Raw genomic sequence first — 60948 nt, 5'->3', positions numbered from 1 at the left:
GACGCGTCTGGTCAGTACTGACCGGACCCTAGGGGTTCAGCGTCCGGTCAAGTACAGTAAGGTTCCAGTAAGGGTTTAATGCGACCGGACATGTCCGGTCAGTAGTGACCGGAACCTGCCAGCGTTCGGTCAACTCATTTTCACTGGTTCGCGGGTTGAACTGATCGGAGCGTCCGTTCAGTACGACTGGAGCATCCAGTCACCCCGCAGAAGCTCATAACGGTTTGTTTTTCAGGCTGCCTTATAAATAGAAGCTCCACTCGTGTGTGGAGTCACTTTTGCTCATTTCAACAGCTGAGAAACATGTTTGTGAGTGCCAAGAAGAGCAAGGTCCTAGTGAGGTGATTGAGATTTGAGAATCCAAGAGAGTAGCCTCATTAGTGAATCAAGAGTAGACAAGTGTGCATCCATCTTCTCATTAGGCTTCGCATAGTCAAGTGAGAGTTCATGCTTGTTACTCTTGGTGATCACCATCACCTAGATGGGTTGGTGGTGATTGAGAGCTTGGTGATCACCTAGCAGAGCTTGTGGGTGACCCAACTCAAGTTGTGAGTGGCTTTGGGTGATTCGCCGTGATGGAGTGTCGAAGAATCAACCCATAGAGAGCACTTGATCCTTGCGCGGATCAAGGGGGAGCTACACCCTTGCGTGGATGCTCCAACGAGAACTAGTGGGGAGTGGCGACTCTCCAATACCTCGGCAAAACATCACCGCGTTCCTCTCTCTCTCTATTTACTTTGAGCATTTACTTTGAGCAATTCAATACTTGTCTTTACATTCATAGAATTGCCATGCTAGAGTAAGTTTGGAACATAGGTTGCAAATCTGTTGTGCGTTAGTTTGATAGAAACACTTTTCTAGGCACAAGGGGTTAATTGGGCTATCCATAGGATTTGATTATTGCAAGAAAATTTAGAATTAGCCCAATTCACCCCCCTCTCCTCTTGGGCATCTTGATCCTTTCAATTGGTATCAGAGCCTCGTGCTCATGTTTTTAAGCTTAACCGCTTAGAGCAAGATGTCTCACGGGGATGGACCTGCTCCTATCTTTGAGGGAGATGACTTTCCATATTGGAAAATCCGCATGGAGGCGTACTTAGAAGCTCTAGACGTTGGTATTCTTAGAGCCGCCTCACAAGGCTTCCCAAAACCTCAGAATGCTACTAACCTACAAGGCGATGAGGTTAATTATAAAAAAATGGAATGCAAAGGCTCGCAACACCATCTTTAGAGGCCTTTGCAAAGATGTGTTCAACCGTGTAAGGAACCACAAACACGCCATGCACTATGGTCGAACGTTTGTGCGCTCCATGAGGGAACCAAGAGTGAGCGTGAGGAACGCTATCATCTTGTGATTAAAAAGCTAAATTCATTTGAAATACTTTCTAAAGAAAGTGCTAATGAGATATATTCTTGCTTAAATGTTCTTGTAGAGGAAGTTAATGGGCTTGGACTTACTCAAATGTCACCATCCGACGTTGTGAGAAAGATCTTGAGTGTCCTCCCCATTGACAAATATGGGTACATTATGACTGTGCTACATCAAGGTGATCTTTCCGCTGCTACATCGACACAAATCTTAGGAAATATCAATGCTCATGAGATGTACATGCACATCACGCCACAAGATGGCTCATCCTCTACAAAGAAGAAAGAGAAGGACTTAGCATTCAAAGCTAGCCAAGATAAGGGCAAAGCAAGACTTGAGTATGAGAGCTCAAGTGATGAAGAAGATGATGAAGAAAGTCTTGCTCTCATGGTGAAGAAGACCGCCAAGATGCTAAAGAAGCTAAATAAGAGTGGCATCAAGTTTGATGGCAAGAAGAAGAAGTTCTTCACTAGCTCAAGAAGAAAGCCAATCTCCGAGATGGATTGCTACAATTATGGCAGACTTGGCCATCTAGCTCATCAATGCACAAAGCACAAGAAAGACAAGTTCAAAAACAAGAACAAGGGCAAGAAAGATGACTCAAGCAATGAAGATGAAGATGAGAAGAAAAAGAACAAGCCATACAAGAAGAGAGATGGTAAAAAGAGGGACTTCTACAAGAAGAAGAAGAGTGGAAAGGCCTACATCATCAGTGATTGGCTCATGGACATTGATTCATCAAGTGGATCATCCGATGATGATAGTGACAATGAGAAGGTGGCCGCCATTGCTATTGATCTTGCATCTTCACCACCACCATCGCCATCATCCTCTACACACCTATGCCTTATGGCCAAGGGTGAATGTAAGGTAACTAAGAGTGATGATAGTAGTGATAATGAGCAAGCTAGTGATGATGATAGTGATAGCGATGATGATGATTCACCTACATATGATGATCTTGTCAAAATACTAAGAAAATACACTAAGATCATTAGAAAGAGTAGAGCTACAAATGAAAAGCTTGATGCTAAAAATGATTTACTCTTAGCTAAGTGTGATACATTAGAAAAGGCTAATGATGAGCTTAGAGAAACTAATAATGCTATATCATCCAAACTCAAGGAGCTCAAATCTTCTAAGAAAGAGCTTAAAGATAAACATGATAAACTTGAGTGGGTGCACAATGAGCTCATCACTAGTCACAACAAGCTAAAAGATGAATATACAACTCTAAAGATCAACTATGATACTCTTGTTATTGCTCAAGAATTCTTACCAAATGAGCCACATGATGCTACTAACCATGTTGTTAATATTGATATAGCTACCTCATGTGATGATTTAATTGATGAGAGCATTGAGCATGGATCTAGTAGCAAAGGCAAGCAAGTGGTTGAGTGCAATGACTATGATGAGTATGTCAAGCTCAAGAGTGATAATGAGAAGCTCATGAAAGATCTTGAAGAGATGAAAAGCCACAACACCATTGTACTAGAAACTCTTGATCATGACAAAGAGTTGATCCTTGAGAATGAGAAGCTCAAAGAAGAAAACAAGAAGCTCAAGGAAGAGAAGAACAATGATGTTCTCAAGGAAGAGAACAAGAAGCTCAAGATGGAGAAAGAGCATCTCAAGGTGGGATTGAGCAAGTTTGCTAGAGGCAAGCATCTCCAAAGTGAGCTACTCATGAACACCATCATGAAGATGGATAGAAGTGGCATTGGATATGTGGCAAGTGTAGAGAAGAAGAAGGCTCAAGCTCAACAACAACAATCAAAGCCAAAGCCAAAGCCAAAGAGATGTTTTGAGTGTGGACAAGAAGGTCACTTTGCTCATGAGTGTCAAACTCCACCGCCATAACCCTTGCCCAAGCATGCTAGACCCTTTGCCTTCAATGCTCACTACATGCTTAGAAAGGACTCTAGTGGAAAGATGAAAGTCATGTTCTTAGGTCCCCCTAACAAGAATAGGCCTAAGAAGATTTGGGTGGCTAAGTCACTTGTTGAGAAGGTGAAGGGCCCTCAACAAGTTTGGATTCCTAAATCTTAAATCTCTTGTGTGTAGGTGAACTACAAGACCGGTGGAAGTCATTGGGTTATTAATAGTGGTTGCACTCAACATATGATCGGTGATCCTCGTATGTTCACCTCACTAGATGAAGAGGTAGATGGACAAGAGAAAATAACATTTGAAGATAACTCAAAGGGCAAGGTTAAAGGATTGGGCAAAGTGGCAATATCAAATGATCATTCCATCTCCAATGTGCTCTATGTTGCTTCATTGAGCTTCAACTTGCTATCCATTGGACAATTGTGTGATCTTGGCTTCCAATGCTTGTTCACCGAGAAGGAGGTTGTTGTATCCAAGGTAGATGACAATCAAGTGATATTCAATGGATTTAGATACAACAACTTATATCTAGTGGACTTCACCTCCAAAGATGCAAATTTGAAGACTTGCTTATTCACCAAAACAACACTTGGGTGGCTATGGCATAGAAGACTTGCTCATGTTGGGATGAGCTCACTCAAGAAGCTTATGAAGAATGATTTGGTGAGAGGGTTGAAGGATGTGAAGTTTGAGAAGGACAAGCTTTGTAGTGCATGTCAAGCCGGCAAGCAAGTTGCAAATACTCATCCAACCAAAGCCTTCATGTCAACCACAAGAGTGCTAGAACTCCTACATAAGGATTTATTTGGACCAACAACATACAAGAGTTTGGGAGGGAATCTCTATTGTCTTGTGATTATTGATGACTATTCAAGGTATACATGGGTATTCTTTCTTCATGACAAATCCGAAGTTGCATCTTGTTTCAAGAAGTTTGCTAAGTGAGCTCAAAATGAATTTGAAGTGAAGCTCAAGAAGATAAGAAGTGACAACGGAAAAGAATTTGACAACACAAACATTGAAGCTTATTGTGATGAAGTTGCGATCAAGCATGAAATCTCCGCAACTTATACTCCTCAACAAAATGGTGTAGTTGAGAGGAAGAACTGGACTTTGATCACTCTTGCAAGGACAATGCTAGATGAGTACAACACCCCCAAAGCTCTATGGGCAGAAGCAATCAACACCGCATGTTATGCATCAAACCGCCTATTCCTTCAAAAGTTTCTTGGAAAGACTCCTTATGAGTTGCTCAATAGGAAAGAAGCCGGACATCTCCTTCTTTAGGGTGTTTAGTTGCAAATGCTACATCTACAAGAAGCAGCAACACCTAGAGAACTTCCAAAGATGTAGTGATATTGGTTTTCTTGATGGTTACTCATCAAAGTCCAAAGCATATAGAGTATTTAATCATGCCACCGGCTTGGTTGAAGAAACATATGATGTGGAATTTGATGAATCTAATGGCTCCCAAGGAGCACATGAGAATCTTGATGATGTAGGTGATGAACCATTGAGGGAGGCTATGAAGAATATTCCAGTGGGAGACATCAAGCCAAAAGATGATGAAGATGATGTACAAGTCATTGATCAACCTTCTTCATCAAGTGTGCCACAAGATGGTGAAAAAGATGGGAGAGTAGAAAATGAAGATACTCATATCTCCCATGAGCAAATGGTGGTACAAGCACAAGATGTTAATGCTCCACAACCTCCTCCTCAAGTGGTCAATAGAAGAAATACACCTCTCCTACAAGATCATCCACAAGATCTCATCATAGGGAGTCCATCAAAGGGTGTAATGACTCGATCTCAAAAACTTGCTTCATTTATTGCTTATCACTCTTTTGTATCTTGCTATGAGCCTACCAAGGTAGAAGAAGCTCTCAAAGATCCAGATTGGATCAATGCCATGCATGAAGAGTTGAACAACTTCACTCACAATGAAGTTTGGACTCTTGAAGAGCGACCAAAAGGTGTAAGAGTCATTGGAACAAAGTGGGTGTTCCGTAATAAGCAAGATGATCAAGGTGTTGTTGTGAGGAACAAGGCAAGACTAGTTGCAAAGGGATTCTCCCAAGTTAAAGGTTTGGATTTTGGGGAGACCTTTGCACCAGTTGCAAGATTAGAAGCCATCCGTATCCTACTTGCATATGCATCACATCATGAAATGAAACTATATCAAATGGATATGAAAAGTGCATTTTTAAATGGCTTTATTAATGAACTAGTCTATGTTGATCAACCTCCCGGGTTTGAAGACCCTAGATATCCTAATCATGTTTATAGGTTGTCCAAGGAACTATATGGGCTTAAGCAAGCCCCAAGAGCTTGGTATGAGCACCTTCGGGACTTCCTCATTGAGAAGGGCTTCACCATTGGGAAGGTCAACACCACACTATTCACCAAGAAGCTCGATGGACATATCTTCATTTGTCAAGTATATATTGATGATATCATCTTTGGATCATCAAATGAAGACTCATGCAAAGAGTTTGGTGAATTAATATCAAAGGAGTTTGAGATGTCCATGATTGGTGAGCTTACATTCTTTCTTGGTTTTCAAGTCAAGCAAATGAAAGAAGGCATCTTCATCTCTTAAGAGAAATATACTAAAGATCTTCTCAAGAGATTCAAGATGGATGAATGTAAGCCAATCAAGACACCGATGCCTACCAATGGACATCTCGACCTAGATGAGGGAGGTAACCCGGTTGATCAAACTCTCTACCGTTCTATGATTGGTAGCTTGTTATATTTAACCGCATCTAGGCCCGACATCATATTTAGTGTGTGTATGTGTGCTAGATTTCAAGCTAGTCCTAAGGAAACACATTTAATTGCTGTAAAAAGAATCCTTAGGTATCTTAAGCACACACCAAGCATTGGCCTTTGGTATCCCAAAGGAGCTATATTTGAATTAGTTGACTATTCCGATTCAGATTATGCCAGATGCAAAGTGGATAGAAAGAGCACATCCGGAGGGTGCCATTTGCTTGGTAGATCACTTGTGTCTTGGTCCTCCAAGAAACAAAATAGTGTGGCTTTGTCCACCACCGAAGCGGAATACATTGCCGCGGGTGCTTGTTGTGCACAAATTTTATACATGAAATAAACTTTGCTAGACTATGGTGTAGCTCTAGAAAAGGTACCTCTTTTGTGCGACAATGAAAGTGCGGTAAAACTTGCAAATAATCCAGTTCAACACTCTCGCACCAAGCACATAGATATCCGCCACCACTTTCTAAGAGATCATGTTGCTAAAAATGATATATCACTGGAAGGTGTAAGAACCGAAGATCAATTAGCAGATATCTTCACTAAACCGCTAGATGAGGCTACATTTTGTAGATTGTGGAATGAGCTCAATGTACTGGACTTTAGCAACTTCACTAAAAATTGAGCTTGTGTTGTCCCTTGCATTCATTGTAATATACAACATGTTTAATTTTTGACAATGCATATAGGGCGTGTGAAGAAGCTTAACCTTGGATCAAACTTGACAAGCAACTAGATTTACTTACAAAGTATTGCATATGCATGGATGTTGTTTTGTCGTTTTGTTCCATTTGCCCTCTTATTGCCTATTTTCTTAAAAAGAACTATAGCCTAAAGCAAAATATTTTGAAAAATATGAGGGTTTGAGAGAGGTCACTCACATCAGTCCCAATTGGTGTTTATTTGGATCTTATTCATGTTGGGACTTGATTGGAAACAGGCAGAGCGAAGGAACTTTGAAGATTTGCTAGAAAAGGTGCACCGGACGCTGCTGTCCAGCGTCCGGTCAGTTCACAGAAGGTGAACTGCTGCTGAAGGAGTGACCGGACGCTGCATTTGTGCGTCCGGTCAGGAAGGGATCCAGCATCTAGTCGTTTGAAGGAGAATCAGGCTGAGCTAACCGGACCCTGCCTGCGTCCGGTCATGGACCACCGGAAGCGTCCGGTCATGATTCCAGAGGAATTGGACCTCTCTAGAATCAACCGGACGCTGGGTGGTAGCGTCCGGTCGCTACCACCGGAGCATCCGATCAATGGAGAACGTGCGGTTTCCGAACTCTTTCCCTGTTTCCTTCTCCGTTACACGTGGGATCTCCTTTTAACCGTCCATATTTTTTATCTCAGCCAGCAGCGCCTAACCCTAATCGCCATAGTCGCCTTGCCCTAGCCCAAGCCACCGCCAGCTCGCCGCGTGCCTCCCGTGCCAGTGCCGCCATCCACTACACGCAACCGCGCCTCCCACGACCGCATGCCACCGCTGTTTGCACGCGCTCGCCTCTGCTCCATGTCTCCCACGACCGTGCACCACAGCAGCCGCGCGCCTTCCGTGCCAGCGCCACCGTCGGCTCCCTAAGCACCGAGCTCCATTCAAGCTTGCTATTCCCGTGCCCTAGCCCTTGCCTCCTCAATTGGTTGGTAAGGCCTAACCCTGGCTTCCAATTTGATATGCTTGTGACCTATATCAAATTGCAATGCACTAATTTCATATCACATTCAGGGCTTTTGATCTATCCTAACCCTAGTCGGATTAGGTTTTCCCCGCGTGACATGTCTCTTCTTCTCTCGGATCGCCGGTTCGTCAGGTAGCATGCCCGTCGCTTCAATTTCGTACCTACATTGCTTGCTTCCTAGGGCTTTCGCATCTATTAGATATATTGTATTTATTTGTATATCAATCTATTCCATCGTGCAGCGAGTCGGTGCCGTTGAGGTTCTTATGGCAGTTGGCAGTCAACTCGGAGCCAAGCTCACGAGTATGGATCGAGGCCAAGCCTCGGGAGTGTTAGTTTGACAGTTGATCTTCATCAGCGGCAGTTTATCTTCTTGTCAGATCAGATGGCTCACATGAAGAATGTTGGTGGTGGTCCAGGAGATGATGATCGGAGGCCCCTGCCTCGCCAGCCTGTAGGATCGAAAGGCAAGGCAACAAAGCAGGTGACATCCAAGAAATGCAAGTACCTCGACGCAGAGACAGCGAGAGCAGCAGCAGTCGCTGAGGCCATAGAGCGTGCCGAGAGAGGTGGTGCCCGTAGTGGAGTTGTCATAGCAGATTAGCTGGCACCAGACGCGCAGGGCAGACTAAGGCAGATTGAGCGACTTCATGGTAGTCCACCTGGGACTGTCATGATGGTAGGACGTCATCTGGCTATTGAGGAGCCTCAGCGTCAGGGGGAGTCTCAGTAGGAGCCACAACAGCAGCCCCCACTAGTAGAGCCACAGCCAGCTCAGGAGACTCAGGAGGGCCAGCAGGCTGAGGAGACCGAGCCGGCACCCCAGCTATGCCACTCTGGTCGTACCAGTGCTACAGTTCCACCGAGGCCAGCTACATAGTGTAGGGGTTCACGCCCACCGCCTAGACCATAGGGTCTGCCTCTAGTAGTACATCTTGACTTGAGGGCCGCCACAGCCAGATAGGTTCGCCAGCTGAGGTTTGTTGAGTTTGAGGTGTGGTTCCCTCTGAGGAGGGATGAAAGAGCAGCTAAGGGTTTCTACACGCCATTGTAGGAGGATTTCTACAACGCATATCTTAATAGTGGGGCAGTGTTCAGATCTCAGTGGGTATGCAGTATAGAGTCTATTGTGGCAGCAGCCGGAGAGCATATCCGCCCCTACTTGTCATATTTGCTAGGGTTGTCAGATCTGATTGGCCGGACTGGACTGTATGTGCCATCTTGGGTTCGGTAGTTTTATGCTTCGCTCTACGTTAACCCGCAGCACAACTTCATACACTTTGCATTCAATGGCAGAGACTATAGGGTGATGAGTTTCAGGGCCCAAGAGATACTGAGGCTACAGGATCAGCCTGTCAAGTTGCATGAGGTATGTTATGGATAGTAGGAGCCTCCTAGGCATCCTCATGGAGGTTTAGTGCCCCCTACTGATCTTGTGTGACATTGCTTCAAGGAGCCCTTTGGTGAGGGGTCGAGGAGGAACCCTAGTGACCTAACTCCTATAGCTCATGTGATAGAGTCCATTATCAGGAGGACACTACTTCCCAGGTTGGGATACAGAGAGGGTCTGACTCGCCTATAGCTCTGGCTCCTTAATGCCCTGATGCAGTAGACCGTGTTCGACATTTGGGACCTCCTTCTATCAGAGATGGAGGATACTATTGCTGAGGGCTTCAAGGGTCATAGGTAGCTTCCTTATGCACATTGGATCACATTCTTGATGCTCAAGTCTGTGCAGGTCAGGACCCCTGAGATGGTTGCAGAGTATAAGGGTGCCACCACAGAGTTTCCAGCATATAACATGGCACAGAGGATCAGGCATAGCACTCCATAGGCACCCGTTCAGCCCAACCGTCGTCTAGATGTTCTAGAGTCAGCAGCTCAGTAGGACGAGATCATTAGAGGCATTGCTGCTATAGAGGAGGAGCAGCTTGAGGCACAGCAGGAGGCGACAGAGTCTAGTGACAGCTTGAATGATGACTATTTGCCGATTCCTCAGATGCCTCCATGCAGACATGATGCAGAGGCTGGTAGTTCTAGCTCAGCTCCTCCTGCACCGTAGATGGACCCCACCTTGATTGCTATTCTTGAGCGGATGCAGTAGGATCAGGCATGACAGGCACAGGAGACTGCTGCCAACTTTGCACAGTTTTAGGCTCATCAGGACGAGTTCCAGCAGCAGCAGCAGCAGATGCATCACCAGCAGTTACTCATGCAGCAGCAGCTTATGGGATTTATGTAGCATGTAGTGACAGCACTTGGGGCCCCACTGCCACAGCCTTCGCCCCAGCTTGCTCAGCCTGCCACCACTTCGATGACTCCAGTTGTACAGCCTAGTGGGCTTCAGAGTTAGGGACAGCCTCTAGCTCCATTTGCTTCACCCATAGTTCAGGTGTCCCAGTGGTTGTCCTTACTAGTGGTAGCCCTGCAGTTCACTCCATATCACACGGGCTTCTCACTGGAGCAGTCACCCTCGCTTTTTATGCCTAACATGTCAGTCTCCAGGAGTCTTGGAGCATCCTTCAGCGAGTTGACTGGCATGCCTACACCTCCACATATGCACACCGCCGGTCCTTCTACAATAGCTCCAGTTGTCATGACTACTCAGAGGCTCCCCTCGTCTGTCGCCTCGTCAGATCCTACGATAGACGTCCTAGCAGCATCACAGGTAGCACCTGCCCCAGCTCAGACCTAGACCGCTTCAGCGACACTTCTTGCTATAGAGGGTCAGACTGTTCAGAGTTTAGGGTCAGATGATGATGGTGCCCAGTTCCAGCTTGCTCCATGTACTTCCACGCCCGGCTCATCCGCTACAGCCCCGCCGACCGACCCTTAGGTTTTGGTGTTTGACGCCAAAGGGGGAGAGGGTTCGAGTATGTAGACTCAGGGGGAGCGAGTTTTAAGGGGAGCTAGTTATATAGTATTAGCTTATTATATACATTTGGAGTTTTTATCTGTGTGATACACTATTACTATTATGCATTCGTGTGTTACTTTCATGCATACTATTATATCTATGTGATAGTGATATCTACGTGATTGTGATATATGACATGTGTGCTCTCTACTTTACATTATTTATATGTCATATCACTTGTGTTTTGCTCATTTGCCTTTGCTTCTGCGTTTATACTCCGATGTAAATGAGCTTTGTTACTCGTACTCATGCTTAATTCATATCCTTTGAGTACATTGTGTTGGCTTGGGTCATATAAGCTTGACTAACACTTTTGTTCTTATCGATAAAAGCTTATATAAACCAAGCCCGTCAAAAACCTCACTCTTTCACATACTCGAGGTGGTATTGTCATCAATCACCAAAAAGGGGGAGATTGAAAGCATCTAGGCCCCTAGTTGGGTTTCGGTGATTAATGATAATACAATATTACTATGACTAACGTGTGTTTTGCAGAGGCAATTAAGTTAGGTCATGGTAATGGAGATCAATTGGGCAATCAAGGTTGTCAGCCCCTATGATGGAAATCATTTCAGTTTTCAAAGAATGGACGACAAGGTTAAGGATGACTAGTTCTAAGTGTCGATTGGAGTTGGAGAGACACTTAGAGTAGTTTAGGACTTTGTTTTTCCTTTGGTCATACTATTAAGGGAGGTATAGATGGGTAGCTTGACCTAGGTGAGTCTAGTGAGTCAGGTGTGGTGCACACTTGTTAAAACTAGCTCTAGGTAGCTCCTATGAATGTCTAAGATCCATTGGAGCAAACTTCATTTACATAAGATCGAGAGTTGAAAGTGGATGAAGGGTCAAATGCTGACCAGACACTGGCTCCGGTGCAACCGGACGCTGGCCGCAGGGTTCGGTCAGTTCATTTGATCAACAGACTGCGTTCGGTGCGATCGGACGCTGGAGAGGTCAAGTGACCGGACGCTAAGAGGCAGCGTCCGGTCGACTCTAGTAAGGTTCCAGAGAAGGGAATCTGCGACCGGACGCGTCCGGTCAGTACTGATCGGACCCTAGGGGTTCAGCGTCCGGTCGAGTACAGTAAGGTTCCAGTAAGGGTTTAATGCGACCGGACGCGTCCGGTCAGTAGTGACTGGACCCTGCCAGCGTCCGGTCAACTCATTTTCACTGGTTCACGGGTTGAACTGACCGGAGCGTCTGGTCAGTACGACCAGAGCGTCCGGTCATCCCGTAGAAGCTCATAACGGTTCGTTTTTCAGGCTGTCTTATAAATAGAAGCTCTACTCATGTGTAGAGTCGCTTTTGCTCATTCCAACAGCTGAGAAACATGTTTGTGAGTGCCAAGAAGAGCAAGGTCCTAGTAAGGTGATTGAGATTTGAGAATCCAAGAGAGTAGCCTCATTAGTGAATCAAGAGTAGACAAGTGTGCATCCATCTTCTCATTAGGCTTCGCGTGGTCAAGTGAGAGTTCATGCTTGTTACTCTTGGTGATCGCCATCACTTAGACGGCTTGGTGGTGATTGGGAGCTTGGTGATCACCCGGCGGAGCTTGTGGGTGACCTAACTCAAGTTATGAGCGGCTTTGGGTGATTCACTGCGACGGAGTGTCGAAGAATCAACCCATAGAGAGCACTTGATCCTTGCGCGGATCAAGGGGGAGCTATACCCTTGCATGGGTGCTCCAACGAGGACTTGTGGGGAGTGGCGACTCTCTGATACCTCGGCAAAATATCGCCGCGTTCCTCTCTCTCTCTATTTACTTTGAGCATTTACTTTGAGCATTTACTTTGAGCAATTCAATACTTATCTTTACATTCATAGAATTGCCATGCTAGAGTAAGTTTGGAACATAGGTTGCAAGTCTGTTGTGCATTAGTTTGATAGAAATACTTTTCTAGGCATAAGGGGTTAATAGGGCTATCCGTAGGATTTGATTATTACAAGAAAATTTAGAATTAGCCCAATTCACCCCCCTCTTGGGCATCTTGATCCTTTCAATGCACCGGAGCTTGCCTTGGGTAGGCGGGTGGTCAGCTATGTCAGTCGTCGGTGGCTCAGAGGCTTCCTCCTGTATGAAGACCTCCTCCTCGTACTCCTCAATCACCTCCTCGTATTCCTGCTCTCCAGCAGTCATGAACTCCACCAACGCGTTCTCTACTTGCATGCAATGATGATGCAACACTCCAGATTAGGAACAAGAGACTTAGAGAAATGATAAGGCTTTTATTAAAGCATTCTTTTAGGTTATCCTATCAATTCACTAATCCAAATTATACGTGTAGGGGAGTTTAGTTTAAGCAAGATTATTTTTTTCATGATACATGCATCGGCCTACCCGTTCACTCAAGTCGGAATATAATGGCATTCGCAAAAAAATTTGGCACATCGCACGCTCACTTTCCGTACATTAAATGATTCTTACGCAGCGTAAGTTAGTATACCTGCAGAAGATTGATTAGATAAAATCAGTGCCGCTATCCTAGATGGACCATATTACTAGGGCTTATACTTATTTTCATAATTTTATCGCATCCTACTTTTCGCAAAACTTTTGTTGGTCAAATTTTATGTTTTAAAAAGATTTATGAAACCCGTAAGTCATTATTGGCTCTGATACCACCTGTGGCAGAACCACCCAAAATAACACATTTTCAGAGGCGCTCGTCTTTCACCAAACACTAAGCACCCCGAAAGCAAGTTACATCAGACGGATTTCATCGAGCACACCCCAAGGGAGAACTCGAATAATCCACGTTTTTCCTCCAGGATCCAATAATAAGAACGAGTTTACAATACTTAGTTTATTTCATACAACAAGAGTTCTTAGAAATACAGTATTACAATACTAAGTTCAGAGTGCGGAATTTAAATAGCGATGTGGCCTGCGGCAGGAGAGTCCCGCGCGCGTCAGCGTTTTTGCAAAAGAGACCTTGCATTTCCCCCAATTCACAACCAAGGACCAATACTATTTTACTTACACACAGACCCTCTCACTTAACCCCTTGGCCTTTCTCTAATTTACCCGCGCGCACCTCGGCAACTCAGTGCGTGGCGGCGCGACGAGCGGTGGCCTAGCACGGCTGCGCCGGCCACCTGGGGTCGCCACTGGCCTGACGATCGGACCGGCCTCCATCCCCGGTTCAACCAGCTACCCTAGGGTGTAACACCGAGGGTGTTACAATTGATCAGTTCTATAACTTTTAAGTTCATGAGTTTTTCAACCGAAATCATTTTTTGCTTCAAAAGGTTGTTTGAAGTTGTCATTTTTGGAACTTCAATTTTTTAATTGATAAAACAAAGTCACGTGAAAAGATGGCTCAAATAATAGCTATAAGAACATAATAAATTGATAGAGCAAGATTTTAGAAAATTTTAGCAAAAAATCATGAAATTTGAAGTTAGTATGAGAAAGACTAGTTACAAGTTTTAGCCAGATATTAAAAAAAGAAATCAGAGTTCTTCAATAATTTAAAAATCAAATTTCAAACAGCATTTTGAAATAGTAAATAATTTCAAATAAAAAAGTTGTAAACAACAAAGTTCTATAATTTTTGAAATCTATAACTTTTATTTTGATCATTTCTCCATCTGATGTCGTTTGAAAAAATTTAAATTTTAGTATTAATTTTTACTGTTCAGCGTCTATTTATAGGGACGGCTCAACATAGAGCTGCCCCTACAAATCTGATTTATAGAGACGGTTGGATATAGAGCCACCCCTACAAATGGATTTGTAGGGGCGGCTTATTTGGGACCCATTTGTAGGGGGCAACTCTATAGAACTGTCCTAAAAAAAGGAGGCGTTGTTGCAAATCATTTCTGTAGCAGTGTCAGTTTACACATCTAGGTTTGTAAACTTGTTAATTATATCATTCAAGGTTCAAATAGCAATAATTAGCATATGCTTGTCCATGTGGCTTGCCAATGTAACCTTAACTCTCCCCCCACCCTTGGTGACTAAACGTGGATTTTTTCTCTCTAGATTTCAATCGACTGGATTTTTTTTACACGTGGTCTAAAAGTCCAAAAAAACATGGATTGTTGGATGTACTACACGCAAAATCCAAACATCCACGGATCAACCGTGAAGACAAAAACCAATTGCCTTATGGATCCTACATAGCCATGTCAAGTAGACCGATGTTACAAGTAGACAGAAACCAATTATGGTGATATCTATGTAGCTAATAGTTAGTCATGATCCTGTTTGATCATCAATAATAAACTAGCTAATGTCTTACCTACCCCCAACTAACAATTAGTTATTAGCCGTTTTCTTCCGCCTAACGCAGCTAATGGTTAGCTGGATAGATCCAAAGAGAACCTTAGATCTCAAGGTTTGTAATTGAATAGTTGCTAAGTGGCACACCCTAGCTCCAAACAAGTTTGAAAGTACTGAATGTTTTTTTTTTCCTCTAATTGATGATTAGACGTGTATAATACATGACTCCTCCGTTTACAAGTTGTTCCCGTGGGTTGGCAGTGCAGTGCGACCCCTCGTGCCGGAGGCTGGGCAGAAGGTGAGCTGATAGTCCACGGTGCCATTGCAGGTGAAGGTGCTGCTCCGGTCGTCGTACGCGTAGCTATACGCCTGCGGGCACTGCGCCTTGAACAGCTCGGAGTAGCCGCTCGGCCTGCACGTCGCCGGCGACGCGAACTTCCCGCGGCAGCAGTACTCGTCCGTGCCGAACGCCAGGCACGCGCTCTTGCAGCCCACCACCGCGTCGTCGCCACTGCCGCCGTCCTTCCTCGCCGCCGCCGCCGCTGCTCTCACCGCCAGCTTGCTCGGGCACACCCGGTTGATGTCCGCGGGGCACGATGTGCTCCGGCATCGGCCCCCGGCGGCGGGCTCGATCTCCACGGGCAGGTTGAAGCCGTCGACGTTGCTCACGTCGTAGAAGTCCAGCTTGTTGCCGCCGCCGCCGCCACCACCGAGCGTGAACTCGGCCAGGGTAGCCGGCGGGGATCCGCCGGCGCCGTTGCACGCGACCTGCCCCGTCCCGCAGTCGCCGGACTCGCAGGAGAAACGCGCGCCGCCGGGGGAGGAGGTGGCCGTGCAGCGGTAGCGGCCCCACACACGGCCCGACCACGTCGCGCCCACGCCGGAGAAGGAGACGGAGGCTCCCGGCGGCAGGGGGAAGCCGGTGGTCGGGAACGCGGGGCCGCTGGAGGTCAGCGTCGCCGGCCAGACGGTCTCCGGGCAGTTGTTGCGGAAGGTGAACTTCACCGCCGTCGCACCTGCATGTCATTAGCGTGCACAAATTTGATATATACAAGAAAAGAACGGCGTGTCAAAATACAAATTTGATTGCATCCAACGTGCGTTGTTAATTGCTACTCAATTTCTGCCTTCCGATCGTGTGATCCAATCAAATAGATAAATTACGTGTATCCAATCATGCGAACTTGATCAATGAGAAGATCAATTTAGGCCGAATTAATTTAGTTTCCATCTACATGAGTGAATTTTTCTAGGGTTCTTTATATGTGTATCAAGCATGAACTTTACACATTCAAGTTGCAACCTCGCAAAAAAGAGTGAATTTGTGTGGTTGAATTGTTTGCTGTGTATTCTACACCAAATGAAAAAGAGGAATGTCCTTATTTTTACATACAAGCTCGGAGCTATATATGCCAAAGGGCTATATGGATATCGATTTAAGTTTGGTTAATTCAACCTTTTGCTACCACTAGTGAAATAATTCAACACAACAAAGTTTGTTTTTTACGTTAAAGAACCAACGCCATTGTTTAAGTTTAACATGATGACGTAGTCTCCAAATACACCCTTGGCCAAATAATTCCCTTTTATTCATGTTCTTTATTGAACATATAAACTGTCACTTGTGTATTACAGGGTTGCTTTAGAGAGAGAGAGAGAGAGAGAGAGAGAGAGAGAGAGAAGGCGTAGTAACAAACAAACGTTTAAATGTGTACTGCAATGTGCGTACGTTATTGACGACATGGACATGCACGAAAAGCTCACAAATCTCGATTTATATTCATGCATATAAACACATGAACTAAAAAAGTATATAGAAAAAATAGAAGTATGCACAAGTACATATGAACGAAACATTAATTAAGGAGATCTTAGAAATTAAAGAATTTATTAGAAGAGTGATAGGGTCGATCTTTTTTTATTATTATTACAAGCGGTAAGCACCTTTATAACATTTTTTATGGCTTAAACAAGGAAATCTTAGAAATTAAAGAATTTATTAGAAGAGTGATAGGGTCAATCTTTTTTATTAGTATTACAAGCGGTAAGCAACTTTATAACATTTTTTTAGAAGAATAAACATCGTATATATTCATACCATTTGAATTTAACAGCATATCATGAATGCTCACAGTCACAGCTAGCTTGGAGGAATGAGTGCACGGGCAGGCCAGCATACCAATTGGGCGTGTCTGTCTAAATTTCGGTCTCGCTTTGATGAGACAATTCATGGATCCTTTTATGCAAAACTAAACGCAAGTAGGAATCCTTGTTTTCTTCCTGAATTAACAACAAAGGTTTTGGGATCCATCCAAACTTCAAAAGACTTTGAGAAACAACAATGTCACGGCCAAAATGCTTAAATCCCAACACAAATGTTGTACGCATATAAAAAGTAAAAACAGTTGATTTGAAAAGAAAAAAGAACTAGAAGGACGATACTGCACGAAAAAAAAATGAAATGTCCCACCAACATTAAACCTATGGCTCCATATTTCATCCTCACGCTTGACACAATTTTTCCAGTTGGGTTTTGCAGTGTTATTTCAAGTATTTCATTTGTTAGGGGTGCCTAGAGCAACAATCAGAAGCCTGAGAAACGCACAAGAGGCGTTGGGAATCAAGAAATTAAGGATGAGGAGAAGAGTCGTCTTTTATGCAACTGCTGCTTCAATGATCTTATATATGCATGTACAAACTCAGAAGTAAAAAAGAAGTGAGTATTGCATATATACCATGTGTACTGAGAAGGAAGGCAAAGAAGACGATGAGATGGAGATCAGACACAGCTCCGTCCATGGCCATCGACGCTGCTCTGCTGCTCTCTGCCTCTCTGAGAGAAGAGGAGAACCCGGCCTATGTAACATACATATATATACATGTGCCGGAGGGCTGGATGCGGCTCCGTGCGTTCACTCATCCATTCCGCGGAGATACATGTTTTAACGTACACGCATGTTGTTGAAGCTAAACAATGTTTAAACGTACACGCATGTTGCTCCAGCCACCCCCCCCCCCCCCCCCCCCCCCCCCCCCAACCGCTCGCGAGCAAAGCGAAGCCCCGTAGAGCCGCCGTCTGAAATTTCAGCTGTAGATGTATAGGTAGGGGGAACTGAGATTTGTTGAACCTCTTTTCTTGCTAATTACCGTTGTTTAGCTCCTCCTAAATGTTTTCCTAGCTTCGTCCCTGTATCTAGTAGCATGGTGCTATGGACGTCACCCTCTCTTTGGCACTAACCTGCACTGACAGAGGGTTCACCTAAATACCTAAACACGTTTTATCTTGATTGAGGTGCGACAGGATGGCACATGCATTAGACGAGAGTCACAACTAAGAAAGAACCATAACGAAACTGTTGAATCAATAGAGGTATCAACACCAAACTCCGCTGCCTGCCGCTCAACGTACAGGTCCTGTTTGTGATGTCAGAATAGAGTTGAGGGGTACCAACTATTCCGCCACACCACCTATAGTTCCAAAGGAAATACGCAATTTCATTTCACACATCTGGAACCACACAGATACAAGAGGGTTAGTTGAGCCTAAGTTCCTGTGGCCTGTGAGTGCCCATGACCCATACAACAGACTAACCAACCCGAGTTTTCATCTTCACGCCAATGGTGCAGGCACCAGCCAAGAGCAGCTGTTTGACAACTTCATGCTCAGAATGACCTGCAAACTAAACTGTTCGAGCTTTTGGGTGCAGGGATTCAATCAGAAAGGACAAAGGAAAGGTACGAATGCCAAAGGTATTCAGCATGAAGGTCACTATGAAAACCGTCCAATTTCATGACACATATATATTTTTAAACAGCACCACCCTGGCATGGCCTTCTCTAGAGGCCTGGTACCGGACGGGGTTCAAACCCTAGACGGACGGCTCCTCCCTTGGAGCCTTAAGCCCTTGACCACCGGGATATATGCCAAATTCCAGCACATATATTACAAGAAACCTCTAAACATTTGCCCAATTCCAGGCTTCCAGCACATATATGACAGGAAACCGTCTGCCCTGCACCAGTTAGGTGCCTGTCAAGATTAATTTGCACTTCGATGAAACTCGATGATTTAAGTGCAAGGTACTTGATAATTTAAATGCAAGGTGACCAGCAGAACATGAATGATTCAAATCCGCTAATGTTCATCAAACCTTGTGTTCCATACACACGAATATTTGTTTGCAATTCAAGAGGCCAATGCAAAAGATGATATAGGTTTTAGTGGTGGATCTAAACCATCAAGCTCATTCTATCGATAGCACATGTTATCACTTTACTACCTCATCGGTCATTTCCACTTGATGTCTCACCTAATTAGTCAATTGCACAGTCCATCTTAAGATGGATCAGGATGAAACTTCAGTGTATTTGTATGGACCACCTTAAAACCTAAACTTTTGGCACATAATAAATCAAATTCCATGACCAAATACCCCGAAAGAAATGAAGTAATCATCATCCGTTTTTCAGCTTCTGAGCAAAGGAGTGATGAATCTCTAGTCAATCCTCATATCTAAATGGTACCATTAAATCTTGCAGACCAGTGAGCACACATGAACTATTGTAAAGCATGTTGTAACAGATTCCCAAATCATGCTCGAATTGTGGTGAGCTTCTAGAAGCGCCGAAACTATTATTGATGTAAGAAAATTCTGCAAATTTTTTATTGTATAGGAAGTTAGATTTTCAATACTCAAAAACAATAACTCAGTAAAACAAAATTAACCCTGGCAAACAACTTTTTCCACATTTTCTTAAAAAGAGACTACACTTTTCCTAGGTTGATAACAAAATTCAGCAGATTGCATGATCAGGAAACACAGAATATATTCATTCCATACCTTCCAGGCAGTGTACAAGATTCTATCAGGGATACATCACAAACAACACGCTAAATTAAATGTAGAGGAACAAGCAGCAATTTAACATTGAGAAGCATCAGCTTACTTTTGCAATATCCTCCCTCTACTCAGGGGTTTGCGCCAATTGCTGCTGTAGCACTATCCCATAACTCCACAGACAGCTTATCAGCTCTGGCCAATGCCATCCTGCTGCCACCAAATGCCCAGCTCACAATCTTGGGCTTCGTGGATAGTTCGCTGCCAACCCAATTCCTCCTCATCACCTTCTTCCCACCGGCCTCCGGTGCCAATTCCACCTGACTCCACACCTCGACGTCCGCGCCCCGTGCCACAAACACCCAACTGCAGTAGCACTCAATTCTACAGCCATTCCTGTCTTTCCTTCCAGATGATGCGGCTGCTGCCGCCTTCTGTCCATCACCAATGCACACCCAAGGCTCCAATCCAATGCCTCCACCGTCACCAAGCCTCCTCAGGTCAGCCATGAACACCTCACTGGAGGCGGCGCCCACCTTGAACACTGCTGACAATGCGTCAGACGCCGCAACATCAGCAAAGCAATCCTCCTTTTCCCTGACCTCCCACACCGGTACAGTGGCGCTCGCTCGGACATCCCAGAGTCGTATGTCCCCCACCACCCCGGCCGGCCCTGAGTGAGAGCCAGCGGCGAGAAGGAGGCTGTGCCCACCAAGCCACGCGAGCTTGGTCGCTGGGATCGCAGCCTCGACGTCCGCGCCGAACACCTCCTTCCGCCCGATTTCCGATACAGGAGACAAGGAATTGAGGTCGAACACCACCACGGCGCTCGAGTTCCGCCGCGCCGACTCGAAGCTGGAGAAGAGCCAGGGCGGCGACGGCGCTCCTGACGCGGTCGTAGTGGCCATCGACAGCACGGTAGCGGAGGGCGAGCCCGACCACGAAAGCACGTCCGGATCAGTAGAGGCGACGGAGGCGTCGTCGGAGAACCGGCAGAGGTGGACCCCGGGGAAGTCGCGGGCGCCGGCGAGGGCGAGGGCGGGGGACACCGCGACGAGCGAGTCAACGGCGGGGAGCGGCGTGAGGACGCTGGTGCGGGAGGCGAGCGCGGCATCGAAGCAGGTCACGACCCCGCCATGTGCGGCGACGAGGGAGGCCGGGTGCGGCGGCGAGGGGCACAGCGTCACGGCGGAGGGCGCGACGCGACCGGTGAGCGGGAGGAGCGCGGAGGGGCGCAGCGAGAGCGGCGCGAAGGCGGAGGCCGGTGAGAGGGAGGCGAGGAGGGCGCCATCGAGCGCGAAATGGCGCGCCTCAGCGAGGAGAGCGGCTGAGGGAGGGGACGGCGCGAGGAGGCGGCCGTGGCGGAGGAAGGAGAGGAGATGGGCGAAGAGGCGCGGGTCGCCGTCGAGGAAGTGCGGGGCAGAGGGGGTGGAGGGGCCGAGGGAGGCGAGCGGGGAGGAGGCGCCGGCGCGGGAAAGTGTGGCGGTGGTGGTCTGGAAGAGCTCACCGCCGACGTTGAGGGAGACGACGGCAGCGGCGGAGGCCATGGATGGGTTCGCTGGGTTGGGTTGACTTCCGCACTTCCACCCCTTGGACTCGACGGTGGCATGGCCTTACCAAGGGGGGAAATAAAGGGCAGTGTTTATTTGGAGCACTGGGCCTTCATGCAATGTTTCGGTTACATGTTTCGGCCCACGTCTTGTTAGTCCTTCGATGGGAAAAGGTTAATTTTGTCTCTCTAAATTATTGTTGTAGTCTAAGTTTTTCTCTTAAACTAAAAAAAAATCGACCAAACTGAATTTAAAAAATCGACCACACTGTCTCCTTGAACTCCAAAAATCATTTTAGTTATTACCTCTGCTCTGGGTAAAATTGGTTGCCATAGTGATTTGTCATATTTTTAATTAATAGATTTTTGGTAAACACTTAATAAGATTTTCAAGCTTCTAAAATTTTCAGGAAAAATTATTGGGACACAAGAAACCTTAATGAAATACTAAAAATCATGAAAATATGTCTACAAGCTTCTTTAAAAATAGATTTAGTACTAGGAGTATGCAAAAATATCTAGAAAATATAGACAATTCCTAAAACATAGGTAATCAATGTATAAATGCATTTAAAAACTTTCCATAACAAAAACGTGATATGAAACCAACATAAATGCAACATATCACATATGTCATTGTTGAATGCATCCGTGCTGAATGTATTCATGTTTGTTGCATCTTGTATTTTTGTTGTGTAAAGTTTCTAAGACATTGATTAGAATGTTTCTTTGGATTCTTCTTTGTTTTTCTGCATATTTTCCCCGTTTCGTAGAGCTAAATTTAACTTTTTGGAAGCTTCTAGATTTATTTTCATGATCTTTAGATATTTTATTTGGGATTATCATGTCCTAATATATAGCTAGGGTTCTTATAAAAAGTTCATGACTTAGAGGTTTTTCATAGTTTCAAAACCTTATGTAGGTGTTTAGCGGAATTATTTGAATTAAAGATGATAAAACTACTATGAAAACCACTTCTAATCGCGACATGGTGGTAATTTAGGCGGTTTTTGGAGTTGAGATAGGCACTTTGCCCAAATTTAAAAATTCAAAGAGGATGGACTAGGGTGATAGCTTACGGAGGAACGGATCTTTTTTTTCATCTAGAACATAGTTTTGTTCATGGAACATTTTCGTTTACCTCTAGAACGTCATATTTGATCCGCTGAAAATTCTTCGTCACAGAAACATTTTTCTAGCTCGATCACCGAAAATGGTCTTCGGACGCTACCGCCTAACGCTGTTACGAGCTCTGCACATGATCAGTTGATCACTCACATCTGCACGCAATAGACAGCAGTTCAGGTACAGCCAGCCTAGGGCCTAGCGATGATTCTTTTTAAAAAAAAAAAAGCCGAAATGAAAAAAAAAAATATACGACGCCTGAGAGATTCGAACTCTCGCGGGGAAACCCCATGTACTTAGCAGGCACACGCCTTAACCACTCGGCCAAAGCGTCGTTGGATGTCTGCATGTAGGATATGTTAGAATTTGTAAGGGTAAGTCGACTAGAATTGTTCCCACTCTTTTGTCCCCCACTGTTTTGCGCGATGGCTTTATTATCTAATATATAATGGTGATTGTGAGGTCACCATTAATGTGTTATCCTATTTGACGCATTCTGGAACATGTGGAAGTGCTTCATCAATGCACAAATCTTCCACGCAAGCAAAGCAATGCTCAAAGGAATCAGGATCAAGCAAGATTTTCAGAACATTCAGCTGTCAACAGCAGAAGCATGAACCAGGGTGTCCACTTTGTGACAGGTAAGATTTCTGTAGAGCAGATGTTGCACACCTTATCTGTAAACTGCTCGCCTAAATTTTGCCCTAGATGTAGGACGTGTGTCGCCTGTATATTACCTCTTCTCCATAGCTGTCAAAGGTGTTGGAAAACAGTGTACCTCTGAAACGTAGATCAGGGGTAAACATCTTACTTAAATGGGAAAACTATTGATGTACCTTGCCCTAGGTCATCATTCGGTCCATGGCGCCGAAGCGGCTTGGACGCCGGTGTCGTGGCAGCTCGGCGCAGTGGAGTCCAACATAGTGGTGGCGAGGTCCAGTGGCGATGTAGAGGCGACGGTGAGGTTGGTGACGGCTTTCCGTCGCTGGCAACACCCTTCTTTAGATCGGATTATTGTTTCTACGTAGGTGGTTACGGTGGCTCAGGTCAACCGTGTAGTTAGAGTCATAATCCCCATCTCTCTTTATAGTGCTGTGCGACAGGGGCCCACCAACCATATTAGGGTTGGGCGCCCCCGATCAGGGCGCAGATCCAAGGGCCCAATAGGCCGTTGGGCCTATTGGTGGAGATCAACTAACATTCTCCCCCTTAATCTCACTACCATCTTTCAATTTCGTATCATTTACTTTTGTTCATTCCATTACAGATTAGCGCATAGAGCATGTTTCATCGTCACGGTCAATTGCCGATAGATTTAACAGCTATAACATACCACTCTGTTCTGAAATAGGTACTTAACTTTGGGCCTTCTTTTGTCCAGGAGTTATAGGCTTTCTCTTAAACCCATGCTAGCTACATGTTCTCTGAACACGTTGGGTGGTAAGCCTTTTGTAAGCGGATCCGCGAGCATCTTTTCTGTACTTATATGCTCAAGACTTATGACATGATCCCGGACTTTATCTTTCACAACATAATACTTTATGTCAATGTGTTTGGCAGCACCACTTGACTTATTGTCGTGAGCATACTGTACTGCCGGATTATTATCGCAGTATAACTTAAGTGGTCTATAGTGTCGTCAACCACCTTCAAACCGGGAATGAACTTCTTTAGCCAGTTCACCTTTCCCGTTGCCTCATAACACGCTACAAATTCGGCATACATTGTGGACGATGTAGTGACAGTTTGCTTTGAGCTTTTCCATGAAATAGCTCCCCCTGCGAGAGTGAATACATATCCTGACGTAGATTTTCTATCATCTTCCACATAGTCAGAATCAGAATATCCCACTATATGGAGTGAATATGATCTTCTATTCGTCATCATGAGGCTTTTCGTTCCTTACAAATAACGCAAGACTTTCTTTATCAATTTCCAGTGTTCTATTCTAGGAATGCTCTGGAATCTGCCAAGTAACCCGGTAACAAATGTCAAGTCAGGGCGCGTATATAGTTGAGCATATTGCAAGCTTCCGACAGCTGAAGCATATGGAACCGTTTTCATTTGATCGATCTCAAACTGGTTCCTGGGGCATTGAAAATCCCCATATCTGTCGTCCTTGACTATAGGAGCAGATGAGGGACTACATTTGTGCATATTGAATTTCTTTAAGATCTTTTCTATATATGCCTTTTGTGACAGTCCTAATACCCCTTTACTTCTATCTCGGTGAATCTCGATCCCTAGAATGAACGAAGCTTCACCAAGATCTTTCATATCAAATTTTGAGGACAAAAACTTCTTTCTCCAATAGTAGACTGACATCACTACTAGCAAGTAAGATATCATCCACATACAGGACAAGGAAGATAAACTTCCCATTCTTAAACTTTGCATAGACACAATTGTCCGCTACATTCTCTTTAAACCCAAAATTCCTTATTGTCTGATCAAACTTCAAGTACCATTGTCTTGAAGCTTGTTTTAATTCATAAATGAATTTCTTTAGGTGGCATCCCATTTGTTCTTTTCCTTCCATGACAAAACCTTTCGATTGTGCCATGTAAATATTTTCCTCTAAGTCTCCGTTGAGAAATGTCGTCTTTACGTCCATCTGATATAATTCTAAATTATAATGTGCCACTAATGCAATTATAATTCTGAAGGAATCCTTACATGAGACTGGAGAAAATATCTTATTGTAATCAATTCCTTCTCTTTGCGTACAGCCTTTTGCCATAAGTCACGCTTTATATCTCTCTATATTCCCTTGATAGTCAAGTTTTGTTTTGTAGACCCATTTATAGCCTACTGTTTTAGCTCCTTTAGGAATTATTTCTAAGTCTCAAACTTTATTGGCATTCATAGATTTCATTTCATCTTCCATGGCCTTAAGCCACTTTGATGAATGATCACTTTTCATGGCTTCTTCAAATGAGGTGGGATCATCCTCCATTTGAAATTTCTTAGTATTGTATACCTCATAGTCAGCAGGAATAACTGATTTTCTAACTCTTTGAGACATTCTAGGGGCCTCCACATTTGGCACATCTTTTGTTTGAGGCTATTGTTGCCCCCTTCATGTGTGGCCATAGGTTCTACAGGATCCTAAAGAACAGGTTCCTCATCGTCATTCATTGTTGCCACAGGCGGAATAACAACAGGTGCTGGCACCACAGTATCTTGCACTGTTGGTGCAGCGACAGCAGGTAGTGAGAAAAATGGCTCATGAATTATCGGAGTGGGCGCATACACCTACTTCTCTTCAAGGTCAATTTCTCGAGCCACCATGCTCCCCCTCATTATTTCATCCTCTAGGAAGACAGCGTGTCTCATTTTCACAAACTTTGTATGTCTGTCTGGACAGTAGAAACGAAAACATTTTGACTTTTCTGGGTAGCCAATGAAATAGCAACTTACTGTTTTGGAATCTAGTTTCACAATGTTTAGGTTAAATACTTTAGCCTCAGCAGGACTCCCCCACACACGTAAGTGGTTTAGTGAGGGTACTCTTTCTATCCACAACTTATACGGGGTTTTGGGCACCGACTTACTTGGTACTCTATTGAGAATATGAATGGCGATTTTTAACGCCTCCATCCACAGGCTCAACGGTAAGGTGGAATAACTTATCATACTGCGCACTATGTCCATCAGGGTATGATTACGTCTTCCAGCTACTCCATTCTGTTGAGGTTTGCCCGGTATAGAATACTGGGCTACTATATCATTCTCCTGTAAGAACCTTTCAAAAGATCCAGGAACTTAGCCATATGGGGTATGCCGATCGTAGTACTCCCCCTCACGGTCGGACCTGACTATCTCAATCTTTAAATTGTGTTGGTTTTCAACTTCTGCCTTAAATATCTTAAATTTGTCCAATGCTTCTGTTTTGATTGGATAAATGTAGACATAACGGGAGTAATCATCTGTGAATGTTATAAACGAATTATAACCATCCACACTCTTTACAGGAAACTGACCACAGATGTCTATGTGAATAATCTATAAAATTCTCGCGCTTCGTTTATCATCTTTCTTAATTTTCTTTACATACTTTCCTTTTATGCATTCTCTGCATTGTTCTAAATCTGAGAGCTCTAATGGAGGAAGAATATTATTCTTAACTAGTCTTTCTATTCTCCCCCTCGAAATATAGCCTAAATGACAGTGCCATAATTTTGATGACGCATCGTGAGTTCTCTTATGCCACTATTTCTAGAGTAACTCTCTGCCACCAGCTGCTTTATCAGCTGGGTAGCATATGTCTTTGAAGAGCCAGTAAATTGACCCTTTATTCTATTGAGGTATTCGGTGACCATGTCACACTCTGGGATTGAGCCCACAATTGTAGGCTCAATCGTGTTTTTTATCATAGCCAAACATTTCTTATTAGAAGTGACCCACTACCTATGCTCAAGGTCATAGGACATCTTTTGGGATTCAAAATCCCTCTCTTTAGTTGCCCAGGTGGCATCAGCCTCGTTTGTCTCCCTCACCGATGCCATAGGCTTAGTGGGACACGGTGAGGTGACTACCTAGTCCACATCAGCGAAGATGAAGGCCAGATCAATCTTTTTCTTCCACTCTGTGTAGTTGTCACCTTTGAGAGTGGGGATCTCTTTGATACAACCCATCAAGTTGTATTCGCCTGGCAACACAATTCATATAGAGTGAGAACATAAATAATAACAACAATTACATGCCTTGATTCCAACGTTGGTCAAAATTAAAACATACAACTGTTCTTATACACTAATTCTACATCACCGTTGGGCACAAAAAGAATTAATGCATAAAATCATTAAAATTACGATATTGTTATTAACAATGTTGGTCAGAAAATAACAACATCATGATCATGTCAAAATCTCTTTTTCTCTAATTAAATATCACGTTGGTTCAAAATAACTAGAGAATAAACAATTTCTTTAGCAGCGAAAACATGAAAAAAATTCATTATCTATTTTTCAGAAGCATTAAACTTTTTTCAAATATTCTCTGAAAAATTATCCCATTGGTTCAAATTTTAACAGAGATATTAAACTAGACAAAATTCATCGAAATCTGCTTCTAAAAATTAAATAAACTCGGAACTTTATTTATTATTTATTGTGGCCCGGCCTGCTACTACAGTACCGGTCCAGCAGCAACAGTGCGCGGCCCGGTTGCGCAGCGTGCCCTAGCGTGAAACTCTGGCCCAGCAGCCATGCGCGCCGCGCGGTCCCCATGCCTAGGCCACAACCTGGGCCTAGGCCGAGAATTCGGCCCACACGTGCGCGCCCCGCACCGCTTCGCCTGGGCCTGACTCTGGCCTGGTCGTGCTTCGTCGTCGGATCACATCCGACAGTCGCCCGGCCATCTCTCCCGAACAAAACCGCGGACGCTGGTCTCTCCCGAATCCTAAACGTTCATTTGTGCCTCCTCCTTCTCTCTCTCACTCTCTTAGCCGCAGTGAGGCGAGTCCGAGCGAGCAGACGACGGAGGGCGAGCAGAGCCTTAGCGCCATTGTCGACCCCTTCGCTGGTGAGCGCGCTCCCCAGCGGGTGAGCACGCCGCCGTCGAGCGGTCTAGCTGCGGTGCCCCCTTGGCTAGAGCTCGGCGAGCAGCGCCCCTGGCTCGGCCTTCTTCTCCCCGCGCGCTGGCGAGCCGTACTACGGCGGTGTCAGCAGCGGTCGAGGCAGGCCTCCCCTTCCCCTTCTTCCCCTTCTGATATGGGTCTGGTTTGTTCTTCTTGGATTCAACCAATTGGGGATCTAGGGTTAGGGTTTCTTTTTCCGATTCGATTCGTTCGATTTGGTTCATCTCTTTCATTTGATTTCTTTTCTTTTCTATTTGTACCGAATCGCTCTCTTCCCCTTGCTCGTCGCGAGTTAGGGTTAGGGTTCGATTGAACCCGATTTGTTTTTTTCTCTCGGTTTTGATTCGAGATCAGCGAGATAAGCCCCTTCCCCTCTTCCCCTTCTTCTCTTTTGGATCTTCTTTCTTTTCTTTTCAGAGTTGAACCGATTTGGGGTTGGGGTTAGGGTTAGGGTTTGACTCACTGGAGTCACTATTCTTCTTCCCTAGTGAGTGCTTTGTGGGTTGGGGTTCGGCTTCACGTGCCGAGACCCCTTTCTCTCCTCTTCTCAGATCCGAATAGGGTCAGTTCTTTTCTTGCCGTGCGCCGGCGAAGACGGCGGTGCGGCACCTTTCCCCATGCGGTGGTGGTGGTGACCGACAGTCAGTGATGCCCACCACCCTCTCGGTCTCTTTTCTATTTTCTTTTACCTAGTTAGGGTTAGGGTTTCAATCCAAAACGGATCGAACCCTTGTTCTTTCTTTGATTTCTTTTCAATTCTCTACCCCATACTAGATCTATACACTGTTAACCCGGCTCCGATACCATTGTTGGCACACATAGTGCCTCTGAAATGTAGATCATGGGTAAGCATTGAAAGCATCTAGGCCCCTAGTTGGATTTCGGTGATTAATGTCAATACAAGATTACTATGACTAACGTGTGTTTTGCAGAGGCAATTAAGTTAGGTCATGGTAATGGAGATCGATTGGGCAATCGAGGTTGTCATGCCCCTACGATGGAAATCGTTTCGGTTTTCAAAGGATGGACGACAAGGTTAAGGATAACTAGTTCTAAGTGTCGATTGGAGTTGGAGAGACACTTAGAGTAGTTTAGGACTTTGTTTTTCCTTTGGCCGTACTATGAAGGGGGGTATGAACGGGTAGCTTGACCTAGTTGAGTCTAGTGAGTTAGGTGTGGTGCACACTTGTTAAAACTAGCTCTAGGTAGCTCCTATGAATGCCTAAGATCTTTTGGAGCAAACTTCATTCACATATGTTTGGAAGTTGGAAGTGAATGGAGGGTCAAACACTGACCGGACGCTGGCTCCGGTGCGACCGGACGCTGGCCGCAGGGTCCGGTCAGTTCATTTGACCAAGGGGATCAAGTCTGGTGTGACCGGACGCTAGGAGGTCATGTAACCGGATGCTGAGGGCCAGCATCCGGTCGACTCCAGTAAGGGTCCAGACTTGGGAAAGAGTGACCGGACGCGTCTGGTCAGTGTGACCGGACCCTGAGTATCTAGCGTCCGGTCATTTACAGTAAGCATCCAAGAGTGACCGGACGTGTCCGGTCGGTACTAACCGGACCCTGACAGCGTCCGGTCATCACTTGAAAACTGTTCGCGGGTTGAACTGACCGGAGCGTCCGGTCATAGCGATCGGAGCGTCCGGTCGTCCCGTAGAAGCTCATAACGGTTCGTTTTTCAGGCTGGCTTATAAATAGAAGCTCCACTCGTGAGTGGAGTATCTTTTGCTCATTCCAACAGCTGAGAAACACGTTTGTGAGTGTCAAGAAGAGCAAGGTCCTAGTGAGGTGTTTGTGATTTGAGAATCCAAGAGAGTAGCCTCACTAGCAAATCAAGAGTAGCAAAGTGTGCATCCATCTTCTCATTAGGCTTCGCGTGGTCAAGTGAGAGTTCGTGCTTGTTACTCTTGGTGATCGCCATCACCTAGACGGCTTGGTGGTGATTGGGAGTTTGGTGTTCACCCGGCGGAGCTTGTGGGTGACCCAACTCAAGTTGTGAGCGGCTTTGGGTGATTCGCCGCGACGGAGTGTCGAATAATCAACCCGTAGAGAGCACTTGATCCTTGCGCGGATCAAGGGGGAGCTACACCCTTGCGCGGGTGCTCCAACGAGGACTAGTGGGGAGTGGCGACTCTCCGATACCTCGGCAAAACATCGCCGCGTTCCTTTCTCTCTCTATTTACTTTGAGCACTTACTTTGAGCATTTACTTTGAGCAATTCAATACTTGTTTTTACATCCATAGAATTGCTTGCTAGAGTAAGTTTGGAACTTAGGTTGCGAGGTTGTTGTGCTTTAGTTTGATATAAACACTTTTCTAGGCACAAGGGGTTAATTGGGCTATCCGTAGGATTTGATTATTGCAAGAGAATTTAGAATTAGCCCAATTCACCCCCGCTCTTGGGCATCTTGATCCTTTCAAGCATCTTACTTAGATGGGAAACTGTTGATGTACCTCGCCCTAGGTCATCATTCGGTCCATGGCGCCGAAGCGGCTTGGACGTCGGTGTCGTGGTAGCTCGGCGCAGTGTAGTCCAGCGTAGTGGTGGCGAGGTCCAGTGGCGATGCAGAGGTGACGGTGAGGTTGGTGGCGGCTTCCCATCGCTGGCAGCACCCTTCTTTAGATCGGATTAGTGTTTCTCTATAGGTGGTTATAGCGGCTCAGGTCAACCTTGTAGTTAGAGTCCTGATCCCCACCTCTCTTTATAGTGCTGTGCGACAGGAGCCCACCAACCATATTAGGGTTGGGCGCCCCCGATCAGGGTGCAGATCCAAGGGCCCAATAGACCGTTGGTGGAGATCAACTAACAAAAGGCAATGAGTTTGCTCAATTTTGCAACCCTAGTATAGAATACAAATTATCTCAAAAGGATGAAGATGAATTCAGTCACTAACGATAGGTGCCACAATCCTGTTGAGTAGTAATACTAATCAACTATTTCAGCCAAATAACCACTCCTTAATGAAATACGCATGAAGTCGTGTTCTCAAAAAAAAAAATCAGCCAAATAACCGATAACAGATTTGTCATGACTTCGCCACCAATTAAGAAAAGGAGCTAGAAACACACCCATGGTTTGGCAATCCGGAGAACATAACACATCTTTCATCAATACAAAAATGGCTGATCAAACAGATCACAATGAAGCAACATGTGCATTGCTTCATCTTCATGCTTAGACAACTTGTAATTAATATAACCAAGATTACAATATACTAAATAGTGTACATCTTAAATTGGGTGGACCCTGGGTTCAAACCATCGTCTGTGCGCAACCAAGGTTACCTGGCAATGCAGAATATAACCAAGATTACAAATACCAATAGTGTACAAAAGAATAAGACTGCAACACTCAATTCAACAATCCTCAAAGTTCAAACCACGACGGTCACTACAGTAGCATTGCTACGCCGAGCTGCTCTGCCTGCGCTGCGGCAGGTGGCCACAGGATGCTCCTTCTCCTCTTCTTCTTCCTCGGCGAACCACGCATGCTGGAGCGCGGCTGCGGCGGTGAGCCTGTCCCGTGGCTGGACGGCAAGCAGGCAGGCGAGGACCTCGCGCGCGCCCCGCGACAGATGCGGCAGGCCCTGGAACGTCGGCCAGTCGTCGAACGCCTGCAGCCTCCTCTCGGCGAGCGCGTGCCCCAGTTCCGTCACCCTGGCGACCATGCCGTCCTCCGTCTCCTCGTCGAACATGAACCTGCCCGTGAGGAGCTCGGCCATGACGCACCCGAGCGCCCAGACGTCGACGCCGGGGCCGTAGTCCCGGCGGCCAGCCAGCTGCTCCGGCGAGCGGTAGAGCAGCGTGCCCACGCGGCGCTCCGGGTACGCGTACGCCGTCGCCGTCCCCTCGGCCGGCCTCGCCGTCGGCGTGGCGAGCCCCAGGTCGCAGATCTTGAGCGCGAAGCCGCCGCCGCTCACGAGGATGTTGCCGGGCTTGATGTCGCGGTGGATGATCCCGGCGCCGTGCATCCGCGCCGCGCCGCGCAGGAGCTGCCGCATGAACGCGCGGGTCTCGCCCTCCGAGAAGCGCGGCCGCGTCCTCTGCAGGCGCAGCAGGCTGCCGCCGGCGACGAGCTCCATGACGAGGAACGCGTCCCCGGTGGCCGCGTCCACGACGACGTCCCGGATGCCCACGACCGACGGGTGGCCGCGGCAGGCCGCCATGCAGCCGGCCTCACGGAGGATGCGGCGGAGGTTGCTGTTGCTATTGGGCGCCTTGCGGGCACACTTGATGGCCACCGCCTCGCCCGTGCCGCGGTGCCGCGCCTTGACCACCACGCCGAAGCTGCCCGCCCCGATCGCCTCCTGCGTCTCGTAGTCGCCGATGCTCCCCAGCGTGATCATCCGCGCCTGCTTGCTCTTGCGGCCGGCACCACCACCACCGGTGTCCGTGCCGTCGGGCGCCGGGCGCTTGCGCGTCGCGGTCGCCGCCGCCGACGACGACGCCATGAGGAAAGCCCGGTCGGAGTCTTGGGGCGCGGGGGAGCAGGACGAGGGAACGGGAAAGAGGGGCGCGGACGGATCCATTGCAAGTGACGAATTACCATGGGGGGAGTGGCCTCGTCAAACTTTATGTAGGCTGCTACTCGATTCCAATTCGGGCTCGTACATGGCTGTGTTTGCGTGCCGTGCGCGCGGGGTTTCCAGCCAGCCAGCCTAGTGAGCAAGTTGAAAACGGGTGCACGCAAATACGACCTTACGTGGCAGTTCTGTGCTCTGACACGTGGAGAATAGGCAACTTGCACACGGGTATAAAAGAATTAGGGCCCAGTGCTTCTTAGTACTCACTTCTTTAGGCCTCGTCGTGTCGTTTGAACTTATCAGCCGACTTATTAACTAGGATCTATAGTATTTTTCTCTTACAACAAAGCAGTTTCAGCTGGCTTATCAGTCAGCTTTAATACCAGCCGAACAAGTATTGTCACGAAACTGATGGGCTGGTCAAACATGTCTTTTTTTTCTCAAACACTATGCTCGGAGAAAATAGTTTCCAGTTTGGGTTACGTCGAATTACAGAACTTGAAGCAACTCCTCTGTCCTCTTACCAACATGCAGCGAGGACCAGTACAATCGATCAAGGCGACGTGCACCTGCCGTGGCCACATACCCATGTATCCGCCTGCGTTCACAATCTAAAAACTTGAGCAAAGTTGATTGCATTTTTTAGATGACCCGGTATGATAGCGGACTACGTGTACTAAACGTAAATATGGTCCCCATGTCAAAAGCTGCGCACTAAAATTTAGAAACCCCACATTCACGTCTTAAAGATTCACAAAATTGATTAAAATTATTACAGGTGACTTATTTTAAGACCGTCTCCAACAACACCACCCAAAATACAAGACTCATTTAACGTTTAGGTAGCGTTACAGCCAAAAGGTTCGATACCCATTCGACATCTTCTCCAACAACAGAACCCAAAAGAGAATCATTTCTGCAAATGGGTTTTCAGGAGAAAAGATACCCATATTTGGGTTATGCCTCTCAGGCAACCCAAAATGAGTCTCCCGTATATGTACTTTGTTGGAGGCTAATTTTAGGTCTCTTACTACCCATTTTGGTTTTATGTGCCCATATGAGTCATCTATTAAAGACCGTCTAACGGATGGCTACTTTGTGGATATTAGTATGGCTAGATATACATGTGGGCATCACATCAAAATTTAGACTTAGAATTAAAAATCTAGCATTCTCAGTTTAAAAAATTTAGTAAAATTAACTAACATTTGTTGCGGGTAACCAGTCGGTACTTAATATCTGATTCGTCCAATTCCTCCTCATACCATTTTCTACTAATTTCTATTAAGAAGAATTTATCTGTACCCTACTCAAATGAGATAGTTAAAAAGAATTTATCTGTACCCTAGATAGGTAAAAGTTTGAATGATTAATGAATACCCACCAACTATACTATAGGTGTAGTAAGAGACCAAGCCCTGTTGAGGACTTGAGGTGGTGGTTGTTTTTGTTACCGGCGATTAATCCTGTTTGTACCTGTGCAAAAGGACTCGAGGTGGTGGTGATTTTTTGTTAGGGGCGGTGGTGGTTTTTGTTACGGGCGATTAATCCTGATTGTATTTTATTTTGCAACCTTATACGGCCTTCTAGACATCGAATTGCTCCTCTGTATGGGGTCTTCACCTCTCTCTCTCTCTAATAAAAAAAGATACACAACTCTCCTGCACATTCGAGAGAAAAAAAAGAATTTTAAGTTAAATTTGAAACTATTGATCTCGAAATCGTCACCACCTGACAGAAGCTTCACAAGCGTAAGAACACGAACAAACCAAAATACAAGCGTGTGCCATTGAGATATAGAAAGTAGACGTTCAAAAAAAGATATAGAAAGTAAAACAGGCTGGTAACAAGACCACGGATACAGATTGTTGCAGTGCCCCCTGTGCTTCCACCATGTACTTTACGGTTGCTACGTACTAAAGATAATAACATTCCAGCACCATGAAAGTCTCGACCCCTAATTTACAAGCGTGTGCCATTGAGATATAGAAAGTAGACATTCAAAAAAAGATATTGAAAGTAAAACAGGCTGGTAACAAGACCACGGATACAGATTGTTGCAGTGCCCCTGTGTTTCCACCATGTACTTTACAGTTGCTACGTACTAAAGATAATAACATTCCAGCACCATGAAAGTCTCGACCCCTAATTTACAGCAAGATAAAATCAAGTAGCACAAGAAAAGAACGAACTGTCTCAAAATCATATATAAGCAACAAAACTTGCCAAAGAAACAGTCACCGCCACCAAAAATTGGTGCCTGTGATCAAGCGCTCAGTGGCTGTTGCGGGAGTACTCGAGTCGGCAGCAGAGATCTTAGCTGCTCACTCCCAGGAAGCCCATCCTTCAAACGGCTGAATGCTCCAATGACTCGACTCATGCTCTGTCAGAGTGAACATCAGTGAACCATATGATTAGTAGGTTACCAGAACAAAATTAATTCACTTAAAAGTTACAGCAATTCACATGCAGTAAAAAGCCCAATTTCATATAGAGACACAAATGTGTTACTTGGCAAAAATAAGATTATATATGTGAGCTGTGATTTGACTAGAAAAGTCTAAAAGTGAGTTAGTCCAAGAGGAACCGAGGAAGCAATACATCCAGTTCAAAACAGAGGTCTAGGAAAAGGTACAAGTCCTCAAGGTCAAAATAACACCTTTGTGCAAAAGATTTTATTCTCTCTAATCAGTTAAATGAACAGATCCATCAACATCTGGTCAGCAAAACCTAGTACTGTCAAGAGGGGATGTGTATTCAACAAAACGTTCTAGAGGACACAACATCTGTCAATGAAACAGACTTGAATGAAATGGGACAGCTGTGGAAATGTTGTGGAAATGTTCAGACTGGAAAACAAGCGTTCAGTGAGTTTGAGTACATGGATTCGTCAAGAGAACAATTAGCTCAAGAAGAGTGTATGTGGATGTTCCACAATCAGAAGCAAAATTACGGAACAGAACAACTTGGTTACAAGCAAAAATGAACTAGGTCTAGCAATCATAAAAATTGCAAAATGCAAACATCCAAAATAGGTAATATAACTTTGGAGTTGCTAACCATTTTCTTAGTAAATAAATTTAAACATATCAGAAGCACTTTGAACCAAATACAGGCACATGAATCCTTGTGTAGTCATTTGTCATCAGTATTTCATGATGTACCCTTGACTTTATAAATTTCAGCTTTATCTATGAGCATGGCCAAATATATTACAAACATACAAGAAATACGAGTAATGGAAATATAAAAGACACTCCTAGCGAAGCTTCTCCAGATAAAGGATAGATGGCATACCTCACCACTGACACTGAACTTAAATTGATGAAGGTGCCAATGGTCCTGCTGCCACCTCTGACCCATTACAACAAAACCAACAACAGCACCAGCTGCCACAACAGAGCAGACTGTAGTCACTCCTTTTATATGATGAAATAGATAAGTGGTTTTCCTTTTCCACCATCTTTCACAAGGAAGAACAGCCTTGCATGTCGTATGATATTTCTCTCGCTTAGCATTTATTTCTGTGGGGTGGGAATCTGGTATGGTAGCTTCACTGACAGGAGGCAAGTCACTGTTGTCAGATATATTTTCATTACTTATGCCATCAATTTCTTCAGGTGATACATGACACCAGTCATCATCGTTATTTCCAGCACAACTACTTTCCTTTCCATCGCTGTTTGTATTTGATTCATCATGCTCTGGTTCTATTGGCAAATTCTCATGCTCTGGTTCTATCGGCAAATTCTCATGCTCACTTGGAGGGAACACAAAGCCATCTGACATGACTAATCCAGTTTGTGTGCCTTCCTGAATATTAATCACATCCCCATATCCAGGCAAATTAATTGGATCAAATCCTCTTCGGAATAACGGACTAGCATATATTGATGAAGTCAGGGATAGCATATCCCATTCATCAGCCACAGGTGACACTCCAGTGACCTCATTGTCATCTGCCATGCATAAAAACCTATCAAAACACCAAAAACTTGATATTAGATGTCAAAATTCAGAAGTTGAATGCTAGTGCAGATCATCATATTGTATCAATGCATCTCATAATATATGCTCATCCACAGAGATAATTCATTGGTATGGATGTTTTAAGTCATGAAAAATAACTGCTGCTTCCCAGTTGTAAGCTTATAGCAAAAGGGTAGGACTAGTGGCAGAAAGAGAAAAAAAAAAACATATGCTAATTAGCAAAGACCCATCCCCAACCATCATCACCACCACATATGGTTCATATGTTCACTGCTTCACTTACTCTGTGGCTTTAAAGCCATCCTGTACTTATTCACTTATGCCACTATATGCAATTAGTGTCTCCACTATGATCCATGTTTTCACAGTGCTCTCTAACTTCCCTTCACATCCTAGTAGCTTACCTCGCCAAAATCATGCCTGGCTGTGTTGCAACAACACCTTCCAAGTCCATCAAACTGATCTTCCAACATTCCTAAGCACAATCACACGTGATACCTCTTCTGCTTATGTCTACATGACTACATCACACCAACAGGCAAGGGTCTTAAGTGAGACTTTCTGACAGCTAGCACTGACATCTGCATTAACTTTGGAGGATCGCAGGATAATCTAAGATGTCCCTTAAAATTCAAGATCCAAGTTGCAAGAGACACTAAATCAACAACACCGTGCATATCAGGAATATCATCTCAGACTAGGCAACTAGCTAAATTTCTTGCACAAAGACTCTCGGATGTCCTAACACTCCTACCTAACCATTCAAAGACACGGGCATGCTATGATATCCTATCCTGCAATGGGCTTATCCTTATCCTTTGTTTCACTTGCTAAGACTCTTGTGATATCGGTCATGCTATCTGCCCCGCTTGAGCAAATTAGGCTGCAAAACCTGCCACGGTGTCACAGAGGTAGCACGGACAGTGAAGTCCCACATTCAATTCAGTTTTTTCAGACGATATTCTAGTGGCTGGGCACAAAGGGGCAAAAGTCGTCTCAAGCAGGAAAAGAAAAGGGAACTCCATGAGCCCAGAGAAAATTCAGCAAACAGCTGGGGTACGCTTAGAGAATGAGCAGCATGGAACAACTCTTCTGCACACAAGACCACCTCAGAACGTCGTGGTAGCAGGCTAACAGCTACGGCACGCGAGAATTTTTCTCCGCCCTACTCAACCCGCACCAAAATCACCAAAGTCAGTAGGAACACGACCACCCTAACGCCCTCCCCCGCGCAGATATACATGCCCAATACGGCTCGCATCCAACAACCAGCGGGGGCTAGCTAACCCCAAGCCCTCGTCGTCCAGGGTCCCACCTGCGCCGTGCGGGGAGCCCGAGAACAGATCAAGAAGCGCGCCGCTGCCACGGCGAGCAACACGCAATGATTGATTGAATGAACAAGGTCCAGATGGATGTGGGTCAGAGCAAGGCCGGTACCTGAGGTGAAACCGACGCTGGTGGATTCTCCGGTGAGGCGGGGTCGGTCGATTCCGCCAATGGCGGCGGCGGCGCGGGGGGATTGAGTTGGGGGAGGAGGAGCCAGCAATTTGGCAATGGCAATAGGAGCTTTTCCTTCTTCGTTTTGTTCCTCCGTCACCCTTTGGGTGATGATGATTTGCACTAATTAATTTTAGTTATTTGTTTGGTGGGGCGTTGGAGCCTTGGAGGAGACAGCCGATTACTCCTACAACACGAATTACAGTAATACTAGTACCTAATCCTCTTTCTCTAAAACTTTGATTATGTCGAGATAATAATAACTGATGATTGATGGATGGCATGGCAGCAGGGATTCGGGTGTCACGGTGGGCCCCACGCATAGGGACGTGATTCGGACATGGTGCCACGGCACAACCGCACAAGGCGCACGCACGAGTCTAGAATCCACTACCCCCCCTCTCTCTCTCTCTCGGCCACCCCTTTATCTATAAAAGAGGTGCACTTTCTTTCAGCAAAAGAGATCGATCAGCCCACAACAACTCGAACAACACACAACAGGAGAACCACTAGATTTAAACCACGAGCACATACTCAAACACTTAGCACATAGCGGAGCTCCCGTCACTCTCGGCCTTTCAGACCGGAGTACAACCGAACCTCTTGTACCCCATCTTTCTCCCTTCCGTTTATAACCCCACAGCAAACTTTGAGCATCTGGGCTCAGGAATAAAGTCAGCGACCGACTCAAACTGGACGTAGGACATGTTGTCTGAACCAGTATAAACCCTGCGTCATTGAGTGCTAGGCCACCTCCGATCACAACATACAATAAAACTATAAATATTTACGTGTTGGTCACTTTCTGCACCGACAATTGGCGTCGTCCGTGGGGAAGACACTATACGTTCACACTTTTTTTGTCATCGGATGGCCCACTTTTCTGCCACCTTCACCATGACGGACTCAAGCGATACGATTCACTTTGGCTCGCTGGAGTTTCCCGCACTCCCGCCTGTTGGGATACGGGTTCCACCTGTCTTCAAGCCGTCCTAGGCCTTCCTCTTCGAAAGCCTGGACTTCATCGCTGACTGGCTCGACGTACTACACCTCCGCGAGGAGGCACTTGTTTTGGCGCCCGTCGGAGGGGCGCCCTCCATCGGCTTCGGGACACATGACGACTTCAACGACGAGGCGCTTGCGCTTCAATCCGAGCAAACGCTCTGCTCAAATCTCGCTGTGAGTAATGTACATGTTGTTATTTACTCGCTATTCACTATCTCCTGCCGATTATCCTGAGTGACCACATTGTCCGCACCGCGACCACCGTACGACCGGTTCTCCTACGGCCTCGCGTCCCCCACAGACGCATGCGCACGGGGGCTCCGAAGGACGCTGGCGCCGCTCCCTCTCATGTCTGAATTCGTGGGAATGGCGAGCTATGCTCCACCTGTTTCCTCGACCTCATGGATGACGATGTCGAGAGCGACGACTCTAGCCTCGGTGATGTGGCATCTAGCACCGTCCATCCTGGAAGTGCGCTATGGCGAACGCTTCGGGACAGCCGTCGGTGATAGCGTAGTCCTTGCAGACTCACACCCCTCCGGACTCTCATGCGGAGGGCCTCACGCTCGCACCAGCCGCCACATACGCCAGCGCGCTCGGCGCACCACGCCGCGCCCCGTATGTGTGACCCAGCGAGCGGCGTCTGGGGTCACGCCCGCCACGTCCAGCGCAACATCATGTATGGGGGGAACGATCCCCCATAGTTTGCTCAGGCCAGCCAGAACATCACCGCCACGGCAATGCTTCTGTGCGGCCTTCCTGAGCCGAATGACCCCTAGGAACAAGCGATCCACCGGAACCTCTAGACACTGTCGAAACCGCTGCCATTCAACAGGCAGAGGGCTTCGCATCACAAAACTGACTTGCGGCCTCTCTCCCCACCTGGGGAGTGGGGACGCACCAAATGAATCACTCCACTCACTCACCGCTATAGCCGTCGAGTGCGGCACATGAGGCTGCATCTGTGCCCCGCCTGACCTAGCGCCCGCTCTACACCGATCGCTTATACACGAGTGGCTTGGGCCAAACCAAGACACTCGTAGCGTCATCAGCAACCGAAGTCAGTCCCGTCATGGTGATGACGTCCATCAAGCGACAGTGATGGCAGGCGACATAGACCCTGGCTGGACCATCAGAGGAGTGGTGAAACGCACCCTAGGTGCGATCATCGGCTGGACGACCAAAGTCCCAGCCCAGATGGCCCAAGACCATGGGCCTTTGACCGACGCATCTAAAGAGCGTCATTCCCACAGCGCTTCAACGGAGGCTGGGACAAAGGCAAGGCCAAGCGTGAGGATTGGGACGAGGGCCCCTCCATGTAGAGTGGCAAAAAAGAACAAGAAAGATCATCGCCGACCGGCCAACTCTACGTTGGTCGACACGGCTGATCACACGGGCAAGCAGCCCCAGCAGGGCCTACCAGACCACTTCAATGAGCTCATGGAGAGCCTATACACCAACCACACCTACCCAGTTAAACACCTCTACAAGGACTATGAGCTCTTCAAGCGCCTTCTGTGACAGGCCGATGGGCCGAAAGAAGGAAAAGGTAAAGAGGCAGCGACCAAGAAAGGGGGCATAGCGAGCAAGGATCTGGATGACTAAAGGTCCCTATACGGTGACCGAGGTGATCCAACCGGACGCCTACCGACTGAAGGACGACAACGGTAATGTTCTCACCAACACTTGGAACAACGAACAGCTACGTCGTTTCTTCCCCTAAAATTCAGTCTTACCATCTTTTACTTAACGTTTGCTCCTATAAAGTGCCCCGACCCGAACACTTTTGACCCGGGTCGCACGAGGGCTCCACGGGGGAGCAATGTCACCCCTCTTTTTACTATCATATGATAAATACATTTTCCCCAAACAAAAGGGTAGTCCATTCCTTTAATTACCTTACGTAACTTTGCTCTAAATATTCCGACCGATCGCACCCTACCTCTACCTATGGTTACGAGCAGCTGAGCCTCGTGGGCCATGGTCAGGCTCTTAAGGTTGCAGCCTACGGTGCGAATGGGCAGGTATGAAAAAGAAAGAATAAAAAATAAAGTTATGCTAAGGTAAACATAAGGAACGAACGAGACAAGCTTCCCCGAATGAAGTAGTTCCATCGCAAAAAAAACACTTTACAAAAGGGGCTCCCCCACGACATTATCTTTTATATTTGCTAAAGTATTTCTATTCTAAAAACTTCTACTATGGCTCCTTGGCGGCATCGGCTACCATCTCGACCGGCGAGGGTAGGGGCTGCTCGTCCTCCGACTGGGCAATGTTCGGCTCGGTCGGAGGTGGGGGAGGGGCGACGCCTACTTCCAACCTAGGCTCCACGCCATCCGTAGGCTAGGCGATGTCCTCCTGATGCACGCTGGTGGCCATGTCCGCATGATGAGCATCCATCACCCACTACGTGGAGACTTGCTCGGCCACCAACTTTACATGTGGCAGCAAGCTCTCCCCAAGCGACTGGATGTCCTCTACGCTCCAGCCGTCGGCATACTCGCTGTAGATGGTGGCGAAGTCTAGGTCCAGGTGGTACATCGCCACCGAGGTCAACACCCCCGATGTCCTGTAGAACAACCTGTCGGTGATGAGGGCCCAAACCTCATCCAGAACCTCTGCCAGCCAGATGGCGGGTGTGCTGGTACTTGGCACCGACCCAAAGACCTCCGAGACAATGAGCTGTGCAACATTGTGTATCTGGTCCAGTTCCCCCTCGAGAGCATGTCGCTCTTCAAGGGACTTGGCCAGCGCCTCCGCATTATGGTCAATCATTGCCTTGGCCGTCTCTAGGTCCCACTCCAACGACTCCACCTTTCCACCTAGCTTTGGAAGAAGGACGACAAGCTCAGAAATAAGCTAAAGGAAGAAACCAACACGCCGAAAACCAGAAAAGGTACATACCGAGGTGGGCATTCTTGAGGATAGAGAGTCCCTCCTTCTACCGAGTCACCTGCTCGCACAGCCGGGCGTTCGCCTCCATTCCCATCACCTGGCCCCAAAGCACGAGCACTTCCTGGTCTGCCTCTGACTAGGCCTTTCTCTCTGACTCTAGGACATTCCGCTCCATCTCTAGGGTCTCTAGGGATCTTTGGAGCACTGCCTCGGTGTCCGCTAGGGACTTCTACAGCGCCACCTCGGTCTCCGCCTGGCGGGCCTTCGCCGCCTCAAGCCCCCGCTAGGCGGCAATCGCCCGCTCTGCCATGAGCAGCTCTGCCGCCTAGTCTTGGGACTCACAGCGGGTGGACTCTAGCTCTCGCTCGAGCTCGACCATCTGGGCGTGCTCCTCTCGGAGAAAAAGGGACTTGTGGCATGACATCCCCTCCAAGCCCTATAAAGCAAGGAGCTAACACACTGAAGCAACCAGCAAGGAACAAAGGAATCAAGGACAAATCACAGAGGACTTACCTCTGCGATGTGGGGTAGGTCAACTATAACTGTCCGATGGAAGGACTTGACTCGCTCCAAGACCTCCTCAAGCCTCGCCCTGGTTTAGGCGAGATCGGACTCCATCGACACTCCGCTCTCTGTCAGGAAGTGCCAAAGCACCACCTCCTCATCATCGTGGAGGACGAACCGAGCTGTCCTTAGGTCATCGAGGCAGGGCCACACCAGATTATAGCTCACCCTAAACCCACTAGAAGGCCTAGCCGATGATCCAACCACCGCTAGCTCCTACGACAGTGCTAGTGGCTCCACCTCGTCACCTACTTCGCCGTCAGATGTGATCTCCACCACCTCGACTTCACGGGCCACCGATAGATGTTTTGGTTCTAGCCCAGCCGCATCTCCCGGTACCTTTAGTTCCGACTAGGAGGGTGAGCCGTGCGGCCCTTTGCCCAGTGAGGCAGGGAGCCTGGTCTCCCTCTCCTCTTCCACCGCAGCTAATGGAGGAGGGGCCATAAGGGTTGCCTCCAACGCAGCCTCCGCCATCACCACCGGGATCACCGCCGCCACCACTACCGCTGCCGCTGTACTGGTGACCGACCCGAGGGGCGCCGCTCTCGAAAGGGAAGGACCCGCCGCCACCACCCTGTTTTCCCCACTGCTTGCAACAGTGCGCTGCAAGGTGGGTCTTCAATCCTCCCACATGGGAGTTGGGGCGATACTCATCCCCATCAGCATTCGGCTGCTGTCAAAAAAGTACAGGTCAGTCATACTCCAAAAAACTCAACAGCGAGATCGAAAGAAGAAACAAAGAAAGGCATATCGAGATGTAAGCGGTACGACTCTGAAGCCCCGACCCAATGTCAACGGGCTTGTTGGGTGAGGACCACTCTCGGGTCGTGACCCACGCCCCTCACTTCAACAGGGGGGAGTTGACCCAACCAACTCCTGCTTAGCCCATGAGTCACCATGACCTTTGGCTTGGGGCACATTGACCAGGGCAGTTGGTGGGGCATCCCCCCATTATGGGTCGCATGCTGGCGCTGGCCCGCTCTCCCGACCGCCTGACCTGTCCCGCCGTGCCCACGGCAGGTGGGGACGAGGCTAGCGACACCTCAGAAGGGCACGATGACCACATCCGCTTCGCCTCCCATTCACCGATGGTGTCCGCACTCATAGCATGCTTCCTCGGCATAGGAACATCGCCATGCCTCTCTACGTCCTGCTCACCGCTAGTGTGTGTGACCCTAGGATCACAATGCTCCACCGAGGTTGCAACGACCTCTCGGCTTTCCTCCTCCTCAAAGAAGATCAAGTCATCTCCCACCTTTGTGGGGTCCTCTGACTCGAGCTCTGACTCGATGTCGCTCCTATTTTCCCTGGCCCACTAAAAGGACGTAGGATGCCGCCTAGAGGGGGGAATAGGCGTTTCTAAAAATTAACACCTTTAAATGCGGAAACAATTATAAAAGGGAGTTTCCAAAATAGAAACTCCAAATTAAGAGTAATACCACCCCTCACAAGTTAGCCATAGAGTAAACAAGGTGTAAAGAATATATCTAGAAGCTACAACCCTACAACACAAAGTTAGAATAGAGAATAAATATTTTCAGCACAAGTACGAAATATCGGACGTGTCCGGTATACACGATTTCTGTAGAGCAGCCCCAAATTTGCTCCTTTTGATTTATATCTTCAAGCCAAACTGCAGGTACCTACTAGAGATGACAATATACATAGAGAACCAGCACAAGAGTTGGAGCAACACAAATATCAAATGAAATGTGAATTGAGACACGATATTTATTTTACAAAAGTTCGGACTCGTTCGAGTCCTACTCTCCGTTGAGGGGGCTATGAGCAACCCAGCAAAGGTTAGCCCTAGAGAGTACCATGAAGGTCACTCTAGCCAGAGTCTTTTCCAACTCCTTTCCTCCTTCCACTAGTTGATTCCGAGGCGACGGAATCGACTGTTATAAACTTTTTGAGGCACACCACAATCTCTCGGATGCTCTCCGACGATGCCTAGACATCTAGCACCAAAGAGTCTAAGAGTAACAAATGTAAATCATTAGATTGACAATATGCACAAGTGCTCAAGTGGTTGGATTGCTCTCTTTTTGAATTTCTCTCAACCCACTAATTGATTTGGCAATTTGGATCACACACTCACTAGGAGAGAGTTTGGGAGAGTTGGCAAGGCTAAAAAACGTGTATGTGTATTAGTAGAATCAGTAGCCTCCAAAGGTGAAGGCTTGGGGGTATTTATAGCTCTCTTGAAAAAACCAGCCGTTTTATAGCCGTTGCCATATCGGACACGTCCGATATGCAACTTACACTGCGCCAATGGTAACTAAGTTATAGTGATGTTGTGAGGCGTTGGAACTCCCGATGAATGCCAGAACTTCCGACCGTCCGAACTCTTGACCCTCATCATATTTGAAAACTACGGTAACTGAGTTAAAGTATGTGAGGTGTCGGAACTCCCGACTCATGCTGGAACTCCCGACCGTTGGGACTCCTAACTCACGTCAGAACTCTCGACCCTCAAGGCTTTTGAAAACTAGCTGTTGGCATCTGGCCGTCCATACCGGACACGTCTGGTATGAATACCGAACACGTCTAGTATGACCACCACAGTGAACTCTCCAAGTCAGTTAAAGCATGAGATGTTAGAAGTCCCGACCATTGCCAAAACTCCCGACAAACCAACCCAAGATCAACAATATTACCATTGCTAGGCAAATACCGGACACGTCCGGTATCAGACCAGCAAAAAATAGATTAGCTCTTTTGTCTCTCAAACACTCAAAATTCACATGGGTTGGCTTGAGCACTTATGAAACATTATCTATCAACATGATGCATCCCTCTTAATAGTACGACATTCCTATTAACTCAAATTTAAAAGTATAACGAATTTAAACCTTTTGAGTTGATCTCTTTCAACCGAAGCCGTGTATTCCAATCTTTATCAAGTGAGGGTGCCAACATGTTGATGTTGATCTTTTCACTTGAGCATAGCCATCTTGAGCACGTGACTTGATTCCATTCATCAAATTTGAATAATCCCAAATGTATCAAGTCGCTTCCATCAAACACTCCAATAGTGATTTGATCCTCCACATTAACATGACTATCATAGCTTGATTAGTACCTAAACTAAATGCAAGTAGTTCCTTCTTCACCCTAGCTAGGTTCTTCAGCCACCAAGCCATCACTTGCCCTTCACCCTTGCTTAGTACCTCGAAGCCTTTCCTTGCTATCTTCACTATCTCAAGCCATCAAGTCACATCTTGTGTTGAATCATCCATTCATTTGAATTGTTATCTTTTTCATTTCAATTTAGCAAGCTTCAAATATGAGACCATTCCATATGCAATCCCTCATGTCTCATTAATTAATTCTTATGAGCTTGCTTTCACATAGTACATGGAAATCCCACAATAAATAAGCCTTTGTATGAATTCCATTTGCATTGTTGTCTTGTGCTTGAACTAGATTGTTTATACAACAATACATCATTTTGGCTTTCATTAAGTATCGGTGAGATAACCTATTACCTGTCCACACTTAGCAAATGGGTTAGACCTTTAATCACATTGTCATTCAATCATCCAAAACCCACTAAAGGGCTAGATGCACTTTCAATCTCCCCCTTTTTGGTGATTGATGATAACTTGATTAAAGCTTACAAAAGAATATCAACATTTAAGCTTTTGGGTTCAATGATTTATGAGAGGCCCCCCTTAATATGTGCTTATTGATTAGAATTCACAAAATGACCTCAAATGTCAATTGCACATACTAAAATGTATTGGAGACTCCCAGTAAATCATTGCATCCATGGGGTGCATGCGTGTGTGACAAAGTAAAACTGTGATGCATATGACAAGATATATGACACAAAAATAAATATAAAGGCATCACATCAAATATTCTCATTCTAGCATGCATAGTCCTTATGAAAATAAATAAAACACATGTATGTCACACATAGCACTCAATACACATTTTCTCAAGTCCACAAGCCACTAATATATAAATAAAGATCATGTCTCAAGAGATACATAGATAAAGCTCGAAGTCTCAACTCTCGCAAGATATACTCAAGATACACCAATGAAGCTCACAAAACTAACTACAACTGCAGTACATATCTCCAGATACAAAGATAAGCAAATGAAACAAATGTCCTGAAGCTTTAATTAGTCTCTCTCCCCCTTTGTCATCTATCACCACAAAGGTCCAATAATGACATACTTAGGACAAAGGGGCTACAAGCTATCTCTGAAAGCTGAGATCACTCATCATCATCTTCATCTCTACCAACATCCTCATCATCTGAGCGTGTAGCATCGGCTGGACGAGAACCACCCGCATCAGACAGGTCATAGCCACCAGACCCGTAGTAGCCAAAACTACCTGTGAGGTCACTCCACCAGTCTAAAGCATACTCGTCTGCTGCACTAGGACATGGCTAAGAGTGAGTAGGCACACAAGCCTATAGTGGTAAAGTGTCAGGGTGCTCTAGTGCCTACTACTGCTGCTATTATCGCTGAAGGAACTCAAAAAACTCTATGTTGTACCTCCCCTGTTGCTGCTCCACAGTCTCAGGCTCACTACCTGCCTCATCTAAAAGTGGAGATCTAGGTGGATCAACCTCAAGTCTAGCAGCAATCTACTTCAGAGTCTGAGTATCCTTCCTCCTAGCCTCCCTCTCCTTCTGTTGACAGGTCTGTATGTCCTTGCACATCCCAAAGATAGCACTGAACATCTTGTGGATAGGAGAAGGTAGACTATGACGATGTGAAGAAGAACATGAAGGAGCATGTGGTAGAGGGGAAGCTCATCCTGCTACTACACCCCCTACAGGTGCATCTACCTCTAGTACTGCTGCTGCTCCTCCTGGTCCTGCTAGAGGTACACCAATCTTAGGCAGATCTACAACAATCTCTAGGGCCTTATGTACTTTGTCATACTCAAAAGTATGCCCTATGACCTGCTCAATCATGTGCATGATGTAGGGAGCAAAGGCCTAGCCCTTGAGGGGTCTCTCTCCAATACTCCTGATCTCACACCAAATGAAGTCAAAGACACTGAAGGGCCATGCACCTAGAGCCATCCTATGGAGTAAGTTCCTAGAGTAATCTACAATGTTGCCCTTATCTCCACCCTTGCAGTCAATAGTCTTCTTGAACATCCTATCTAGGTATCTATAGGTAGGGTGAAGACCTAGAACCTTCCTCACTGCTCCTCTCTCACCTCCTGGTGGATACATGTAGGCGAGCTGCTCTAGAGGCAACACCTGCTCTATGTGGATCCTATCTTTTTGAAGATCATCATCTGAGAAGCCAAGTAGAGCTGCAAAAGCATCATAATCAATGTTGTACCACTAGCCCTCAAGCATCCAGTGCATATGCCTCTCATCCTCCTCAACATACAGGGTGGCGTAAAACTGAGCTACCACCTCTGTGTTCTAGTCATGCTGGAACTCCATAATCTCATAAACCCCTATATGCTCACAAATGGCAATAGCATGATCAATGGATGCCTTCTGCAAATCTCTGACATACTGCCAGTCAATCCACTAAGACCTAGCAATTACTGGGTTTCTGGTGAAGATCACACTAGTGTAGAAGTCCATATGAAAGGCTGTCTGAAATCAATGATCAAACTAAATCCTAGACAAGCCCCTTGGATCAATTCTTCTCTCATCTCTGGCTCTTCTGGTCATGCCTTTCCCTCGATAGTCAACTCTAGAAACATAAGAGGGTACACTAGGTGGATGTGGCTCAAGTAAACCATAGTGCATACCCTGACCTGGCTAGTGCTGAGCTAGAGGTATTGCTTACTCCTCCTCAATCTCTTGCTCATGATCTGAGCTGCCATCATCTGAACCTCTATCAGTGCTCTTCCTCTTTCTAGTACTGGGCTCCACTCTATACTCCTCTGTATCTGTGTTAGAGGAAGAACTGCTATCTCCCTCTTTGTACTATGGATCACCCTTAGTAGCCCTAGAGAGTCCCCTACTGCTCCTACTGACTGTATCTAGGATGCATTTCCTATCTTGCCTTCTTGTATTTCTCTAGTGCTAGATCATGCCTATGCTTGGACCTAGGTTCCTGTCTTCTGCTCATGGCCGCTGTCCTATATCCAAAGATTTGCAAGGAATTTAGATACATGCCCAAAACATAATCTCAAATTGCAATTAGACGTAGAATATTTTATCCATGGTTTTACAATCACCTTGACATGCCACTATCATTAGGTTTGCAAAACGTAGATACAAAAGAAACTAAGCCTAATAAACAATTCTCAAATTGGATTGAATCAAAGGGAAGCAGAGGGCCTGCTCTACTAGGTCATATCAAACGCGTTCGATAGGCATACCAGACATGTCCAGTGTGCACGCCCAGCAACCCTAACCAGGGTCCCTAAATTCAAACCTTCACGGATTAATTCCGAACTTTAGGCATTGCTTCTAGACAGGTAATGTAGCATCTCTACCGAACAAATTCCAAAATCATGCCCTAACCACTTAGATCGGATGAGGTCTGATATTAGGGTACCTTGAGAGAGAGAATGAAGATGTGATTGGAAATCCAAGTCCTGGAGCCTTCGATCTTGATGCAAATCTCCTCCGATCCAATCTCCCTCACTCCCTTTTCACGGTGGAAACTCAAAATCACCAATGAAGGTCGAGGAGAGGCGGCTAGGTTGGCTAGAAGAGAGGAAAAACTAACTTGGCTGAAGGGGTACCGACTGTTTTATAACCCTGCTCGTACCAGACACGTCCAGTATTTGCGAACTGGTTGTTCTTGTTTCAAATTTCATTCACTTAATTCCAATCCCCTTCTCTATCATTTCTTGATCCAAAAACATGTATGTCCTTGATCCAAATAAGGTGTAATTACTTTTCTTATCCAAATGCCATGAGTATCACTTATCTTTTCCAAATATTTGGCATATATAGATTTTGATTACTTGAGAGAGAGATTGTGAGACATAGTAGATTGTGGACTTAAGAAAGCCATGTCATGTGTAATTAGCCAATCAAACAATCAAGGAGAGCTATAATTATCACATGACAAGGTTAGGTCACAAAGACCAAGATTCAAATAGTTTTTCAAATTCACACCACCTACACATGCTAGTAATGAGTGTTGAAAACATCTCTCCTATGTCACACAAATGCACAGTCTAACATATAAAGGCCCTTAGATGCACTTACAATACATGTATGTAAAAACATACCTTTACCTTGAGCCCACAAGAATACCATTAATAAGATACATAGCATGATAATCTTTATGTTGATCTTGATTGCCAAATAATCATGCTAGATACGAAATCAATTTTTCATCCAAAGGACTACAAAGAATGCTAGATAAATTTGTTAGTCCACAAGGTGCAAAATAGAAACTGAGCTCCCCCTAAATAAGTGCTTTAAGTATTTTGAATGATTTTTAACTAGCACTTTATTCTATTAAGAATTTGGGAGTCAATTTTCTATTTTGAACCACAACCAAATAATTTGCCATATTTAAAATTGAGTTTAAGGGATGCTCACAATCCACTTGGATTTGGTAAATCACAAGCTTCTGAGTAAATGAATGATATATGAAAATATATGGATTAAAGACTCAGTTGCAATCCTATTAGTGTTCTGGTTCCTAAAATACCAGACACGTCCGGTAGATATACTAGGCACATCCAGAATATGCAAAACAGAAAGACTTTCTCTCTATCCCTGGCCATACCGGACACGTCCGGTAGGTGCAGGACAGAAACAAATAATCCACTGCTTGTGATTCTTTGTTTTAGCTCTAGTTTTTCTTTTATGCCATGCATCTCAACAAATAAATTGCTCTACTAGAGAGCTATTAAAAGCACCATATGGCAAACATGATAAGTAAAACTAATTAGCCACTTTCAATTTTTCACAAATATGCCTATTTGTGAGTCATTGAGCACAAAACAAACAAAGTGGCTATCCTATAAGGTTTAGGTACTTGTTACCAATGGTGAGGATAAAATAGATGATATATTCATTAAATTATCTTTGGATCAACCATATAAGAGATTATGATAAGAATTGATTGATAGATTGAGTGAATATTATCAATTTGCTTGCTCAACCACCCCGAGGCCTTCATCTCATCATCAAGTACCTACATCATTAACCTAAGCACACTTTGGTACCCAACTCTTGTTGGGTCCTTTTGAGTTAGTCAACAAGTGCTTAGGCACCCAAATGGCTTTAGCACTAGTTTGTGGTGAACACATCACCTTGCTAGTGCTAACTCCATTTGTGGTCTTCCTAAGCATATCATTATAAACAAATGTGTTTGGCTTAGGAGCATCACCATTTGGGCATTCATAGCTTAGATGCCCCTTTCTTCTACAAGCATAGTATATGCGGCCTTTGTTTGCTCTATGCTTGTTTTGCTTGTATGGACATCTATCATCCTTGTGGTCCATCTTATTGGATCCATAGCATCTTCTTGTTGCAACTTGGGCTTCATTTCTTGCCACTTTGTATATTGGGCATTTCTTGGTAGGATGCCCCAATTTCTTGCTCATGAGACAAGCGCTTTGTCCATCACTTTTCTTTTAGTTGGCAAACTTGTTTGAGGCCTTTTGTTTGGCCACTTCACACTTGTCAGCCCAACTCTTATGTGGATACATGGTCCACTCATGTCCATATAATCCACAACCATAGCATAACCTTTTTTCATGTTTCTTGCTTTTGGTTGTGTTGGCCTTACTCGAAATGTGATTCTTTTGTTGGGTTTTGGAGGAAGCAAGGTTTGAACCCTTCTCAAGCTTCTTTACCATGTTATCACAGTTATCTTGAGAAGGTTGTGCTTTCTTCTTACCCTTCAACCGAATCACATCTTTCTTTAATCTTTTCACCTCTTCTTTGAGCTCTATGTTTTCTATGACATTTAGCTCAATTGAAGATTGGTTTGCTTGAGGAGCACACTCATTAGTACAAGAAATATTTAATTGAGATGGTGTACTAGTGAGTGAATGTGTGAGAGGTTGAGAAAATTTTACCGATGTGATCACAACCTCATGAGCCACCTCAAGCATGATGCTTGATTCTACTACTTCATCATGAGAGCACTTTAGATGAACATAGTTTGCTTGTAGCACATCATACTTGCTTGATAGCTCATCTAGTCTTTCCTTGAGTTCCAAGTTTTCCTTCTCTAGTTGTGAAACACTAGAAGAGGAGTTAGTAATTAAAGCATGCTCAATTAACAATTTTTCATACCTTTCACTTAGAGCCTTTAGTTATTCCATCTTGGAGATGAGAAATAATTCTTGCTTTTGAAGTGACTACTCTTGCTTCTCAATCTCTTCTTCAAGCTCATCATTCTTTTCAACTATCTTCATGATGATGAACTTGTCTTTGCGGTTGAGATAATCAAGGTTGTAGTTGTCTTCAACTTCAACATCACTCTCATCTTGATCATCTACTTGTGCTTTCTCCTTTTCTTGATCTTTCTTGTTACTCTTCCTTTTGCTTTTCTTGGCCATGAGACACAAGTGATGAGTATCATGAGATACTGAGGTTGACTCATCACTTGGTCGCCACCGGGCTTGAGCCCCATCATCATAGACAGCCTGCTGTCCTGCTGCCACGGCCATACCAGACACATCCGGTAGGTATCAGCAGATAGACAACATGTCATGTGTTGCTTGCTCTTCTTGCTCTGGCTCGGCACTCTTGAGGTCTTGTGAGGCTTCTTTGCTGCATGAAGACACAATGGACATACTTTCCATTGACTCGATCTTAAGTGCATCATCACATTTGGATTTTCCATATAAATCAAAAAGTCTAGTCCAAATGAGATGAGCACTCTTCGGAGGTGGTTATCCATTAAAGATTGCCTCATCTTGAACCTCTGCACTTAGTGTACTCAACATGACATTAATAGCTTGAGCATTGGGTTGCACACATATCTCTTCCTCTTTTGACAAATTTTTGTAGTTGCTCCAATCAACTATAGGAAGAGGTATGCTTGCATCCACAATATGCTCAACAAGAGGACTAATATTCCTAAAAGCATTGAGTACATGAATTGACCAAGGTAGAAAGTTTAAACCATCATTTTGGAGAAACACTAGCTCCAACTCGATAGGCGTCGACATCCTTTTCTCATGGTAGTGAAGCTTTAGGTGAGAACCTTGCTCTGATATCAATTGAAAGGACCTAGGATGCCGCCTAGAGCGGGTGAATAGGCGTTTCTGAAAATTAACACCTTTCAAATGCGGAAACAATTAGAAAAGAGGGTTTCCAAAATGGAAACTCCAAATTAAGAGTAATACCACCCCCTCACAAGTTAGCCACAGAGTAAACAAGGTATAAAGAATATATCTAGAAGCTACAACCCTGCAACACAAAGTTAGAACAGAGAATAAATATTTTCAGCACAGGTACAAAATACCGGACGTGTCCGGTATACACGATTTCTACAAAGCAGCCCCAAACTTGCTCCTTTTGATTTCTATCTTCAAGCCAAACTACAGGTACCTACTAGAGATGACAATATACACAGAGAACCTGCACAAGAGCTGGTGCAACACAAATATCAAATGAAATAAGAATTGAGAAATGATGTTTGTTTTACCAAAGTTTGGACTCGTTCGAGTCCTACTCTCCGTTGAGGGGGCTACTGGCAACCCAATGAAGGTCAGCCCTAGAGGGTACCATGAAGGTCACTCTAGCCGGAGACTTTTCCAACTCCTTTTCCTCCTTCCACTAGTTGATTCCATAGCGGCAGAATCAACCGTTACAAACTTTTCAAGGCACACCACAATCTCTCGGGTGCTCTTCGGCGACGCCTAGCCATCTAGGACCGAAGAGTCCAAGAGTAACAAATGCAAATCACAAGATTGACAATATGACAAGTGCTCAAGTGGTTGGATTGCTCTCTTTTTGAATTTCTCCCAACCCACTAATTGATTTGGCAATTTGGACCACACACTCACTAAGAGAGGGTTTGGGAGAGTTGGCAAGGCTAAAAAACATGTATGTGTATCAACAGAACTAGTAGCCTCCAAAGGTGGAGGCTTGGGGTATTTATAGCTCTCTTGAAAAACTAGCCATTTTATAGCCATTGCCATACCGGACACGTCCGGTATGCATACCGAACACGTCCGGTATGACTTACACTGCGCCAATGGTAACTAAGTTACAGTGATGTTATGACGCATCGGAACTCCTGATGAATGCCGCAACTTCTAACCATCGAAACTCCTAACTCACGTTGAAACTCTAGACCCTTAGCATATTTGAAAACTACGATAACTGAGTTAAAATATGTGAGGTGTTGGAACTCCTAACTCATGCTAGAACTCCCGACTCACGTCGGAACTCCTAACCCTCAAGGCTTTTGAAAACTAGTTGTTGGCCTCTGGCCATCCATACCGGACACATCCAGTATGACCACCACAGTGCACTCTCCAAGTCAGTTAAAGCACGAGACGTTAGAACTCCCGACCATTGTCAGAACTCCCGACTGTTGGAACTCCCAAGGAACCAACCCAAGATCAACAACATTACCATTGCTGGGCAAATACCAAACACGTCCGGTATCTGGTATTATCAGACCAGCAAAAAATAGATTAGCTCTTTTGTCTCTCAAACACTCAAAACTTACATGGGTTGGCTTGAGCACTTATGAAACATTATCTATCAACATAATGCATCCCTCTTAATAGTACGATATTCCTATTAACTCAAATTTAAAAGTATAATGAATTTAAACCTTTTGAGTTCATCTCTTTCAACCGAAGCTGTGTATTCCAATCTTCATCAAGTAAGGGTGCCAACATGTTGATATTGATCTTTTCACTTGAGCATAGCCATCTTGAGCACGTGACTTGATTCCATTCATCAAATTTGAATAATCCCAAATGTATCAAGTCGCTTCCATCAAACACTCCAATAGTGATTTGATCCTCCACATTAACATGACCATCATAGCTTGATTAGTACCTCAACTAAATACAAGTACTTCCTTCTTCACCCTAGTTAGGTTCTTCGGCCACCAAGCCATCGCCTGCCCTTCACCCTTGCTTAGTACCTCGAAGCCTTTCCTTGCTATCTTCACTATCTCAAGCCATCAAGTCACATCTTGTGTTGAATCATCCATTCATTTGAATTGTTTTCTTTTTCATTTCAATTTAGCAAGCTTCAAATATGAGACCATTCCATATGCAATCCCTCATGTCTCATTAATTAATTCTTACGAGCTTGCTTTCACATAGTACATGGAAATCCTATAATAAATAAGCCTTTGTATGAATTCCATTTGCATTGTTGTCTTGTGCTTGAACTAGATTGTTTATACAACAACACATCATTTCAGCTTTCATTAAGTACTAGTGAGATAACCTATTACCTGTCCACACTTAGCAAATGGGTTAGACCTTTAATCACATTGTCATTCAATCATCCAAAACCCACTAATAGGCTATATGCACTTTCACCCGCACATGTCGGGCTATCTCCTTCTTCTCATGCTTTTGCCGAGCCTCCTCGGCTTTCTTATTCTTCCTCTTAACTGCCACCTCCTTCTAGGCAGCCTACCAGGCCGTGCCCTCTAGCCCCTTCAGAAGGTGCGACCGGGACTTGTAAACTCCAAGTCCCTATGGAATAGGCAACTCAAAATAAAAAATAGGAGAGCAAAGAGGAAAAGAACATGGAGTAAAGAGAGGAGAGCATACCAGTTTGGACACCGTCATGACATTGAGAGGTCTGGGCTTTCCATCGAGGGTCTCTTTGGGCTTCAGCTGTAGCACATGGTCAACACGACTCTGGACCTCTTTGTTCGATAGCTCCTCCAGCGACGAGCGGTCGGGGTCCGTTGGGCCACCGTACTTCCACATCAGTTGCGTCCTCTCCACCAGCAGAGCAAACTAACGATGGAAGAGGGTGTGGAACACCCGCACCCCATCAAGGCCACGCCACACAAGCTTTTGGAGCTCCACCTCGATAATCTCCACCTTTTCTTCTGCCGACTGGCAGGGCCCCACGACCAGCTTTCCTGCCTCTTCGGCCTCCCGCCAATGAAAGGTAGGAACAGCGCCTCCATCGAGTTTCTGATATAGAACCATTCCTCATGCCACCCTAGATTGGAATCGTAGGGGTGTACACGGCGTATGAGCCCGACGCGTTCGGTTTCTTCTGCAGCGCGAAGCCCTCCACGAGTGCAATCATGAGTGGCTTCCCCTTCGACAAAGCTCACCTAGAAAACATCCACCGAAAGAAGTTCGCGTGTGGCTCCATCCCAAGGAAGGCCTCGCACACGATGATGAAGCCAGTGATATGCAACACCCCAGTCGGATTGAGGTGTTGTAGCTCTAAACCCCACTCATTAAGGAGCCCACGCAGGAAGCAGTGCATGGGGTATCATAACCCACGCTCATGAAAGGCGAGGAAGGAAACAACCTCACCGGCCTGAGGTTGTGGGAAATCCTCCCTCCCAGGAGCCCTCCAGTGCGCCACCTCCTTCGGTGGCAAAAACCCCTTCTCGACGAAGGCAACCAGCACCGACTCCCTCACAACGGATGACCTCTAGCTCGACATTTCGCTCTGGGTTCACGAATGGATCTATGAGTTTTCTCCTCTCTCTCGTTGTCCCCTTTTCTCTCCTAGAAACCACCATGACACTTAGACGCTCTTGGCAAGAAGGAAAAAAAAGAAGAGATGGTAGATGAGGAATAGGCAAAGGAACAGGGTGAAAGCCCTCTCCCTTCTCCTACTTAAAGAAAGGGGCACAATAGTTGGGAAAAGCACAACAATCAGGGAAAGGCGAAATGATGGGGACGAAAAACCCTCTTCCTTCCCCATTCAATGCGAACCGATGGGACATGCCCTGCCCAATGGAACGGCGCCTGGTTAGATGAGACATGGCCTAGGTATGGCCCCACCACTACCACATGCTAGGTGCAAGAAACAAGGCACCACTACGCACAGGCGGCCCTCTGCCTTCCTAGGCAGGACTTGGAAGGGCCCAGACGATGGGATCTCCACCAGGAGAGACCAACAGACTTCCTAAGTCGATTGAATGGCTTAGGCAAACACCAAGAGATAGGTAAGGAGCAGAAGGATGCCCCATGTGGGCCATGCCGACTCTGTCATGAATGATGAGCATGGATTCCAGTCAGACATATCCGATAGGAGCTCCTGAAAGGTCCTTGTGTGGTTTTGGTAATTGAGTGACAATCTTAGGTGGACTAATTGTGTTTATATGAGATACATAGGTGATTAGTCCACAAGTACATTTGTGTGAGCAACATATGCCATGAAGGTGAAAATGGTTTGGAGATGTTGCAAAGCTCACACATGTGATGATGGAGGAGCTTATTGCACATGAGACATGACATTGAGTCATGTGATCAAGGTGGAGAAGATCAAGACAAGACTTGGCTTGATGGACCGGCTGTAAGCATGAAGGGCAAGTCGGAGGCTTTGGAGTGATGAACCATGTGGTGGTGAAGCTTGAGCAAGACTTGGCACCGATGGATGAAGGCAACGGTGAAAAACAAGTGAAGTCAAGATCGATGAACCAATATGATCACATGATGATATAAAGTGGATCATATCATTGTTGATCATGTTGGTGCATGTGTTGCATCGACATTGGAGGAGATGGAATGAAATGCGCAAGGCAAAGGTATAACCTAGGGCATTTTATTTCACTGGTCATAGGTGTGTAGAGAAGTTGATGACCGGGTTTAGGATAGATGGCCGTACTATCAAGAGGGGCAAACTTGTTTGCATATCGGTCATCTAGTGCCACTCGAGTGATCTAACTTTGCATCATCGCTAGGATCGAGTGGCATGGCAAGTTGAGTGACTAATCCTTTGGAAAATGTTTGTAAAAAGCTAACACACATACACATGGTGGTGCACACTTGGTGGTGTTGGCACATTTGCAAAGGAGAAGAAGTTAGAGTTGTTGTGAATCAACATAGAGAAGAGAAAAAGGTTTTTCAATGTACTCCAAACTATAGGATGGTCCTTGGATTGGAATACTGCTTTGATCCATTGTGATTTGGATCAAGTATACATGTGGTATGTGTAGCCCTCTGAGTAAGCTTTCCAAAATGTCCAAGATCATCGAAATCAGAGTTCAGAGCTAAGAGTTATAGTCGTTTTAGCGCCGAAAGGTCTGTGACCGGACGCTCAGGGTCTGTGTCCGGTCAGCACTTGCGAGTCCGGTCACAGCGTCCGGTCAGTGTTTTTAGCATGTCTAGAAGTGACTGGGCACTGGGAGAGTCCGGTCAGTGATGACCAGACATGTTCGATCACTGAAAAATGGCTCTGGAACCTCTCTGTAAGTGACCGGACGTTGGGGTCCAGCGTCCGGTCGTTATGACTTGCGCGTCCGGTCAGTACGCACTTTGCCCAGTGAAGGGGTAACAGCTATTTTAGCCCTTGGGGCTATAAAAGGAGTGTGTGGCCGGCCTTGGGCTGGTAGCTGAGCACCCTCATGCCTATGTGGCTCGTGTAGGAGTGCTTGGATGCCCTCTAATTCAGTTGTGCTTGCAAGAGTGCGAATCAATTGTGAGTGAGTGTGATTCTAGTGTGTTGCATTGTGAGATTACATCAAGTGGCACTAGGTAATCGAGTTGCAAGCTAGTGGTGCTTGTTACTCTTGGAGGTTACCACCTCCTAGATGGCTTGGTGGTGGTCTTCGTCGAAGCCCACAAGAAGCTTATGCGATGCTCTGGAGAAGAGCTTTGTGAGGGGCATTGTGCTCGCCCCGCAGGAGCCGCGATGAACAACTCTAGTAAAGCGTGTCATTGAGCTACCCTTACTTTTGGGGTAGGTTCTTACGGTGCCCGACGTGCGGGCTTGGTGGGTGATGCCAATTAGCCGCCGAACCACCAAGTGAGCGGTCGACACAATAGGGACTAACGTGTTGGCAAGCACGTGAACCTCGGGAGAAAAATCACCATGTCAACTTTATTCTTCCTGTTGGTTTACATCCTCGTTACACAAGCTTATGATTACTTTTATATACATTGTGCTTATATAGTTGCTCTTGTAATTAGTTAGCTTGTGTAGCTCACTAGTTACCTTCTTGCTTGTGTAGCATAGAAGTAGCTCCCCTGTGTGGCTAATTTGGTTTGTGTAACCTTGTTAGTCACATTGCTAAGTTTGTGTAGCTAAGTATTTGTGCTCTCTAATTTGGCATTGGTTGCCTTGTTATTGAGCATTGCTAGTGAGCTTAGGTGGCTTTATGCTTTTGCTTACTAGCATGTGTAGGAGCTCCCTTGTTGCTTAAAGTACTAGTGGCATAGGTTTGTGTGACCTTGCTTCTAGAATTAGTTAGGTGAGCTCTAGCTAGCCCGACACCTTTGTTGCTTAATTTGTATCTTTGGAAGGTGCTAGAGAACATAAATAGAGGGGTGTAGTCTTGGCTAGACCAATAGTTTCAATTCTGCACTTGTTTTGGTTAGCCAACACGATTAATTTTAGAAAGGACTATTCACCCCCCTCTAGTCCGCCATCTCGACCCTACAGCTCCTCAAACCCTATCACTCGAGTCATCAAGGTAATGTTACCAACCCCCACTATTTCTTTATATAAACATTCATTCATCCATGCACACATTCATTCATTCCATACATCCAAAGCATTGCATATGCGGTCAAATGCATCACAATGCTCCGTGTTGTGTCACGAAGCGGCAGTTGCCTCATTCAACATGAGCAACGACCGACCGGGGTTCAAAGGCTGGCCCATGAAGGGCTCGAGGCCGCCTTACATCAAATAGAGCCAGGGGAGAAAATGCAGATGAGCCCTGGCGGCCCTCGCCCAGTCTACCCCAAAGTAGACAGGGTCATCTCAACCTTCTCGTTCGATCCTCACCTCGCCAAACTCAGAATCTCCATCGAGGGGAGGCCAGCGGGCCACCCGGGTCGGTCTCTAGAACGATCTAGGCATCTATCGAGTTGTAGGTTAAGGAGCAGTGGAGTGCCACATGAGGGCTATGCTGACCCCATCATGAATGATGGACCTAGACTTCACTCGAACGTGCCCATTAGCGAGCTCACAGAGCGCGTCACTCGAGCCATCGAGGCAAGCAACGTTAGCTCAGCCCCTTCGGTTGCGAGAAACAACGGATGGGGTAACACACAAAACTCAAATTGACCCCAACCAAGCCTAATGGGGCTCAGGGGCTCAAGATACCCAAAAGCCTTGGCTACGCTTGGGTCCGTAGCTTCGACTCACCCGATCCCATGATGCGCCCGACGCTTGGATCCGCGAGTCCATCTTGTCTGATCCCTTGGCACGCCCGATGCCTAGATCTGCACGTCCAACTTGTCTAATCCCTTGGCACACTCGACACCTTGGTTAGTGACTCCAACTCGCTTGATCCCTAGATCCGCGACTCTGATTCCCCTGACCCTTGGTCGCAACCAAACGCCTAGGACCACACTCCTAGAAATGATGGGCCAGAAACTGAAAAGCGAGGCTACACCCACCAAAGTGCACACGCTCACGCCCGCTAACAAACCCCCCTAGGCGATTCCGCCTGAATCGCCCGGCCGCTCGAGGGCTACACCCGCGGGTGCACTCACGCACATCTGCTGATGAAACACAAACTTCCCCCACTGGCAAACACAAAAAATCCCCTAGATGATTCTCCCTGAATCACTCGGGGGCTTGGGGCTACACCCATGGGTGCGCTCGCGCGCACCCGCCATCAAGACAAAAATCCCCTAGACGATTCTACCCGAATCGCCAAGGGGCTCCTATTGGGTTCATAAACCCGGGGTCCCTTATGGACCAGCTTCCTAACAAAGGCTCGGCCCAGCAGACAACATTGCAAATGATGCACAACTCATGGGCTGGCCCAAAAACCTAAACAATAGGCCATAAGGGCAATCCAATCTCTGACCGGAAGGCCTGGTCGAGGAGGAACGACGCCTGCTTTTGACTCTGGCCTGCCTCTCTGACCAGAAGGCCTCACTGAGGAGGAGCATCACTCGCTTTCCGACTCTGGCCCACCTCTGGATGGCCTCTCTGACCGAAAGGCCTAGCCAAACACCACTTTCTACTCCCACCCGCATCTTTGATCGGGGATGTGCCGAACCCCTACTTACAACTCTTCTCTGAATGGCGTAATCAGAGCCGACTAGGACCAACCGACCAGGGATGCTCACTCAGTGAGGACCAGGAAACGAATGGAGAAAGTAAGGCAGGGCATTCAAGTCAACCGCAATACCAAGGACTGTACCCTATACACTTGCAGGACAATACCAACAAAGCATGTTAGAAAGGTGCCTTGCAACCTTCCTGATATGTCAGGACCCAAGCAGTGTTGTGGGCATCGACATTTTGCCTACAGTGTTGTCTGCGCCATCAACTCCCATTCCAGACAAACACGGTAAGGCTCCCCCACATGCCTCTGGGCATCAATAGTGTTGTGGGTGCTAGCATTTACCATACTAGGTGAACATGGTAAAACTCCCTGCATACCTCTGGGCATCAACAATATGGTAAGCACCGATGTATGCCATACTAGAAGAAGACGACGCAACCTCCCACATGCATCTGACAT

General features: G+C 46.0%; 4 protein-coding genes and 1 non-coding gene across 5 annotated transcripts; all 5 read right to left on the bottom strand.

The window, feature by feature from the left end:
- Positions 1 to 14754: 14754 nt before the first annotated feature.
- Positions 14755 to 17700, bottom strand: LOC136541681 (thaumatin-like protein 1b). Its single transcript, XM_066533690.1, has 2 exons — positions 17587 to 17700; positions 14755 to 15867 (listed from the first exon to the last, which is right to left on the bottom strand). Exons 1-2 carry the CDS (start codon positions 17654 to 17656, stop codon positions 15086 to 15088), a joined length of 852 nt encoding a protein of 283 aa, XP_066389787.1. The 5' UTR covers positions 17657 to 17700; the 3' UTR covers positions 14755 to 15085.
- Positions 17701 to 19136: 1436 nt separating this feature from the next.
- On the bottom strand, positions 19137 to 21298 carry LOC136541680 (BTB/POZ domain-containing protein At5g41330-like). The gene is given in 3 exon segments (XM_066533689.1): positions 19137 to 19503; positions 19799 to 21272; positions 21275 to 21298. Coding segments are annotated over 2 exon segments (1476 nt in total). The 3' UTR covers positions 19137 to 19503; positions 19799 to 19820.
- A 1317-nt stretch (positions 21299 to 22615) lies between these two features.
- Positions 22616 to 22697, bottom strand: TRNAS-GCU (transfer RNA serine (anticodon GCU)). The gene has a single exon. It is a non-coding gene; the product is annotated as a tRNA-Ser (tRNA).
- An 8546-nt stretch (positions 22698 to 31243) lies between these two features.
- LOC136545794 (putative cyclin-dependent kinase F-2) lies at positions 31244 to 32603 on the bottom strand. Its single transcript, XM_066537768.1, has one exon. It carries the CDS (start codon positions 32477 to 32479, stop codon positions 31325 to 31327), a length of 1155 nt encoding a protein of 384 aa, XP_066393865.1. The 5' UTR covers positions 32480 to 32603; the 3' UTR covers positions 31244 to 31324.
- A 1622-nt stretch (positions 32604 to 34225) lies between these two features.
- LOC136545793 (ATG8-interacting protein 1-like) lies at positions 34226 to 38246 on the bottom strand. The gene is made up of 3 exons (XM_066537767.1): positions 37901 to 38246; positions 35771 to 36449; positions 34226 to 34856 (listed from the first exon to the last, which is right to left on the bottom strand). The coding sequence occupies exons 2-3, from the start codon at positions 36437 to 36439 to the stop codon at positions 34740 to 34742; spliced, it is 786 nt and encodes a 261-aa protein (XP_066393864.1). The 5' UTR covers positions 36440 to 36449; positions 37901 to 38246; the 3' UTR covers positions 34226 to 34739.
- Between the last annotated feature and the right edge of the window lie 22702 nt (positions 38247 to 60948).

Source organism: Miscanthus floridulus, chromosome 3, assembly GCF_019320115.1.
Source record: "Miscanthus floridulus cultivar M001 chromosome 3, ASM1932011v1, whole genome shotgun sequence".
NCBI classification, from domain to species: domain Eukaryota; kingdom Viridiplantae; phylum Streptophyta; class Magnoliopsida; order Poales; family Poaceae; genus Miscanthus; species Miscanthus floridulus.
This window is presented reverse-complemented; position numbering and strand designations above follow the sequence as displayed.

Excerpts from the sequence above, each read along its gene's own strand:
- LOC136541681 (XM_066533690.1), bottom strand. The coding sequence starts at position 17,656 with ATGGCCATGGACGGAGCTGTGTCTGATCTCCATCTCATCGTCTTCTTT. Across the intron at positions 15,868-17,586 it reads CTTCCTTCTCAGTACACATG|GTGCGACGGCGGTGAAGTTC; the intron begins GTATATATGCAA and ends AATGACATGCAG.
- LOC136545794 (XM_066537768.1), bottom strand. The coding sequence starts at position 32,479 with ATGGATCCGTCCGCGCCCCTCTTTCCCGTTCCCTCGTCCTGCTCCCCC.
- LOC136545793 (XM_066537767.1), bottom strand. The coding sequence starts at position 36,439 with ATGGCAGATGACAATGAGGTCACTGGAGTGTCACCTGTGGCTGATGAA. Across the intron at positions 34,857-35,770 it reads AGTTCAGTGTCAGTGGTGAG|AGCATGAGTCGAGTCATTGG; the intron begins GTATGCCATCTA and ends TCACTCTGACAG.